Source organism: Hirsutella rhossiliensis (assembly GCF_020360975.1).
Source record: "Hirsutella rhossiliensis strain HR02 chromosome Unknown scaffold00001, whole genome shotgun sequence".
NCBI classification, from domain to species: domain Eukaryota; kingdom Fungi; phylum Ascomycota; class Sordariomycetes; order Hypocreales; family Ophiocordycipitaceae; genus Hirsutella; species Hirsutella rhossiliensis.
Window position 1 is genome coordinate 3,875,922 of NW_025408667.1, and position 60,948 is coordinate 3,936,869.

Consider the following 60,948-nt stretch of genomic DNA (forward strand, 5'->3'; position numbering starts at 1 on the left):
TTAGCTCCTTCTCCTTCTTCTATACTAAGTATTTCTAGCTTCTTAGGTCCCTCTTATTAAGGGATATCTCTAAGAACTATAAAATTAAGCTACGCTTTACGTTAATATTATAATAGCTATTTAAGCCTTATTTCTTATTAATTATAAACTTTATTTATAGCTAGCTAAAAAAAAAAAAAAGACTTTAGTTTACTATCTTATATTAGCTAAAGAAGCGGCTTTTATATTAGTAGTATTACTACTATAACTAGCGTTATAGAGGTTATAAGGGTTAACGCTAGTCTTAATCTAACTCCCTTAATATAGCGAGAACCTTATTTTTCTCGCTAGCTATCGCGCTTTTAATTACTTCTAAGATAGCTATAATACTTCCTATCTACTTAAGAGGGAGTAAAATACTCTTTTAAGAAATTAGTACCTTCTTTAAAAAGATATTATTATTATTAAGATTATACTAAGGACCTAGCTAAAGGTATTTAAAACTTTAATATTAAATAAGAGGGAAAAACTAAAGTACTTAAAGGAAACCCCTCCCCTCTTTTAGTATAGGTCCGCCTTAAACGAGGTTATAGTAATAGTATATAGGAAATTTACGCCGGCTACCGCGGGCTCCTCCTATGCTATAGTATCTTAGTATAGGCCCTCTTAGGATATAGCCGCTACTATCCTAAGCGGCCGCGGCCTAGGCTTACTAGCCTAGGCCTAAGGTTATAGGTAGTAGTCTCTTTTTAAGGGCCCGACTCGCGGGCGCCTTTATTTACTATAGCTCTTATATCGTAGCTATATAGCCGCGGTCGTATTAGCTTATCGGTCTATTAGTTAATAGGGTAGGTAATATCTAGTTACTAGGCTAGGCGCTAGTATAGGTCGCTCCTAGGTAGGGCCGGCTAATTAAAATTTAGTCGGCTAGCTCCGCTAATCGTAAATCGGTTCCTATCTAGCTACGCGACTTCCTAATTAAGGGCGCGGCGGCCTATATTTACCTTCTATCTTATAGTTATTAATTACGCGCGCCTAGCTCGCGTATATATATACCTACCCTCCCCCTTTAGTTCTATTTATACTTCCTCTTATCTCTTTATTATCTATCTCTTTTATAGGCCTAACTACTACCTTACTTACCTTATTTCTATAACTTTAAGTCTCCTTAGCACTATATTTAGTTCGCTCGTTACCGCGTTATAATATTTAACTAAGAAGCTAACTTAGGTAGTAGCGGTTCGCTTCCTTTAAAACCCCCTCCTTAAAAGAAAGTCGCTACTATAGCGAGGTTAGAGCGCTCTATTTTATATTTTATATATATTAGGCGTTTTACTAATAAGCTTACTTATAAGTCCTTTACTAACTATTAAAACTAGTCTTATATATATTAATCCTAGTTTTATCCTAGGTTAGTCCTACCTTTAATACTTTTAACTAACTTTAATAGCTATAAAAGCTAAAGCGTATATTACTTACGCTAACTTTAACTAGTCCTATTACTAAGTAAGTAACCCCTTCCTACTATAGTACTATCTAAGTTCGGTATTAATCTATATTCTAGATTACTTTTAAAGGTAAGGAGGCCGCTTATACCCTTTACTAAGTATAGTTTAAGGTTAATAGCCCCTCCCTTATTAAGGGTTTAGTATAAGAGCGCTTTTATCGCGCTACTTTAGAAACTTATATTTATATTAGTTAAAAGGCCCTTACTATTAAAGGTAAGGGCGCGTTAAGTAAGTCTACCTTTAGTCTAGCTATAGTTACTAAGAATATTAAAATACTTATATTAGCTTTTACTTATTTTATAAATAATACCTACTATATATATAAGTTCTTAGAAAAGTACCTAGGTAAGTTTAGCGATACTATTAAGACCTTAGCTTAGGTTAGGCTTAAGTCGCTCTTAGTTACTTAAAAGACTCTTATAATAGTTAATAATCTCGCTAACTATTTCTATCTTATTACTAGCGACGGCCTTAATAGTAAGGATAGCGGTTTTAATCTTACTAGGCTTAGTCTAGCCTTAGTCTCTTTTAATAAAAGGAAGGGCAAAGGTAAAGGTAAGGTAGTAGCCGCGTTTAAGGCCTTATTTAAGGCTAAGGCTAAGGAGTTTATTATCGTCGCTATACCCGCGGTCGTTATAAAGCTAGCTTAGGAGCCTACTATATCTCCCTTTATTAGTTTTAACGCTAAGCTATAGCCCGGTAGTTCTCTTAGCGCTAAGCCCGCCCTAAAGCGTCTTTATCTTATATCGCCTACTAATCTTACTAGCGCTCCTAACTTCGTTTAGTAGCGTCTTTATAGCTCTCGTAGTTCGGTCTTAGCTAAGATTATCGCTAGTCTTAACTATAATTAAATCTAGGGTTATAGTATAAGCTATAGCGAACGCCTCTATACCGCCGCTAGTATAGGTCTTACCTTAATATTATTATAACTATAGCTACTAAGCCGCTAACGGTCGACCGCGTTAAGCACGTAATATAGTCTAACGGATAAATAGTTAGCACGACTATTTAATAGATATAGGATTAAGGGGATCGTAGAGATCTAAGTAATCTAAGATTAACGAGATTACTACGCTTTATACGATCTAATATTAGGGATTATAGCTAGGCCTATAATCTAAGGATAGTCTCTATAAGTATATATAGCTACCTACTTTTACTTCTTTAGATAGATAGCTCTCTAGCTTTTAATATAGATCTTTATTACGATTTATTTCTAATTCTAATTACCTAGTTATAGTCTACGGTCTACGACCTTTAACTTATTACTAACGTAATATACTTATTATTACTTAGACCACGCCCTATTATATCTACTAATATAAACCCCTCGATAGGTTTATCCCTTAGAAATAATACTAATCGTTATACGTTAAAAGCTCTTATTTAGTATAATACAACGTTACTCTAAGTAATATCGTAACTATTAATATACCTATATAATAAGCTAGATTAACTAACTTTAGAGCTACTATATCGCCTTAGGATATAATACGTAAGATTATTACCCTTCGATATAAGGTATAGTTACTTAAGAACGGAGGAGGCAACGGATAAGTTAAGGACCTTAGAGAAGTAGTTAAACTAAAATAGCTAAGACTATTCGATAGTACTTATAGTACGCTTTAAGACTTTCTTACCTAACTTAAGGCCTACTACTAGTTTTACCTTACTAAACTCTTAGACTTAGTCGAAAAGGTACTTTATATAGGAAATTATTTATCTAGAACGGTACTCGCTTAGTTTAGACCTATTATAAGGGATTTTCTTAATAACTAACTAGCGCGATAAGATAACGAGATAGATAAAGTCTTTATTAGTTTTTAAGGATTTAAAGAAGCTATTATAAAGGTATTTAGAATAACTAATAAGGAATAAGAAGCTAAATAAAAACTTTAAGAACTCTAATAAAGGATCTTAGTATTAGATTATACTATAAAGTTCTATTAAGTTACCTTAAAGCTTAATTAAGATAACGAACCTCTTATATTACGATTCTACGATAGGCTTAAAGAAGAAGTTAAGGACGAGCTCTATAAGGAAAATCGACTTAATAACCTCTTAGACTATATTATTATAGTAGTATAAATCGATAATAGATAGTATACGCGACGCTAAGAAAAGAAATAAGGAAGAGGAAACTAGAACCCTTCTTATAGGAATAACTTTAATCGACGCGCTAACTATAAAAAAAAGCGCGAAACCCCTATTACCTACGCCTATATAACTAACCTAGGTAGGATAGACCTAGATATAATATAGAAAAGTAAAGGAAAGTATTTTAACTATAGGAAACTTAGATATTACTTTAAAGAATATAGATAACCTTATAAGGAAAAGAAAACCTACTAGGTACTAGCCTTAGAAAGTAAGAAATACTTAAACGCTACTAATAAATAAGAACTAAAGTATAAACTCCTTAGTTAAACTATATACTACGATAATAAATATATAGTATACTTAAGCGATAAGAATAGTACTAGATAGTTCCTAAAGCTACTAAAGAAGACCCTTATAATAATATAATAAAGGGATCCTAAAATATAGAAATAAGTTAAATTCGTATAACCGGAATACTCTTATCTTAAAAGAGTCTCTTAAGACTAAATTAAGAAGAACGGTAAACGATTCTAGGAAGATATATAAAATAAAAATTAATAATAATAATAGGCAGTCTATAAATAATATAATAAAGAAGATATAGATATAGCCTTTATACTTACGAAACTTAGATAATAACCTAAGAAGGAATAACGAAGTATCGACGATATAAGCTTTAAAGAATAAGAAATACCTAAAGAAATAGAAGACGAGAACGAACTTATACTACTACCCTCGCTACTAAGGGAAAACGCTACGATTAGAGAATACGCTCTATACTTTAAAGAATTTAAAGAAATACTTAAAATTAGAACTTAATATATACCTTAAATTCTTACGGAAAATTAATAAGCTATAATAGTTCGATATAAACTAGTACTACGTAGAGAAGACTACGCTATAGCTATTACCGCGGTCGATACTTTTATAGCTTTATAATAAGAATAATAGCTATAAGGAGAATTTTTAGATAACCTAAGAATAATACTTAGTTATAAAGAGTATAAGTATATTTTATAGACCTTATATATTTACTTAGACTATATAATATACTTTTAGATAAAGGTATAATACGATGCTTTCTTAGTTAGATTTAAGGGATAAGTACTTTCGAAACCCTACCTAAGTATAGAACTAAACTACTAGAAAATCGATTAACGCTACCTAAATAACTAAGTTATATTATTAGAACCTAATTATAGTATACTACTTAAATACCGCGATAATTATAGTTTATTAACGAGATATCTTTTAGAGATATATAAAATCTATAGATACGCTAAAATAAAGGAATAGTATAACGCTACTCGCTCTAAGATATCCGAACCCTTAATCTTTTAAAGACTTACGTAATAAGTTAAATATAATAAAGAAAATTATAACGAATACGTATACCTAAACTATAGAATTTATAAATATAAAAAAGCATAAGTATAGTATAAACGATATAATAGTATACTAAAAGATTATTAGTAGTACGTATAAAGGCTATAAGCTATATTCGACTAAGGAAGAATCGATATAGAAATACTATATAAAAAATAAAAAGACGCTAAACGAAAACTTAACCTTTAATATAAAAATAAATAGAATTACGAAGTATAATATATAATTAACTACGAAGTAGTATAATATAAATAATATAGTATTAAGAAATAAGAAATCTTCGATTAGCTATAAGAAATTAGTCTCTTAAGCCTTAATATAATACTATACGATAAAAATATAAAGAAACGATATTAATAATAAATCGAAGAAGAATACCTAAATAAAACGAATAAGGACTAAGTAAAAAACGAGGTACGCTATCTATAAAAGGGCTATAGACTAGCACGATATAATAAGATTTAAGGACCCTATATATAGCAACGGTAAGCTATAGCGACTAAATAGTATTAGATATTTAAATCGCGGGATATTATATATATATACTTTTAGACTACGGCGCGATAAGTAACTACGTTTTACCTAAAGTCGTTAATCGTTACCGACTTATATAGAGATATAAGATAGATCTATATAAACTTACGAATATCGAAGGAAAGGCCTTTAACTATAATAACGGAATTATTAATATAGAGATTAATTACCTCGATATTAATATCTAGGGCTATAATAAATAAGTTAACTTCGATATTATAGATATTAAAGAATATAACCTTATATTAAGGCTTCTATAGCTATAGGAGAGCAACTTATTAATTAACTAGAAAACTAGCTAGCTATATTAAAACGAAGATATAAGTTTCTAGGACTAGTAGATTTAGGAGAAAGTAAAATTTTATAATAATTTGGCTGCTAAATAAAATAAAAGGGATAACCGTTTAAGTAAATTATTATAGGCTTTAGCGATATAAATAAAAATAGTAACTAAACTAATAGATATAATAAAATCGACTAATAAGACCTATATACTAACTAATATAGCTATATAACCTAGTATCCGATATAAATAGAATAAAGGATATAATATAAAGATCTAAAAAGTTATTATTACTTTAAGGAAAGACCTTAAATAAATTAATAAAGAGCTTAAGTTAAGAGAAACTAGCTCTTAAAAGAAAGAATAAAGCCTATAAGATAAAATAAAGAATATCCCTTAAGAATACCGGAAATATAATAAACTCTTTAAGGAAGAACTTAAGATAAGGTTACTTAAATATAGTTAATAGGACTATAAAATTTATCTTAAGGATAAAATAACGCCGACGTTCTATAAGATTTATAACCTAAATAAAAAGTAACTATAAACGCTACGCGACTACCTTAATAAGAATCTATAAAAAGGATATATATAAATATTAATATCTAAAGTAGGCTACCTAGTTATATTTATTTTAAAGAAAAACGGTAAGCTATAACTAGTTATTAACTATAGACGCCTAAACGATATTATAATAAAGGACTAAATACTATTACTGCTTATATCGGAACTATAAGATCGACTATATAGTAAAAAATAGTTTATAGCCCTCGATCTTAAAGGCGCCTATAACTTAATATATATAAAAAAGGGATATAAATAGATAATAGCCTTTAAAACGAAATTTAGACTATTCGAATATCTAGTAATACTATTTAGACTTATAAATATACTAGCTACCTTTTAACGGATAATTAATAATATCCTATATAAATACTTAGATATCTTTATAGTAGTATATCTAAATAATATCCTAATCTTCTTAGATACCTTAGAAGAATATAAAGAATATATCTATAAGGTACTCTACGTACTTTAAAATATAAAGTTACTAGTTAAACTAAAGAAAAGTAAGTTCTATATATAGGAAGTAAACTTCCTTAAATATATAATCTTACTAAGAGAGATATATATATAATAAGATAAGATTAACTTAGTTAAAGAATAGCTAACGCTAAAGAACGTTAAGGATATATAAAGTTTCCTAGGATTTATAAATTACTACTAATAATTTATTAAAGATTTCGGAAAAATTATAGTACTACTATATAACTTAATAAAGAAGGAAAAAGAATTTATATAGGACGATAAAGCTAATAAAGCTTTCGAATATATTAAAACTACGATTATATAAAAACTAGTCTTAACTACCTTCGATCTAGAATAATAAATCGAACTTAAAACTAATATATTAGACTTTACTCTAAGAGTATAAATCGGATAAAAAGATAATAAAGGAAGACTATAACTAATTATATTTTACTCGAAAAAGCTATATAGCGTAGAACTTAATTACCCTATCTATAATAAAGAATTCCTTATAATTATTTAAGCTTTTAAGGAATTTTAATACTACCTTCTTAAAAGTAAATATAAAGTTAAGGTCTATATAGATTATAAGAATATCTTATATTTTATAACGATATAATAGTTAAACGGATAATAGATCTAATAGGCCGAATATTTATTAGAATTTAACTATAAAATAATCTATAAAAAGGAATAAAAAACGGTTAAGCTAATACCTTTAGTCGACAAAGTAACTACGATATAAGGGCACCTATAGTAAAAGGATAGCTCTTAGAAATTAACGAAAACGGGAACTACTAATAACGATAGCTAAATATAATATTTAAAGTATAACTTAATAACTCGATATACTAAAAGATCCTAAAATAGATAAAAGAATATAAAGTACTAAACGGATATAATATAGAATATTTAGAAGTTCTAATATATAAAAATAAAATCTAGATACTACTAAAATTATAAGATAAAGTTATATAAGATATATATAAATATCTAATATATAGATACTAAGGAATCTAAAGAATAATAAAACGGATTAAACGATAATATAACTTCCTATAGCTTAAGGAAGTAGTATAATAAGTTATTAAAGAATACGAACTTTATATATAAAGTAAAGCTAAACGATATAAACTATATAGAGAATTATAACCGCTATTAGTATTAGAGAAACTATAGGATTTAATAGCTTTTAATTATATTATAAAGCTATTACTATCGAAAGAACCTATAACTAATATTAAGTACGATAGTATATTCGTTATTACTAATAGACTAATAAAGTATAGGTATTTTTACTATATAAAGTAAGTAATATAAAAGAGCTAGTATATATATTCCTATAAATAATTATTAGTAATTATAGACTACTAAATAAGATTATCTTTAATAAAGGAAGTATATTTATAGCTAAGTTTTAGTAAGCTCTTATAGTATAATTAAGGATAAAATATAAGCTTAGTATAGCTTATTACCTATAAATAGATAGATAAATAAAACGACTTAACTAAACGCTTAAATAATATTTACGATACTATATTAGCTATAAATAAAACGATTAAGTTAAATAGCTATTAATAGCGTAACTAGCTTATAATAGCTTAGTTATAGAAATAACTAAGCTCTTACTAGTATACGTTAATTACGGATATAACCTAGAAGTATTTAAAGTTACTCGATAAGGACTATAAGCGGAACGAGCGATACTATAAGTAGATTAGCTACGAAAATTATATAAAGAAATATAATAAGAACTTTAATTTATTAGAGAACGAATATCTACTTACTATAATTAGAAAAGATTATAGGGACTAATCTTTTAAGAGGGAGATATAGTCTACTTTATATAACGAAATATTAAAATAAAACGACTAAGTAATAAATTAGATTTTAAGAAACTTAGACCGTTTAAGGTTAAGGAAACTATTTTAAAAGTTAACTATAAACTTTCGCTACTAATAATAATACGGATATACCTAATATTTTATATCTTATTATTAGAACTAGTGCTACGAAACGCTAAACTATAGGAAAAAATTAAAGTTAACGACGATTAAGAATATAAAGTAGAATAAATACTAGATATAAGAAAATAAGGTTAGTAATAAGAATACTTTATTAAGTAAAAGGGATATAGACTAAAGGAAAATACCTAGGAACTACTTAAGCACTTAACTTATTATAGCTCTTTACTTTAATAATTTTACTAAAAGGTTTAAGAGGGATTAAAGGACTAAGATCTATAAACTCCTTACTAATACTAAACGAGGACTAATTCGCCTTATTAGGAACGCTTAACGATTATAAGTTATTTACTACCTAATACTTATATATATCGAGCGTAGGTAAAACGCTATCCTTAGTATTTACTTCTTAGATACTATAATAAAATAACTTAGAACTCTTTTCCTTTATACGATTCCGAATCTTTTAGATATAAGCTAAACGATTAACGGCGATAGATATTTATAACTAAAGATTCGTAAGCTATACCTAAAGCTCTAATAAGGCTTCCTTAGCTTCCTCCTCTTTAAAATATAGCCTACGCTACTCCGCTAATAATTTAGTTACTAAAAGAAATATATTAGCTACTATATATAGAAAGAATTAAAAGATACCTATAAGAAGAGGCTACTAAAATACTATTATAATAGGGACGACTACTAGTAATATAATTATTATAGCGCGAAGAATTTTTAGCTATCTAATAATTCGTCTTCTTTGCCTTAAAGTATTAAGTATACGGTATATCGGTAGGATCTCTACTTAAGTCGATATATTCGGTAAGAGTAGCGCGCTTAAAGGCTTTTCGGGAACGATTTTTTAGTATACGACTAGATATACTATTAGTAGTATATCCTAGAAGGATAAAGAGATAAGGAACGATATACTTATATATAACGCGATAAGGGTATATTTATATATAGCGGTTAAGGCAGCTATAGTAGGTCTTACGGATAAGACTAAAAGGAAGGGAGATATTATATTACGACTACGGCTACTAGGCCGCTAACGGTCGACCGCGTTAAGTACGTAACACGGTCTAACGAATAAATAGTCGGCACGACTATCTAATAGATATAGGATCGAGGGGATCGTAGAGATCTAAGTAATCTAGGATTAACGAGATTACTATGCTCTATACGATCTAACGTTAGGGATTATAGCTAGGCCTATAATCTAAGGATAGTCTCTATAGGTATATATAGCTACTTACTTTTACTTCTTTAGATAAATAGCTCTCTAGCTTTTAATATAGATATTTATTACGATTTATCTTTAATTCTAATTACCTAGTTATAGTCTATAGTCTATAACCTCCGACTTATTACTAACGTAATATACTTATTATTACTTAGACTATGCCCTATTATATCTACTAATATAAACCCCTCGATAGGTTTATCCCTTAGGAATAATACCGGTTATTATAAATATAGGCCTTAGTTATTACTCTATCTTATAAGCTAGCCGTCTAAGCTAGCTCTAGTTTAGGTTTAGGGTTAGGTCCGTTTAGTTATTATTAAGCTTCTCGTAATAATAGTAATAGTCCTTATACTCCTTATAGGCATTAGGTTACTCCTTCTTATACCCTATATACTACCTTAAAGGGGTCTTATTATTCCTACTATAATAATAAGGCGGACGTTACTATTAATAAGCTAAGCTAAGGTTATAGTTTAAGGGGAGCTAGTTATTAGCTTTATCTTAGTTTAGTTCTAGGTTAGGTCTTATTTAGTTATAGTCTTTTAGTAGTAAGTCTTATTATATAGCTATTAAGGTTAGTTTAGTTAGGTTATATTAGTTTTATTTAGTCTATAGTTTAATTAGCGAGGTTTACGCTTAGTTTAGGTTTAGTTTAGTCGAAGCTATAGTCTTATTATTATAAGTCCTCTTCTTTCTTAGATCGCCTTAGTAAAGGAAGTAGTTAGCTAGGGTAGTTTTAGTTAAGGCCGCTTTATCTCTAGCGCGACCCCGGTCTTATTATCTAGTATATCTATATATAGCCTCTAAGCTAGGTTAAACTAATAGAGCTTACTTAAGTAAAGGAACTATTACGCTAGCGGCGCTACTATCCTTTTCCCTTAAAGGCCCGCTCTTATATTACTTATATCCTAAGCCTATATTATAAAGGACTCCCTTACTTTTACTATTTATAAATAATTAATTATTATATAGTAAATAGTATTCTATCTTTATTTATAGGTATATATTAGCGAAACTATACTAAAGACCTATTAGTTAAAGAGGAAGTTATTAAGCTTAATCTTTCTTATATATATCTAAGTAATTATCGTACTAATATACTTAGGGAGGCCCTTATAACGGTCTAGCGTTATCGCTTTATTAAACTAAGGTAGGAAGTTAATAGGGTAAAGGGTAGTTTAGTATTATTAGATTATATCTTTCCTAGCGTTCTATTAAGCGGCCTATTCCTTATTTAGCCTTTTAAGCGACTTAGCTTTATCTAGGAGGTCGTTTAATCCTATTTAGCCCTAGACCCCCCTTATCTCCTCCGCGAGGGGGGGTCTACTTAAAGGTAGCGCCGCTAAGGGTTTACTCTCTCCTTAGCGTTACCTCCTTTTAAGTATACCTACGACCGCGTTAAACGCACGTTAGATTTAGCTTAGGAGCCCTAAGTCCTCTAGCTTTTAAAGGGTATCTATTATTCTTTAGTTTAAGTAGAGGTTAATTAAGGGCACTTATACCTCTACTTTAACTTAGTAGACTAAGGTCGCGCGGTAAGCGCCCGTTACTACTTAAAGGTAAGCTAACTAGTCCTAGGTAAGGTCCTATATAATCCTATATAGTTTCCCCCTTATAAGTATTATCTTATAAAATATAACTATAGTATAAGAGATTAAGGACTAAATTACCTTATTATAGACTTCCTTAGTATATAGTAAGGTATAGCCTTATATAGATATCGCGAGCTTAGTTAGGGCTATAGTCTAGCGCTTTAACTTCGCTTAAAGCTATTTTAGGTATACCTTTTAACGTAGTTTCCGATATACTTAGACCCTTAGTAAGCGGGCCTCTTAGACCGGAGTTACTATATCGGCCCTAAGGTAGACCGGCGTCGTTATCGCTTATCTCCTCTATATAAAGTATATTAACTCGCTCTTTAATAGTTTAAAAGTAACCGTAAACTCGGTCGCCTACTCTACGTATACCCTTTAAGCTTCCTTTAAGCGTACTACTATAGTAGCCTTATTAGGTCTAATACTAACTATATTTATATTATCGGCGAAGCTAATAATATAAATACTATATATTATACTAAGCTTTTTATATAAGGGGGTTATATAGTATAGAAATAAGATTAGGGATAAAGGGGAGCCCTAAGGGACTTTTATTAGTACTTAAGTTAGCTTTAAAGTCCTCTTATTAAAGTAAAGGGTTAATCTTTTATTACTTATAAAGCTCTATATTAAGCTTATAAGCTATCTAAGGTATCCTTTAAGCTTTAGTTCCCTTATAAGCTTATTATAGTTAACCGTATTAAATACGCTCTTAATATCTAGCTATAGGAATAATATAATACCCCTTTAGGCCTAGGTTATATATATTAGTTTTATTACTAATAGGATCGCTACTTTTATAAAGTATTCCCTCTTATTCCTTATTTATCTATTTAGTAAGATACTATTTACCTTTACTACTCCCGCGATCCTCTAGGCTAGTATCTACTTAAGTACTTTTCTTACTATAAGTAAAAGAGAAATTAGTCTTTATCCCCTTACTATATAGTAGGCTTCTAGCCTCTTACCTAGCTTTTAAATAACTACTATATTCGCGCTATAAAACTAACCTAGGAAATATAAAAGTTAAGTATAAGCGTTAAAGATTATAGCTAGTTACTAAACTAGGGCTAGGCTATACTTCTTAATAAACCTTAAGGGGACGCTATTTAGACCTATCGCTTTCTAGCTTACTATCTTACTTAGCGCCGCTATAACGTTAGCTAGCTAGATCTATTAGTTAACTATAAGGGTTACCTTAGCTATAGGCTAAGGTAGCCCTTAGGTCGTACTAGCCTTTAATAGGAAGAACTTAGCGGCTAATATCTAGGCCTTCCTTTTAAAGGTTTCCGTTAATCGGTCCTTACCTTCCTTAACTAACGGCGGGATATAAGTTAGTTTTAGTAATAGCCTATTATAGAGTCTAGCCTACCTCTCTATATTTTAAAGCTTAGTATTATCGGCGCTAAATTCCTTTAAGAACTCGCGCTAATAGGCCCTCCTTACCTCGCGGACGGTCTACTTCTAAGCTATAAACGCCTTATATAGGTCTTCTTAGTTCGCTTTACTCTTTTCCTACTTATACTTCCTCCTTACCCTCTTAGCCTCCCTCGTTACCCTCCTTACTTCTAAGGTAAACTATATATTGCCCTTAGGTAATACTTACCCTTTAGCGCGGAACTATAGCTATTACGATCTATACTAAAGTAGTAAAGATATAGTTTAGGTCTTAGTCGATATTCTTAGGCGTTTAAAGCGTTAGCTAGTATAGTCTTAGCTAGGATATAGTCTTAGCTTTAACGAACTTTACTTTTACTTCTTTTTACTTTAAGGCTAGTTTAAGTACTTAGGCCTAGGTATCGACCTATAATATAATAGTTTAAGGGATATAGTCTAACCTAGTTAGGTTTAGGTTAGGCCCGGTATACTATATCTTAGTCTTTAGCGTCGCTTAAGCTAGGTCGATAATACTATCCCTTTAGCTATAGAAAAATCTTATATACTCCCTTCTTAAGGTAGCGAGTTTAAGTTATAGTCTTATTACCTCTTATATAAGTTATATCGCGCTATCTAAGGTTCTATTATATCTATCCTAGAGTAGGTAATAGATATTAAAGTCCCTTACTATTATTATAGGATGCTTTAGTTTAATTACGCTTAGGTTATATAATACTTTAGCTCTCGCGGCCCTTAGTAGTAAGTAAATTACTTATAGTTTAATACTATCTTTAAAAATTACCTCGCTTTAGTTTAGTTTAAACTAAGGCGACTAAGTCCTTAGCCTAAGCCTTTTATATATATATAGCGTATACCTCCCCTCCTTATAGACTAGGCTATAAGGCGCCGCTCTAGGAGGGGCGCTTCTTAGTATAGCTTTTACTTCCTATAGTACTATTAGGTTAAAGCTAGCTTAGTAGTAAAGCGCTAACCGAGCTAGCTTATATCTCTTTTATATATTCTAAAGTAGTACTTTTAGTTATATATAAGTAGGGTTAAGGTAAAAGGGGTCGTTTATATAAGGAGGGAGGCGCTTTATTTCTTAGCGCTTCTCTATCTACTATACCTATAAATATCGTTTATACTTAGTTCGGCCTCCCTATCCCTACTAGCTAGCGGGTATCTTAAGCTCGACCTCTTATCTTAGTATAGTCTACTTAGTCCTTACTTCTAAACTACGGTTAATTTAAGAGCGCCTTAGGTTTTAATAATAGGGAGTACCTATTACTTAGCGTATATCTAAGTATTTATAAACCGTTAAGGTTATTATAGGTAGTTTTCCCTTACCTTTTCCTAGGCTTTATTTACTATAAGGTAAGTCTAGGTCTATAATAAGTAGTCCCCTTAATATAAGATATAGTTATAAGGGATTTTGCCTTTCTTAGCCCTATATTTATCCTTACCTTTATTATATACTATACTCCTATATTAGCTATAGAGTTATATCGATATATACCGCCTAATAATATAGCTATATTTATAATAGTTATAGTACCTTTATAGTTAGACCGACTTATTATAAGGTTTATATTAAAAGATTTATACTTTAAGGACTAGGCTTAGGTTATAGAGCTTATTAGCCTTCTTTAAGCTACTAACCTTAATAAGTATAGTCGTTGCTATTAATATCTTAGATTAAGGGTATAGCGCTTAAGCTTAAAGGACCTTAACTTTATTCGCCTCTATAATCTTATAGAATAATCGCTCCTTATCTACTATCGCTACCTTTAAGGGGATATTCTTAGCGACTACTATATATATATAGCGGGTAATCGTAGCTTTTAGTCTAAACACGGCCTTAACCTAGCCTTAGTCCTTTTAATAAGCTCTCGCCGCGGTATTAAATATAACTACGATATCTCTACTTTAAAGGCGCCTCGCCGCTATAGCGCTCGTAGATTTTAAGGCCGTATTTACTACCTTTACTATATTCTTTAGTTCGCGGCTTAGGATTTCGGGCGGTACCCTTATAGGGACTTTAATAATCTCGCGTTTATAGCGCGGTAGGACCTATTTTACTATAGCTTTATATTAGGTCGGTCCCTTAATCTCGGCTACGACTATAGCCTAAGTTCGCTTAGGGCCCCCTAGGCCTAAAGCGATGCCTAGGTAGAGTTCTTCTTTAACTACCTCTTTAATAGTATCCCGGATTATTATCTTAAAGCTCTTATCTACGCGGAGCACTACTAATAACGCGCTACTAGCGCGGCTCTTTACCTTAGAGAGCCGTTTAACTACTACCTATACCCTATTAAACTATACGCTTAAGATAAAGCCTATAAGTTCGTCGTATACTGCTTTTTCTATAGGGTCGCTCGGCGCCTAGGCCGGTATCGCATCGCTACTTTAGGTTTATTAACTCGCCCTATTAGGGTATATAAATTTAGGTAGCGTCTCTTTGCGCTATACGCTCTAATTAAGCCCGGTACGTCGAGGGCCGCTACTACGTCTACCTACCCCTTAGCCTTAGCGTAGTATTATTACTAAGGGTAATTAATACTATTAAATTAATTCCTAGTATTAGTTAGTATTTTAGTCGCGATATATACCCGCTATAGGTATATATTAGTTTCGCGAGAAAAAATATTTTTAAAGAGATATCTATTAAATCTATTAATTAATAGCTTATATTATTTTAAAGTAAGTAAAAGTATATATATAGGTACTATCTATAAGATAATATTAATAGGCTCTATAAAGCTTTTTTTTATATAGCTAGCTTATATATATATATAAGATCTAGCCCTTTATATATAACTATATAGCTTAGGCTATAGCCTAAGCTTATAACTTATAATAGTTAAAGACTCTTATACTAATAAAAGTAATAAAAGGTTAGCTAGCTTAATCTCTATATATATTTATATATAATATACTTAGTAAAAAGTAATATAAACTTTACTATATTATTTAGTCTTAAAATAATAGATAATATTATAGTAGAAGCCTATTAGTTATTATAGGTATATAGTAACTAAGTTACTAGTAGGATCTAAGGATCTAGTAGGATCTAAGGATCTAGTAGGTAGCTATAATCGCGTTAAGCTATTATAAGAGTATAGAGGTTAAGAGTCTATCTATATTAGTAAGTAAAGGCCCCTTTAATTTAAGGTATTAAAGTAATAAAAGGGGCCCTTTCCCTTCCCCTAAGCTAAGTTAAAGAACTAAAGGGACTAAAAGTATCGCTAATAAAGCGGATATATAGAACCTAGGGGATTAGAACTTAGCTAAATATATAGAGTAAGAGTTAAGGAGGTCGTATAAGCGGAGTAGAGTTAGATAAAGGAGGGGGCTATATATTAGATATAGCCGGCCGATAGGGATAACGGTAAGAGAGAGAGAGAGAGGAAGAAAGGGAGAATCGAGTAGATGGGGGTAGAGAGTGTGGGTGTTCTTATAATAATCCCGTATACAGCGACGGGCTAAAAGGGGAAGGGGCTTGCCTAAAGCGGAAGGCGGTGGGGGGGCGGCGGGGAATTTGCAACGACCGACGTTACGGGCAGCGTCGTCGACGCCGCACTTCGCAACGACGCACTTGGCGGAATGATTTTGGATCTTCTTGAACTTTTCGGGCTTGCGGGTTCATTTGGTATCGTTGAGGCTGCAGCTGGTAAACCTTCTCGACAGAGGTGTCAATGCAGGGAACGGCGCAGATTGGGACGTCGTTTCGGGTCGGGACAACGGCGAAGGAGGCGAAAGCCAGGGTGGCGACAGCGACGAATATCATCATGAAATCCTAGATGGGTGGTGAAGATAGTAAAAGAGTAGAAAAGGAATAGTAATGGATGGAAGAAGGTGAGGAAGGTCTTTAAATAGTCGTTGAGTTGCTGCGGCGGCTGCCAGTCGGCCTGACTGCACTTGCTTACCAGGGTACAGATTCATTCTGCCTCATACGCCGCTGCGAATCAATACTTATCTATACTTCGTGCACTGAATCTTTCACTTCGTTTAGAACTGTAACAGGTGTTTTGGTGAGAGGCAGCGGCTTGCGGCTAGCTCCTGTGCCAAAGTTATCTGCTAAGGATAATAGAGTTGGCAAAAATATACCGACTGGTTGGCGGGTTTGTTGTGGATGGCAAGGAACAGCTACGGTCACATTCAAGTAACACTGGAAACCCCGCCGAGGTTAACGTGCATAGTCCGAAGCAGCTTGCCCCCCGTGGCGGAAGAAAACAGCCTAAAAGGGCACCGGGGCCCTTCTTTTCGAGCATGAGCATGAGAGCCGAGCGCCGAATGCAGGAGACCAAAGTCAACTTCAGTCAGCAACTCTCAAGTCTGCTCCAGAGCATCTCCCTAGTATGGTGTCCCGGAACGCCTAAATCCGAACTTTGAGGATATCATTCACATAGAATCTACCTCGAAGCGTTTTGCTTCTCGAAACGAGCCAACGGAAGATGGTCTGCTCACAAGGAGAGTAAGCCAAATCGCCCGTCAAGTCGGGACCGAAGGCGTCGTCCGATGTCGCCTTCATGGCCGAGGAAGGATGAAGCTATTAGGCAAAGCTTCAGCAGCGATGAGCCTGCAAATCGCTGGTGTTTCAGGAAGAGCCATGCCAACGGCCCCTCGGCGAGTTCCTAGTCGAGGGGGGTTTCCAGTCAGCTGCCTGATACCCAAGAGTATCTAACAATACGGCGAATGGGCCGACCAGACTGATGACGATACAACGGCGAGCTTTTTAGAGGAATCTTACCAACGTGACAAGTCAGGCCCGTGGTAGAGATCAATTACTAAAGTACTCGCCACGCGGCTCTAAAGAGACTTGAATGATGCCGTTATGCCAAGAATGAGACAAGGCGCGGAGCGTAATATCTCAACGCGGCCCCTAATCGAGTAGCACTCTATAGAGACTATGAGCCTTGCTAAACTACAAATAGCGATACTCTTTTCTTTTAAGTGCTTGGTCACTGGGCGGGCCCGGGCGCCCATGCCCATGCATCAGTCGCTCCGACGGGCGACGAGGCTTGAGGCTGAGCCATGTCCCGATTTGGGATGGATGAGTGACTGAATGCTTAATTTTTTTTTTCATGTTTCACGTTTGTTTGTCGCTTCGCCTTGTCAATCGAGACAGGAATGAGAACGTACGCAACGACGGAAGGCTCGCAACGCATCAGGTGAGGAACAAACAGACGGCTTGGACGTCCCGTCGCGGGAAGGTTAAAAAGGCTAGCAAGGGATCGCTTACGCATAAATATAAACTCGCGTGCTAGTTTCGACTAAATGGGGGCATGATCTGTTTCAAATGCGACACGGGGGCGCAACAAGCATGTGAAAGACAGGGGTTTGACAAGATTGGCGGAGAGGAGAGAGAGGAAGAAGGTTTGTGAGAGAGATAGCGTGCATCAAGACGATGCGATTGGCGGATGCCTCACGACTCACGAAGGGCACCCGGACACGCACGCAGGTGGGAAGACGCGTAAGTGGTGGCCGAGAACAAAATGAGAAACCGAGGGAGTGACGACCTCGTTTCTGATGTATAAAGCCAGGACTTGGCCTTTGCAGCGGATTGAAGGGACCTTTCTCGACGAGAAGCCAAGGAGCGCATACCCATGAACATCCATACCACACGCATAGGCTTATACGACCGAACCTCTCCCTTCTCTTTCTCTCCCGTGTCAGCAGATTAAAGAGGTTTATTCTCCACGAAAAGACCAGAAGCACATACCCACGTACACTTATACCACCCGTATAGGCTTATTTGGCCTAAACCTATCTTTCTCTCTCCTTGTCCCCCTCTCGTGAGACACCGGCTGAGCCTCCAGACGATGCCCTCACACGTCAACGAAGAGCCCCTCACGCCGGGCCAGCTGGACGTGCTGCTGGACATTCTGACGCACCACGAGACGTACGCGCAGATCGAAGACTGTAAGCAGTCGGAGCTGGTGGCGCGTTGGGGGTATCCCTTTGCGGACGCCAAGGGGGGCGCCGCCTTGGCGCCGTCGCTGGAGCAGCTGAGCCTCGACGACGACAACGGGCGGGGGCTGAAGCGCATGGAGATGCCGTCGCCGCTGCTGCAGACGATGCTGGTGCAGTTCGTGCTGCCGCTTCCGGGCGTGCGCAACCTGCCGGGCGAGTGGTGGAGCGTGCGGGCGCACGGCCTGGTGAAGCGCCTGGCGGACGCAGAGCTGTCCGAGAGCTACGACAAGGGCGCGCTGGGCACGCGAAAGACGCTCGCCACGGGCACGGGCGCCGTCCTCGAAATGGTGGCCCGCGGCGTCCTCGGCGGCCTGCCCCGCGGCCCGGCGCCGGCGGTCGGCCGCGGCCTCGACGGCCACTACGACCACGGCCGGGCCGAGGACCTGGAGCGGGCGTGGGACGACATTGTCCAGGGGCTCGTCTACGGCGACGTCGTCGACAGCCTCTTTGACCATCTGGCCAAAACGCCCGACGTCGAGGGCCATTCGCCGGCTGCCGGGGCGTCTGTCGACTATATCGTCATGCAGTCCGTCTTCTCTTTCCTTCTCCCCTGCCGTCCTGGCCCAAGTGAGTCGCTGACTGGAGAAAAAACAGCTTGGCGGGCCTGGTCCATCACATCTTCGTCGGCTCGCCCGAGGGCCAGTACCTGCTCAAGCTGGTAGAAAACGTGCAGCGCCTGATCCCTTACAAGCTCATCAAGCAGACGCTGCGCATCGGCAACGCCGCCACCATGATAAACGGCATGATGCGGCTGCTGCTGGCCAAGCTAAGCGTCGGCAGCGTTACCAGCCGGATGGGGCTCTCGCAGAAAGGAGACGACGGCATGAACCTGCTGCAGCGCATCATCTCCCTCACCCTCTCCTGGGACGCCGGGGACTTCCGCAAGACCGCCGACAGGATCGACAAGGCCAAGGACCGGCCCGCCGACGGCGCCCTCGCCGCCATCCGGAAGCACATCACCGAGGCCGGGCGCAGCGAGCACGAGGCGGTGCGAGCCGCGTCGGAGCAGCGCGGGCAGTCGATTGTGACGGCCATCCTCGATGCCGCGGCGGCGAAGTCGACGTCGACTTTCTCCCTGACCGAGGCCCAGCACGCGCAGTGCCTCGAGTACTACTCGGCGCTACTGTCGGTACGCGACCGCGACTGCATCACCGCCTCACTATGCCGCCAGTCGCCAGACCTGCTGACGCAGGCCATGCGCGAGGGCGTGGCGGCGTGGGAGCCCATCATCCGCAGCGTCCACACCCGCGTCGACCTCAAGGACCATCTCGAATCGCTGCAGGGCTTCATCGACGACCTCATCAAGGTCAGCAAGCCTCGCAAGGGCGTCGACGGCAAGGAGCGTCTACCCGGCGTCGATGACTACGTCGACCTCCTGCGCCGCAGCAAGGGCCTGCTCTACGGGTTCCTCCACGCCATCGCCTCACGCTGCCCGGACGTCTGGCAGGAGTTCCGCGGCTGGGCCAAGGCCTCTATCGTGAAATTCAGCCAGGACGACTCCCGCAGCAGCGCCGCCGGCTCCGGCTCCGGCTCCGGCTCCCCCGACCCGGCCCGCGGCAGCCGCGCCCGCAGCAGCCTCCCAGGCCGTCTCAACCAGCTCATCGCCACGCTCAACCCTTCGACCCGGGACTCCGTCCTCGAGACCATCGATGCCCACGCCGCCTACCTGCTCACTATGCACGACCTGTCGCTACAGCGCCTGCAGGCTCTCGCCAGCAAGTCCACCAACGCCGCCGCCGCCACCCCGGGCGTCTATCTGGCCCGCTGGCAGGGGCTGCTCGACGACTCGCTCATCACCCCGTCCGCCCCGCACGGCCCCGTACGCCACGGCAGCGATGTCAAGCACAGCACCACCATGGGCAAGACGGGCGCCGCCGCCCGCCGCCCTCAGCCATCGCCCGCCGCCGACCTGGGGCCCCCGCCGCCCGACGTCACCGCCGTCCTGCGCGCCCTCGGCAGGGGCTTCAGCGGCATCGTCAAGGACATGTCGGTCGAGCTGCAAGCCGCCGACGGCGTTGCTTGAGGATTCCAACGTCGCCTTATTCAGACTATGCGGCTCTCCTTTTGCTTTCTTGTTCTTGTTTTCTTCATTTGTCTCCTCTTTGCTTGAGACAAAGTGTCAGGGCAGAGGATAAAAATATTACGTCGCAAGGCTACCGATAAAGGTAGAGAGAGGACATGGACATGGACGCAGGAGGAAGGATCATGGCGTTTGATGGGAGCAGCAGAATCAGTATCCTGTATCTTAATCAGAAACTCTTTTCGTGCCTGAGAAGTTGGAGGACCTGGGGGTTCTGACATTGTGATACCAGAGTCGATATCTTATGACCCCTCTGGTCCTTGGGCCCCCGCGTCTTCTTGTTCTGGATCCCGACCTTCCACCTCCTGCAACTGCCTCGCGATAGATCGCTTGTAACTAGGAGTATAGAACTCGTGGCTCTTCATGCGGGCAACGTTCGCCTGGGAGGGTTCAAGATTCTGAATTTGAAGCCCACGGAAGCAACCAATAGTCGAGCAGAGAATACTGCCCTGCATGATTGCTTATCTTGCCTAGGTTCCTAATCCTCTTCGGGGCCACCGGTGGGTGACTGCAAGCTTGCGATAACGAACAGTTTCGACTTGGTTCTCAAAGGTTCGCTCCGAGACCAGCCTATGTCCGCTGCAGTAGGGGATCAATTTTCTCCACAGTACCCAGTAAATGATGGCCAAGAAAAACGTAGCTATCCCGACGATAGGAAAGACATAGTAGGGGTACTCGCCAGGTTTCCGGACCTCCCGGGGCGGAATGAACGGTGCGACGATGAGAAACAGGTTGACCGACAAAAAGGCTAAGGACACGGGGAGGTAGGTATGCCACGGTGAGCTCCACTGCTCCGACTTCTTGTGTTGGAGCCACAAGAGGCCAGCAGCGACCGAGGCATTGACCCAGGCGTTGGCGTATGCGGACCTGTGGAAGCAGTCAGCACCTATCGAGTGCGGCATCAGTCAGAGAACCACCATACACGTTGACGAGGAGGGTGTAAGCAGGCCCTCCTGGCGGTGCGAAGAGGACAATAGTAGTTACGATCCAATGCAAAAAGAGCTATTCGTGATCAGCCGGCTCTCAACAACGACAGCTGCGGACATGTTCGGCTTACCGACGCTGCCGGCGAGTTGAAGGGCCTAGTCGAGGCCCAGAATCGACTGAAGGGCAACAGCCCCTCCTTGGCTAGCTCCTGGATGAGGCGAGAGTTTACGAAGCTCGCGGCAAGGATACCCCCAAGGTTGCTGAGCGCCACGAATATAGGCAGGACGCGGGATGCGGCGCTGTCGCCAAACATGTTGCGGAAGAAAACGTCGGCCACGAGAACCTCGGACTTGGCCAGCTGCGCCTTGGGAATTGCGGCAAAATAAGCCACGTTTGCGAGCATGTAGAGGGTCGCGACGCTGCCGATGGCCAAGGGAGCAGCAACAGCCAGTGTTTTGCCCGGTCGCCTCAGCTCGCCCATGACGTAGGTCGAGCTCTCCCAGCCGCCATAGCTGTAGATGACGCTGAGCAGGGCTTTGGAGAAGGCATAGGCTCCGCCGCCGCTTTCGGACTCGAAGCTGTCGTCGAAGTTATGAGGGTCGGGTACGCGCCGGTGGCCGGCGAGGGCGGCGAATCCAGAAAAGACAATGAAGACCAGGATAGCGACCTTGACGACGCCGAGGACGGTAAATAGTCTTATTCCCCATTTCGGAAGAACGCTATGGACGACGACGGCAAACGTGACGACGGCGACGGCAATGGCGCGGACCTGCCAGCCGTCCGACTCGCGACCGGACGAGGCGCGCAAGACGTAGCGACTGAAGGAGAGAGCATTGACGGACGAGAAGCCGAGGAAAATAACATGGGCCGCCACGAGACACGAGGCAAGGTAGCGAGGACGGCGGTACACCCGCTCGACATAGTTCTTGGTCCCGCCGGAGCGAGGGATCGCGAGGCCAAATTCGAGGAAGACGCTGAGGCCGCAGAAGGCGATGATGGCGCCGACGAGCCACAGGATGAGGCTAACACCTACGGACCCGGCCGAGGCGAAGACGACCGACGGCGTCGAGAAAACTGGAGCGCCGAGGCGTGTCAGCTCGTAACTTGATACTGGACGCGTGCCGGCGCACCCACTTCCAGTCCCGATGACCTTGTTGAAAATGAGGAACATGGCGCCGCCTACGCCGATCCTGCGGCCTTCGGGCAAAGCATACGTCTGGGACGCAACGCTCGAGCAGAGGTCGGACGCGTGGCTGTTTTTAGATTCGGTTGAAGTCGCGGGCTCCCTGTGCCAGGAACCGGTGGCTCTCTGTTTTCGAACAGACATGGAAACTCAACCTTCTTGCCCACTGGCCTTCTCGGTTGCAACACTATACAGAGAAGCAGGGCGGGTGGCGCCCTCGGTTGCACTGTGGGGAGAGACAGATGTCTAATAAAGAGCCGGAGATCGTAATAGCCGCCAGGTACATGGGCAGATGACTTTCATCTGCCTGAGACGAGGAACGGTCTCTACAGGCAAGCTGAAGAGATCATCGATCATCATCCTGAGCACGCCTCCGCCAGTAAGATCCCTGCGGTACGACCAAAGCCAAGGCAAGTTCTATGTATATGTGAATTCCTCCCCTCGCCCAAAATCAATGAGGGAGGGACTTGCTATGTAACGGCACACCGCATGGGCTGCAAAGGTCGGATCCCTTGTGTTTCCCATCACAACATGGCAACACCAGCTGCTCGCCAAGGGCGGCAAAGCCGCGATAGGAAACCGGCACCCGCAGGGACGCACTGACGGCACGCAAAGTCGCTGTATGTGGTTACACTTAAGTAGGAGGTAAGCGTGGACGGTCTGCTCTAGCACAATATATCCATTCGCGCGGCCTAGATCCTGCGGAGAGCAGTATGGCTCTAGCCGGAAGGAGAGAGAGAAAGAGCTGAAGCCATGTGCTGTACATACATAGCACGCAATGGGCTGGGGCTCACGCCATCGGTTCTTATCTCTTACGACAATTACATTGGCCTGTGAGATGGCCCTGGCGCCCAATCAACGCATCTCGCGCCCAACCATGTCCTGTATCTGGTCTCACACCCGAACGTGGGACAGGTGTCAGGTGAATCGCATGTCATCCAATCCTTGCGTGAGGCCTTTGGCGGGCCGCGACACAAGATGAGAGTCGGAGGTCAATGCATATTCTGGCTTTCATTCAAGTCCCCTCAACTATCTAGAGCTGATGCGATGACAACAGATTATCTCTTGGTATTTGCGGTAGTTCTCACGCGCATTGATGAAGTCATCAAAGGGGGCGGCTAAGCACCCGGCCGCGTGGCACTGCCATCTGATCCGCTTGACATGCTCTGCAGGACCAGGCATCATGGTCACCACGGGCTCGACTATCACTTGATACATTGGCGGGTCGTGAAAGTGCGTCACATGGCCCACAATCATGAGAGCTGCTCAAGTAGCGGACCAGCGTGTTCTTCCTTGCCTTCTCTGACGCAAAGTCCGCCTCGAGAAGGTTGACAATATTGATAATTCCGTTTGATCCGCCGCATAGGAGCATATCAATCATCTCGATGCTGATGGCCTCCTTTTGTTCAGGGCGTTGATTCGTCCCGAGGGAAGACAAAACTCCAGTCTACTTCCGGGATGTGCAGTGTATCTGACATCCAGCCACTGCGCGTGGTAGTTGAACTTTCCATCGTTGAATAAAATCTCGAGATGTACGTCTTGAGGAGCGGAGACGGCCACGATCGTGGCGCCACCATCCATGCCTTTGCACACCTCTGCCACGGCGCGTTTGTACGAGTCCGTAGTGCAGGGGGGCAGGGCTGCTGAGAAGTGGAGCGATCAAGAAGCGTGATAGGAGTCAACTCGCTCTGTGGTTCGGAATAGCTTTCAAGTGTCTGCGAATATTCCCAGAGTCCTCACTAGATTTGAGAGGTAGGTCCTTTTATGAACCACACTCATAAACAATATCGGAGACCTACGCGCCGTCTCGGACACGATGGACATATATTGATGCAGAATCTGACCCATCAGCAATGTAAAAGCTCGTCTACATTGCTTCCGTTGGTCCCCGCGCAACAGGTCAGAGGCTGAGTAGATATCCAGATCGCTTAGGTCCCGAGGTACTTTAAGTGCTAACCGGCTTCCTCGAAGTGGAAGTTTGGGTTGTGCCACAATGTCTGGCCTCATAATTACCAGAACGTCCAGCTTGGGTAGTATTTTTGAAAATTCGCGATATTGCACCTTTCTCTGCAAGGCCATTTACATAACTGCGCCTCTGCCCGCTCAGCTTCTCCTGTCACGCTACGCGGCTCGAGGAGTTCTTCGGTCCTCAAAGCGATTGGCTGGCTTTACGTCCCCGTCTTTGCAACGTTATAAGACTCTCGGGTGAAACAGACAATCTCGAAACCAACCGCAAACCCCCAAGCTTGGTACTAATTCCACCGCACGAGTCCTTACCAGTTCAGTCTTACCATGGCAAGCCCTCATACATGTTCCCCAGAAAACGACTTCTTCGCTCAGAGCCCATCTTCGCATTATACTAGGTACCGATGGGTGGACTACTCTGGGATTCTACGCGCGTGTATCCTTACTAAGAAACACTGTCCGAAACTAGCGTCTCAGGGAAAACCTATACACTGCCCAGATATTTGTTTCCGATGTCGAATTCATAGATATGTTAGTGAAATGGTTTTAAACATGGTCCATCATCTCGCCGTTAGCTTAATCCGCTTAACTTTCAACTATAGTTGGCTTAATTCTTAGTTATAGTCGGCCTGGACATCGCCGTATTCGAAGTTCATACGACTATATATCGATGGTCCGCTTGTGGGGGAGGGAAGGTCGGCTTAACTACACGCTCGAAACCATCGGGTTAGAAAAGATCACGTTATACTGATGATCCCAGCCGGCTCTGCCGGACGTTGAACTTAATGCTTACTACAAAAACCCGGACTCCGGGGTGCACAGCTACCATTGTTGCATAGCGACAATGCCGCCCACGAAAAGAGACAAGAAGCATGAAATATTTCACGTACTCTGTCCCGAACGGCTCCGAGCACCTGCATGCCTCCATATTCAAGTTATACAGAAAGCACGAGGACGAAGAGGAACCACAACCCGATTGTGGTAGAGACGAGGGATCGCACTGGGCGACAATTTCTGCAACAAGGATGAGGCCATGGCCGTCCTAAGGGAGTGCCGCTCCTTTAGCCCAAATCTGTGGTCGGCTCCTCCACCCGACCGCCGTGATGTTCGTGTACGGGGATCCTTACGGGAGCATCCACGGGTTCTGCGACAAGTGCTTCGAGAATGAGTGCACCGTGACCCGGGACATTAACACCACGATCGTCAAGAACAAGATCTCGTACACAGCCCGCTTCGGGTGCATCATCCCGCCCAGCACCGCCTTCGACACTACCTACGACACGGCCTCCATAGCTAGAACCGAGGACGACCAGCTTACCAGGAACATGCACGAGGCCGTCTCATACGTTGCTGCACTGTTCATGTTTCTGCTCAGCTGCGAAGTGCCAGAAGGCGTCGGCAGAAGCGTTTTCCGGCACTGGCCAGCCAGCTCAAGTACGAAGCTATTTTTGCGCTGCCGGATCGGCTTCAACTGAGCTCTGCTGTTCCTGCTGCCGCTCTTGTTAGCCTGCAAGCCGGACCTTGCTCTTCTTGTAACAGAAGAGAACCTGCAAGGGGATTTATGGCTTCGTTCTATCCGACCGCACGGTTCTCGACTCGTCGCTGTCTAAGGCAATGCTCATAGTAGTGCGGCGAGTGAAACCGGATCTTCTCTAGGCGCCATTTCAGGTTTCGTGCACTGCGACACCCACGGACCGCTCGAATCGACTCCCAATTCCCATTAGCAGCGTAGACCTGCGTGGTAGCTTATTCCTCTGATCTTTGGGACTTTGTTATTAGTGCCTCGGGCTATACGTATAAGCTATGCACTGAGAGACGATCTCTCCCCCGCCGCTTAGTTGTGGTCAATGTTAGTTGGATGTCGGGCTCCCTCTTCCCGCCTAGTTATACGAGGCAATGTGAGACACTACTCTGTAAGAGGGTCGAGGATCCAAGCCACGGGTCAACCGATCTCATGTCTGTTTCCAGCTACCCTAGTAAATATCTCTACGGCACCCCGATAACTTCCCTATAAAACACGACGGTTACTATAATCACCACCCAGCAGCGTCGCAATCCGATTCGGGTGCGTCCCGAGCGGCTGGCTCTCCTGGCGGTATCTCACGCCGCGACCCATCTACTCACCGTAAACTGTTACAGATTACCCGTCCATTTTGTGACAGTCCTCCCCCTTCCCTCCGTACCAAGTGGGTACCGTAAACACCTCGATGCGTGTCGCAGATTTGCGATTGGCTATCGGTCGTAACCTGTCACAACTAGCCCACGTTTCAACCAGCTCCCAGGCACTGACCATCATATTCCAGCACCACGAGAAATTCAACAGCGCAGAGCAGGATGGCGGATAGAACCAAGGCACGCAAGTATGGACGGAAACAGTCTCGTTAGTCAGGTCTGCTAGACCGGTTAGGAAGAGTTTCACACGATGCAGGATATATATTAACTAGAAGAGCCGGCCACTTATAACCGGACTGGCACTCTTATTGGTACCGCTAGTCGTGCCTCGCATTGACTATATCTACTGCTTATATACCTTTTCGAACCACAATCTTGATCCTTTCTCGCTCTATCCCACATAGGGAAATCTGGTCCTCGACATTTTTCACAGCCGCTAAAATGCAGTCAATCTTTGCCCTTCTCGTTGCCCTTGCGGCCTCGGCCTTGGCCGACGTCCACTTTAACGCCGCCATGCCCGTCCTCGCCGCCCGCGATGATGCCCCTCAGGCCAGTGCAACCAAGCCATCCATAAACCCCGAGTGCAAATCGGTCCTCAAGACCTTCCCAACGCCCCCTCCCGAGATCAAGTCCGAGTTTAAGAAGAGCTGGCCCACCAACCCGTGCGACTTTAGCACCCCGGCCAGTCTCAGTACTCAGGTTGCCTCATACAGCTCCGCGGTCTCCGCATGGGGCACCGAGAACAAGGAGAAGCTCAGTGTCTGCTCCAACTTCTCGAAGTTTAGCGCCTTTACCGATTGCAACAAGCAGCCGGGCACCGAACCTACCAAGGTTTCCGCCGCAGCGGCTGCCGTTACCGAGAACACTAGTATGAGCGGCATGAGCGGCATGAGCGACGCGACCAAGTCTGGCAACGCCGCTAACCGCCAGCCCGGCATGGCCGTGGCAGCCGTGGCGGCCGCTGGTTTCGCCCTTGTCCTATGAAAAGATGGAGAAACAGGAGGGGGGGAGTGCCAAAGTGAACATATCTCTCGAACTTGACACCCAACGTACTATGTCCTTTCGGCAGATTTAGGTGCTATCTTCCTTTCTTTAGGTATGTTACAGGTTGACTTCTGTCAAGGAGACAGGGGTTCTCTGGTTCAAATGTGTATTTAAGAAAACAATTATAAGCATGCATGTCTATACGCCACATGCGACTTTACTATTTCTGCGTAACCTGTGCTATAGGTGATATAGCAAGAGGAGACTCTAGGAGGATTTTTACTACCATTCAATAGAAACAAGTTGCCATGTACCGATAAACTGCAACCAGTGCGCAGCAGACGTTGTCACCATAACGAGGTGCTATCTCATATGGCGACGCAATAAGCATAGCTAATGAGTAAATCCAGTGGATATTGTATAGACGGATGGATTTCCTACGATGAAAAAGTAAGGCATAAAAGGATAACCCTCTGCTTCTGGACGAGGGTACAGCTAGACATATATCAGAGAAAATGGCCTCCGAGGGGGGAACGGACGAAGTTTGGCCATCTCTTTTCCTGCAGTGCCGAGATGGTCAGGATTACTGGCCATAGGGGATCTTCTTCAAACTTGGCTGGGCCAGATTGATAGGAAACTCTTCAATGATAGCATGGTCCTCAGGGGTCGCAGCGTAAGAGGGGGCCCCAAAGTTCAACGAGTTGCAGGGGATCGAGCACCACCGTCCTCCAACATGGGAATACACGCTCGTGCCTCAAGCTCGCTCTGCCAAGTATATCAACCATGAATCATGGCCTCTTCTTATCTGCTCTGTCTAATCATGGGTTCGTTCTTGTCAACGTCCATGTCTGGACCACAGCCGTCTCCCCGAGCCACACAAGCACACGTCTAGAGCTAGAAATACATGCGCATATATACGAGTCTCCCCAAGCTCTTCACGTCTAACCCCTCCTCATCCGCGTCCCCGTCACGCCCATGCGCACCCCAAACGTCCCGCTGCCCGCACCGCCTGCCCCTGCCGCCCACCCCGGCGCCGCCTTGGCCCTGTTTGCCTCGGGGATGCGATAGCCCCTCTCCCTTTCAAGACGGTGCCGCTCCCAGAAATCGCTCACCTCGCGCACCGGCCCCTTTCTCTTGCGCCTCCCTCCACTTCTCGCTCCCGTCCCCTCTCCCCAAACGCCGTCATCCCCTCCCCCTTCTTCTCCTCTTTCCCCGCCGTCGCCGCCGTGATCGTGGCCCATTGCCCACCGCGCCGCCTCGCCGCAAGCATGGTACAGGCTCCGCGCGAGGCGGCCGTGGGCGTGGCTCAGGTAGCGCAGCATCTTGCGCGCGCCAGTGCTAAAGGCGATGAAGAGGGCTGACACGACAAGCAACAGGCTGGACGGCAAGGCGACGAGGCCGATGGTGCGCAGCGGGAGATTGCCGCCGCCCCCCCACTCACGCGTGTTCATGCCGAAGAGCCCGGTGAAGAAGGTCATGGGCAGGAAGATGACGGTAAAGGTGGTGAAGATGGTGACGCTGCGGCTCTGGGCACTGGCCAGGTCTGCGTGCAGGCGGCTCAGGCGCACCTCGTCGACCTGCGCCTGCCGCTGCACCATCTGCAGCAGCTTGTCGTAGTCGTCACGCGTGCTGCGCACCCGCTGGATCATCTCGTCGGCCTGCTGGGCGTAGTCACGCAGCCGCTTGAGCGCCTCATCCAGGAAGACGCGCCCGTTGGCTGTCTGCTCCCGCAGCTCTGGCCGCGCGTACGTCGCGTGCATCGACGACAGCACCTTGGACTGCCGCTCAAACAGGTGCACCAGCGTCAGCAACTCGTCCTCGATGTCCCGCAGCTCCAGAAGCGCCGACGTGTTGTCGCGGTTTTCCCGCTCCGCCCGCCGGCTCTCTTCCTTGTGTCGCGCCCGGATCGATCGAGCCTTGTTCTCTACCGGCTCGTAGTCAAAGGCCTTGTCGCGGAAACCCTCGGTGCGGAACTCTTTGAGCGACCACGTGAGCTTTTCCGTCTATGGGGCCACACCCAGTCAGCCAGAGAAGCCAGCCTCTCGCCAAAGGGGAGCCACGAACCAAGGCGCTTATTGCCTCCTCAAAGATCCGAAACACCTCCAGGTCGGGGTGAGAGGAGCGGTCGAGAAGGACGCTCACGGCGTGTAGGGCGGCAAGGGCGGCCAGGTCCAACGCATTCTGGCACTGCCGCGTAAGGTCGACGTTGACGTCGTTGAAGATGCTGTCGCGAAGGTCGGCTTGCTGAAATAGCGGACCTTCGATCGGGTCGCTTTCTCGCTTCGGGAAGAAGGACGTCAAGGTATCTGGTCCGGCGTGTTAGTTACTCCCCGACGCGTTTATCAGAGCCAGGCAGCTACTCACGCGAGTCAATCACCCACAGCCAGAGCTGGTCGACCATGAGAACGTTGCCGTTGCGCACCGTCTCCTCTTCAGGCACGTCCTCAGCCGCGCCGCCTCCCGTCTTGCGCATCAGCCGCTCCCGCCAGCCCCCGGACGTGGTGCTGGATCCGCTGCCGGCCCCTTTGTCCGAGCCGGTCCCCGCCGACGATCCCTGGCTGTGCATGTCGCGGCCTGGCTCCGACTCGGCGCAGACCCTCTCCTTGGTCAGCTTGTACAGCATCTGGTCGTCGTCCCTAGACCTCGTATCCCGCAGCGAGGGGTACGCGAACTGATCCAGCGTCCGGCGGCAGTTGATGGGTGGGTCGTGCCCGAGAAACTCCCAGATCACCTGCAGCTCCAGGAGATCCGACTTGGCCACCGACTCGGGCACCGGCCGCGACCGGCCGTAGCCCAGCCGCTGCAGGATGAGGTTCCGCCGTCGGATCAGCCGCTTGTACGAGTCGAAGTGGAGATAGGGCAGGAAGAGGCACGTATACGTGGCCGCGTCTGCCACCGCCGTGGGTGACAGCGGCGGGCTGGCGAGCGAGGGACGCGGTGATGCTGCGTCGAGCTGCCGTCAGCGCGTCTGATGCCTCTCCAGGAGTAGAGTGGGGAAGACGTACGTCTCCGCGACGAGGTAAAGTAGCAGCCCGGCTTTGAAAAGTAGGCGTAATGCTGCGAGTGCCGACCGCGCGTGTGTCGCGTGGCCCAAAAGTCGTGGCCGTACAGCGCCGACAAGTCCATTCTGTACGAGACTTCCAAGGTTTGGAGGACGCTCTGTGGTTGCGCCTACGTCAGTATACTTTGCTACGCTCGGGACGTCTTTCTCCTTTGATACGCTTGATTTCTCACTTAATTCACTCGAGTGCTTCCGCAGTGCTTTGGGGGAGAGCAGAGTGGAATCTCACCTTGACCCAGGTCGGGTTGTTAAATGGCACATGCACCCACACGAACCTCCGCGCCTTGACTCCCGGCCGGGCAAACGCCGCCGCAGGCGCCTCGTCCAGCACTGCCGGGTCACTGCCGCGGATCCGCCCAACCTTGGCCGCCACCTTGCGGATCGCCAGAACAGCTTCGGGCAGGCGCGGCGACGTTTCGATGCCGCCGTTGTTGTCGTCGTTTACATCGCCATCAAGGCCCTCGCCTCGTCCGTCTCCGCCGCTACCGGGCAGGTCATTCAAGGCGCTGCGGCTCCGCGGCGAGAGGGCGATGAATTCGCGGTACTCGAGGCGCGTGCGGTCGCTGCCGAGACTAAAGGACCGACTGATTGTCCGGCCGACGCGCGGGCGCAGGGGCGGCGAGAGCCGGTCGATGGCCAGGTCCTGCTCCAGGTCGGCCTGGATCAGGGACGGCGGGCGCACCGGTGGGCTCTCGGACTGGCTAGGCGCGGGGAGCAGGGCCCGTGACGGGGGCGTGGCAAGGCCTCGGGGGGCCACGGTCGGGACGGAGTGGGTGCGCTGGTCGTGGGCGGCGGAGGAGGCGGCGGCGTCGACGGGGCGGATGATGGGTGAGCCAGGGGTGACGATCTGTCGTGTGGCGGCCTGTCGGTCCTTGATGCCCAGCACGTTCTTGACCGTCATCGGAATCATCGGCGGTGGAGCAGCAGCCGCGGAATCGTCGGCCTCGGAGTCCTTGTCGATCAGCGAGGTCCGGCCCCGGACGCGGAGAAACCTGCTCTGCTCAGGGGCGCCCTCGACCTCGTTCAGCCTCTCGCTCAAGCACACCTCGGGCCCCTTTTTGAGAAAGTCCTTGAGCGGGAGACGCGTTGACCAGGCTCGGATCGTGGAGACGGCCTCGTAGGTCTCGCCCACTGCAGGCGGATCGTCAAAGAAGCCATGGACCTCGACATTGACCTTTTGCTCCAGGCCAAGGGTCCAGCGCCCATCGCCGTCACCATCGCGCAGCGTCATGTCAGCGCGACCAATCTGAACAGCGAGCTGCCTGAGGAACAGTCGCAGCGAGTGGACGTTGTGTCGGCCAAACGAAGCAATGTTTGCGTGGTCGCTCTGCAGGGCAAAGATGGTCTCCTGGCGCATGCCGAGGACGGCCGACTTGATGGACGTCAGGGGCGCGGTGAAGTAGACGTCGCCCGCGCCGGCGGCGCCCGAGAGACGCGACTCGATGGTCTCGTAAAAGGTCCAGATGCGCACGTCGTTGGACGCGGCCTTGAAGTCCTCGTCGACGCGCTGCAGCAGGCTGTTGCCCACGCGCAGGGCGTCGGTGATGGAGGCCGGCAGCGGCGACGATAGGTGGAGGAGGGACTGGATGCTGGGGGCGAGACTGGGCATTGCAAAATAGCTGCTTCCCTGGTGTGGCGTTGCTGAGGAAGTGAGCAGAAGCATGAGTACAGGCATCCGGATGATGGTCTCGAGGCCGCGAGTAGATAGGGGCCCAGGGGGGACAGGCAGACGGGAAACATACCGAAGAAAGCAACGCCGTAGCACTCGCGCAGCACACCGTCGTACCTAGCATCCCGACTCGCCTTTGTCAAGGCCATCTTGACAACCAGCCCGCCCACGCTGTGAGCAATGAAGATGACGGGCCTCGCCCTTGCCCCGGCGCCGCGCAGCGCATGCAACTCCTCCAGCAGCGCGTCCGCCAGGCCCGCCAGCGTCGTGGTCCCTGCCGTCTGCGCCACGGGCGGGTGCTCGTACAGCAGGATGCGCGCCCGGGGAGCCTCGCGCCGGATGCCCTGGCGCACCCACGAGGGACTGCTCGGAGCCGTCTCGCCGGCGGCCTCGCGCATCGACGGCGCGCCGAAGTAGCGGCCCATCAGCCCGTCGCGACTCCAGCTGCGCAGCGGGTGGCCGCCGGGACATGGCACCGTGACCACGTCGACTGTCGTCTCGTCGTGCGTGAGCTCGCCGGCCGGGTCGACGACGAAGCGTGCCGCACGGCGGCAGTTGGCCGCTTTTTCATCGGCGCCGCCATCGTGGTGCTCAAGCTTGAGATCCGTCTCCCCGCTCTCCTCCGAAGCCGAGGTGTGCCATGGCGACGGCGGGAGCTGGTCTGTATTTGGAGGGTTGGCCCATGGTGACGCGCTGCTGCGTCGAAAAGTGCCCGCCATGGGACCTATGGTATAGGGTAGTCCGTGTTGGTAAAGGAGATGGAAAAGACTAAAGGCCAGGCAGCGCAAAGCACGAGCAAGGCACAAGCAAGACGAAGCGTTTACCGATAGATATATAATGGACGGAGTCAATAGATGTCATCTACCCTGGCCAGTCCATACATAGACGCACACTTGCTGTCAAGGTGGCTTCGGAACCAGCCCGCCGCAATCAGCTGCCTCGTTGCGCCGAACACGCAGTCACACTTGACGACGACCCGTCCTCGCCCCCAGCTTGGCACGCTGAGCCGTCATCATGCTGCCCTCCTTCAAGTTTCAACCGGCAATTTATGCGTGGTTGTTCTGGCGGCTTGTGATCCCCCCGCCATCCCTCTCGCCGTGGCTCATGTGAGACACACCGTCGACGCCACCTGATCACGGCACATGGTCCCCTATTTTCACAAATATACTCCGTAGAGCCCCCGTCCTTTGCGGCAGTTGGGCAATTCTCGATTATTAAAGCCGCCTCTCTTTCCTTCTCCCATCAAGGTTGGTTTTCCAGTTCACCTGTGATGCCTCCACGCGTGATGCAAAGTTGCTCTCCCCATATCCAGATCTCCATCCCGATCCTCGAGTGTGCCCCTGGCCCCCACGCTGGCACCGAGGCTCATCAGCAGAGCGAACGAAATGACCGGCAAAGGGGACCGAAAATGCAAGACATGTGCAGCCACCCCAGGCCGCATCTTTGCCGAGAAAGAATTCGAAAGACCGCAAGCTCCGGCCTGATGCTGCACTCATTCGCGGCAAACGGCTCCTTGCCACCCATTCAGGCCTCATACGCCCAGACTGCAGAATGCTTGAAGAGGGATATCAAAAGGTGGTCAAAGTCCAAAGGCGATAGCAACGGCCGGACGGAAGCAAACGAAGAAAAAAGACGGGAGCTCTTCCATCCCAAGCCTCTACCCAAACTTGCCGCTTTTCAGTGCTCCTCCGAAACAAGTTCGTAGTCCTTGACGCTAAAACAGTGAATCGTCGCGTCAAGGTAGAAGCTGTTCTCCACCAGGCACGACTGTCCCGGCTTGATGTGAAAGGCGCCGTTGAGCCCGACGAGGAACGACGTCTCCCCAATCTTGACTCGGACCTTGCCGGCTGCCACTGTGCACGCCCGGACCTTGTTGGCTTCCGCGCCCCAGCGCTTACTGCTGCCGGGCTTGGCGACAATGACATGAATGCCAATGTCCGGCAGTATCGGGATGGGCTGCGCGCTGGTCAAAAAGGCACCAGAGAAGGCAACGTCTAGCATCACAGTCAGCGCCATATTCGCAAGCAAAAAAGGGGGGGGGGTTGGGGGGGAGTTCACGACGAAGACTCACTTTCAGTCCCATTCTCCTCCGTCAGCCGACCCGGCGCCATTTCCCACGGCTCCATCTCCAGCATCGCCTCGGGTCGCTCGGCCGCGGCAACCGACAGCTTGATGGCTTTGGGGGCTGGGCTGACGCTGGCGTCCGCAGCTGGCCGCTTGAGGCGCAGCTGTCGCGTGCTCGCCAGTGTTCGCGCCCGAGAGTCAATCGTCGGCTCCTCAGTCTCCTCTCTTTCAACCTCATTCTCGGAATCCTCGGCAAGGCCAGGCCCCGTCTTCTCGGGAGCGGCTCCATTTAGGCCCGCCTCAACTGAAGCTCCAACTGAAGCTCCAACCGCCCATTTGCAAATGTTTCTCTGCCGCTGCATATAACTGCGATAGAAGCAGCCAATACAGGTAGGGAGCTTAAAGAAGGCGCACTTGGACGGCTCCGGCATGCTACTCGGCAGGGCAACGCAAGGAAGAGACAGGCGACCTGCTTGGTAGATCAGCGTGCAGGCTTCCGGGCCCGTCACCTCGTCGCCAACCAGGTAAGCCAGTGCAGCAGCGTATATAGGCACATCGAGTCTCTCACCGCGGTGGCGCTTGAGCCAGGATTGCGGTAGGCTGCGGCGCCGCGGGAGATGGATCATATAGCGCACATCTTGCCGAGTGGGTATCGCATGTTTTTTGGGTAGAAACTTGTGGAGATAGCGGCAGACATCACTAGGCAACCCATCTTCAGGGGCCGGGGCCGGAATGTCCGAAGTGACCAAGGGGCTTGGTACTCGTGCAGGACTCGGCGCAGCACTTGGGCTGGCCGCCGGGGCCGACGATCTCAGCTGGAGCTCGAGCCTACGCCGTTGCTGCGCGGCGGTGATGATTGGCAGACAGGGCTCTGCGGCGGGCGGCGCGTCCGGCGGAAGCGGATTCCGTGACACGATAATGGCAGGCGACATTGAGTTTGCATTCTTGTACGTGGCCACTAGGCTAAGCGTGCCATCGAGGTTGTCGTTGAACTTGCTGTAGCAGTGCTTGGCCCCAAAGTGGCCGCCCAGGGATGCCATGTTCCTCATGAGGCGCCGGCAATCGCGGACGGGGCAGATGAACTGAGGAGGGTCGGGGTGAAGCTTGTAGTTTGTCGGGAAAAGGGCGCCACGACCAGGCTCGTCAGGGCCATCGGTCCCTAGATATGCATGAATCAGCAGTGTCTTTGAGGGAGCCGGAGAGAACGGGAGATACGAACCTTTGAGCAGAGTATAGAGTCGCCCATCAGCGGTCTCAAGCAAGATGCCATGGTGGTCTTGCCCAGACGGCCTGGGTGATTCTGAGGAAAGGCCCCCATCGTCGAGAATAGCGGGAGAAACGTCTTGGGCGTCTTGGCCATCAGTGTCATTGCTTGATCGGCGGGACCCTCGGCTGCTCGATCCATCTGGAGGCGTAGGGGTCGGGGCGTCGCCACCTGACTCGGCTGCGCTCTGCCGGATTTTAGCGAGCAGCTCGCCCGGGGTCGGAAAACGCATCACTGATGTGGCGGGGGCCTTGCTCGTTGTGCTCTCCGCCTGTGCCTGCTGAAGGTGCTCCAGCACTAACGCTTCCGTAAAGTGTAGTGCTTGAGCCCTTGCGGCATCCCCGGCCTCTGCGCGCTGAGGGGTGGCGGCGGTGGGAACAGAAGGAGAGGAGGAAGAGGAGAAAGACGAAGAGGGGTTGGAGGTTGCGGTCGGACTGGCGGCGGCGTTCCCGACTGCAGAAGTGGAAAAGGGAGCTGGAGGAGGCTTGGCAGAGCCTGGAGGTCGAGGGAACTCGGGGAGCGGCACGGGAGTCTGGGAGACGCAGGGGGGTGCGTTCGCCGGGCGCTTTATGAGCACGAGGGAGGGGGACGGCGCTGCGCTCAAGTTAGAGATGCGAGAGCCCAAGGCAGAAGGTGCTTGCAGCGAGGAGTGCAGCTGACCCGGCGAAGCGGTAGCCTGAGGCGTGGCCGAGGGCCGGAGCCTGGGCATGACGGCGGGTGCGGCCCAAGGCAGCTCGACGTCGGAGGACGAGTCGGAGTCGGTGTCGGAACTAGAGTCGCCATGCTCGCCGTCCCTGCGCTCCTTGAGCTGCCTCGCGCGCTTCTCCTTCCAGGCCTTGTTAAGGGCCAGAATGCGGTGATGGGCGGCCATCTGCTCCGTGCTGGCGGGCGTGCTGGCGGGCGTGCCGTTGGCCCGGGCCTTGGCCGGGGCCTTGGCCGGCTGCTGCTGAGAAGCAATCGGGGTATCAAGGGAAGGGCTAAGGGTGGCCGAGAGAGGCACTAGGGCGTCACCAGAGGCATGGCCCGCGTCAGGGCCGGGCGGCGCGTCCATGGTGCTATGCCGCGCCGCGCCGGAAGGGAGAGTTGGTGGAACTGCCGCCCGCCGAGTCTCGTTCCGAAGGCTGGCTTGCTAGTATGTCGTGGGGACTGGGGAAAGCTGCGACCCTCTTTTTCCCGTCAAGACGAAGGAGGAGGCGGAAGAGGGTAATTCAGAGCCGCGGAGCCCAGCCAAGCGTACCGCCAAGGGCTCGGGCGGAAGCTGGATGCAGGGCGGGAGGTGCACGGAGCCGTTGGCCTCGAAACGCGGTATGTAAGGCTTTTTTGAGGCGAGGCAGAGCTTGACGGAGGAAGCTCGACGCTGTTGGAGCACGCGCGCGTTGATGAATAGCGTAGGCGGTGAGGCCTGGCCCGTGAAATAGATTGGCCGATTAGGAAAAAGAAATAACAGGGCCCCATTCGCCAGGAGCTTAGGGGCTTTTGCCGGGCTTATTCAAGCAGGCCGGCAAGGCATCCTTTTTATAAGCCGCAGAAGGTTAAACTAGGGTCTAAAGCGCAAGTCAAACTTCATTTTATAATATTAAGCAGTTAATATAGTTAACGCAAGAAATATACTAGTTTTATAGCCTTAACGTGGCTTTATTATATCCAAAGTAGGGGCATAACGTAGAAACATATAAAATTTAACCTGCCTTAGCGGTCTCGGGATGTGCGAGCCCTATAACTAGCCCCGCTATAGATGAACTAGTATCGCCGTAATAAGCCCTGCTTTGATTTTATATCAAGCAAGCTACTGCTAATGTTAGGGCAGGACCAGACAGACATCTCTACTTCTAGTACGCAACTTAAGGTGGCGCTGTATGTAGGGCCCTGCCCCCTATCTATTCAGGCTGCTAAGGCAGATCGAATATTGTGAGTTTCGACGCCAGTAGCGTTGTGCTGTTAGCATTTAGAAAAGCCCTCGGTCGAGCGTTCAAGTGCTGGTAAAGTGCCCTGGACCCCCTTGGCAGGTAAGGGGGCCCTGGGCCTACATTTACGCACCTTGAAATTTGAGCTGCCGACCAGCAAAGGCATACAACCTTAACAGTCAAGTCGTGCTATATCTCGGCCACTTTAACTGGTCAATTTCGGCATCAAACTGGATCTGTTGGTCAGGACTGTCGGTACTTGTGGCAGCAAGTCACGACCCGGACGGTTGCGTATCGATAAGCGAGCTTGACCGCCACACAGTCTGCGCCACTAGGCCGAATTTTGCACTGTACGTACTGATACAGCGACCGCACCTGTGGCTTGTCCCGATTCTGCCGGAGCCGCATTCGGAGACTCACGACGAGTTGACAAAGCGCCAACTAAAAGCACGCTCATCTTTCCATTCTTCGAGAGCTGAAAGCAGGGCATTGTCCGGGAGTCAGTCGGCAAGCATGTCCCCAGCCTCTCGGCCTGGCCAGGGCCCGCCACCCCCAGCAACAACAGCGCCAGACCAGCTCGTCAGCGCCCGCGACGGCAGACGGTACTGGCAAGGCGTCAGTGCCGACGTCGATGGCATGCTCGGAGGCGTCCCCTCCATGCCGGGCTTCGGCTCCATCTCCAGGATCGATCTCCAGGGTTCCCGTACCTTTTTGGCTAGGCTGGGCATAGGTCTCAAGGGCGGCCGGCGGCCCATTTCGACTGTCCTCGAGGGCGGAGCAGGGTGCGTCTTCCGTCTCCTTGGAGCAACAAGTCATGGCAACCCCGCCAATTGAGAGCGGTTTGGCTGACTGTCTGTCGTCGGCCTTTGCGCGTTACCTTTGGCGTCTTTGCAGCATCGGCAGAGTCACCGAGGGCCTACTGCTCCCCTTGGCAGAGCACGTCGACATCGTAGAGCCCATGTCCAAGTTCACCGACGTGCTTCAGGGCAAAAGCGGCGTCCGCACCGTCTTCAATGTTGGCCTCGAGGACTGGCTGCCTCCGCCGGGCGTCGAGTACGACTTGGTCTGGACCCAGTGGTGCCTGGGCTACCTCAGCGACGACCACTTGGTGCGCTTCTTGCGCCTCTGCAAGACGGTGCTGCGACCCGAGTCTGGCGTCATTGTAGTCAAGGAGAACCTCAACACCAGCGGCACCGACCTTTTCGATGCCACAGACAGCAGTGTGTTAAGGTTCGTTGACTTTCGCGTCTCTGTGCCCACTACTGGACGTTAAGCCGGGTAAAGGGCGAATGATCTCTCCTGCTGACACCCAAACAGAGAAGATCAAAGCCTGCGAGACATCTTTCAAAATGCAGGACTCGAGCTGGTCAAGACGGAGCTACAGCGCGGATTCCCCGAGATGTCGACGAAGAGGCTGTATCCCGTGCGCATGTATGCGCTCAAGCCATGCTAGATCTTTTACGCTTTGCCCTTTTTGACAAGATACAAAAAGGGGGAAAAAGGGAAAATCAGGCAGAGCGCCCCTAACCTCTGCCCGTACCTTGGGCAAATTGAAATGATGGGGTTCCCCAAACTTGGACGAAACTATGTTCGCGGTGGCCGCCGTGGCGTTCAGAGTCTAACTGCCTCGACCCGGGCTCCAAGCCTTGAGCCACTTACAAGCTTTAGGCAGACTTTGGCACGAAAAGCTGTGACAGGGCAAGGCAGCAACGGGTGGCCGGGCCAGCAGTCGCACGAAAAGCTTGTCTAGGGACTGATTGCGACTGATTGCGACTGATTGCTTCTGATATAAAGACCCCCGACCTATCCAATCCGCAACAGCAGGGTCCAGAGTCTCATCTCGCCCTTGATCTTTGCTCCTTGCTATTAGTCCCGAGCAGCATCGCGAGCTATCAGTCTGTATCCCACCGTCTTCTACCGCCAACGCCACAATGATGGGCTTGGTCCTCGAGCGAGAAAGTCCCGCCCGTCGACACGACCAGCAACAAGCGCAGGACTGCCCCCTCCTCCAGCTCCCGGTCGAGTTGATCCTCCTAATATCGGACCATCTGCCGCGGCCGAACCAGATGGTCTTCTCGCAGACCTGCAGCCCCCTAAGGAACATCCTTCATTACCGCCTTTCCCTGAATCTGCACTGCCAGGACCCGTTCATGGGACTTTCGCGTGGCGCCCTCCTCGAATACCTCATCTGCATGGGACGACAAAACCCCAACGTGTGGCTCTGCGAGACATGCCGGCGGCTGCACAAAGTCACCGAATGTGAGATTGGGCGGGGTCGGAGAGCGTGTATGAGCTGGGCGCGACGCGCCATCTCCTGCCCGGGTATGCTTATCTACTACCATCATGTTCAGCTCGCGCTCAAATACAACCGCATCGGTGGCAATGACCCGAAGTGTAGGGGACGGCTACAGAGCCTGCTGGCGCCGCACCATCACGACGCATGGTACCTAGACCAGCCAGATCGACTGTCGAACCGGTTCTCATCCGTGTGCAAGATTGTCGAGGGCAACTTCATTCTCATGTCCGTCTGGGAATGTGAGCAGCGCGACGCGGACATTCCCGTGTCGCGGCGCAGTATTGGGGCACTCTCGATCTGCAGTCACCAGTTTTTTTCCTATGCAATGGACTCCGAAACGGTCAGAGCGACTAGACGCTACAACGACGCCCTCGCCAGCGCCATCGTCGAGGCCCTGCGCAACCCAGACGGGGGCGAGGTAACCGGAGCGTGCCACCAATGTGCGACTGACTTCGCCGTCGAGGGGTCCCCCCAGCGCATGAAGCTGCGCACCTGGCGCAACCTGGGGCCCGAGGGCTCGCCGCTCAACCCGGAGTGGAAATCGCAGGTTAACTACATGACTCTTCGACGGAACAACCAGCCGGGCGCCGTCCGGGCCATGTACGAGGGGCAGTGAGGGGGGCTCCAGCTACGGGGGTTGGAGTGGGTGCTGGTAGTGGCTGTGTAGATTGTACAGACGATGTCGGGAAGCGCTGTGAGGAGGATGCTTGTCTTTGGTTTACTGTTTGCTTTGGATGGACGGAATAGTGTAGACAGCGAACGGTAGTATGCGGGATGTATGCAGCTGGACAGACTCGTTTGAATATTGATAGCTTAACAGACAGAATGTATCCTACTTGGCCTTTTTGCTTGCCGGACAGCCATCAATGACGGCGAGACGTCAGTCCAACCTTGGCCCCGTCTCTTCGTCCTTATTCTTTGGGCTCTCGCCGCTCGTTGGCTGGCCGATGCAGGCGCGTACACAAAGGGTAGGGCCAGCGTCAAGCTTCCTATCGAGGAAGTATCCGGGAGAGAGCAGTCACGTGCCGCTGCCTTCAGTTCATCGAGGGCACACATAGGGGCGTCTTCTCACCGACGTCTCCCAATAACAGACGTTGCATCGCGCCGGGCCAAGTATGCTCGGCGAGGCCGCCCCCGTGCCGCACCCTTTCCCCTTCGAAATGAACGGGGTTCGACAGCGGCGACAAGAGGAAAAGACAACCGTCGAAGCAAGACTGGCCACGGGGCCCGGCGTCGAACAGGCAAAGAATCCACTCGCGTCTTTTGCTAGATATATACACAGCCATGGTACATGTCAGGGCAGAGCCACGCCCTCACTTCTTCTTGGTCGCCTTCTTGGCCTTCTTGGCCGCCTTCTTGCTCATGGGCTTGGCCGCAGCCCCGACAGCGTCACCGCCGCCCGGCACGTCAGCCTCCCTGCGCAGCGCCGCCCTGCGCTGGCCGTCGAGCTCGCGCTCGCGCCTCCAGCGGCGGTGCCGCAGCCACTGCTTGCGGGTGCGGAAGCGGCGGGTGCGCAGGCCCGTGGTCTTGACCAGGCGGCCGATGCGCCAGTTGTCCTCGCGGTAGCTGTAGTCGGCGCGCAGGCGCAGCAGGCGGTCGGGCTCGCCGTCCTGCAGGCGGCGGACCTCGTGGGGGATGCCCGAGGCGGACAGGGCGGGGGTCTCGGGGGCGGCGCGCAGCGCGTGGGCCGTCATGCCCAGGCGGCGCTTGCGCTCGGCGTGGCGCGGGTACGGCAGCGCGTCGGCCTTGTCGAAGACGACGCCGATGTACTTGCGGTCCGGGTGGCGCGCCGCGTCGCGGTAGTACTTGACGTAGCCCGTGGCCATGGCGTGGATGGTGTGGTCGCGGCCCATGATGCAGTTCTCGCCGGGCCACCAGTGCGTGCCGCGCTGCTTGTAGATGATGTTGCCGGGGATGACGAACTGGTCTGCGTCGCGGCGTTGCTCCACGTCAGCCCGTCACGCACGCACAAGGACTGTCTCCCGCGGGGGGGGTGGGGGGGGGTGCTGGTTCCCGCCTCCACGGATGTTGCCACTCTCTTCCAGCCATCATGTCGACCGACAGCGAAACGCGCCGCCGCCGTCGCCTCTTGTCCGCGTGAAACAGGGGGGAGAGAGAGAGCCCGTACCTCCGGTGCGCTTGGCGCCGAGCTTGTTAGGGATGCCGCGCTTGCTCTTCTTCTTGTACGCCCCCTGCGCCTTGACCGACGCATACCGCCGTCCCACGCTGCCCAGTATCCCTTGTGCATTCCCGGTGGGCTGCGCCGTCGCCGCTCGCAGTGCTGCCTGTGACGAGGCGGCCGCGGCCCGCAGCATTGGCCGCTGCATGGTGAGGAGCCGCATGGCGTCTTTCCGTTCGATCTTGGTCCCCCTCTCCCTCGGGCGGTGTGGTCGTTGTGTCTGCGCGCTCGCCCGGGAGGAACAGGCAAGCACTCGGTCTCGAGGCTCGGTCTGGAGCTGGAGTTTTCGCGCGCCAATTGGCTGATTAGTCACCTCCGACGTCAGCCGGCTTATCGATAAGCCGCCGTCGGAATGGCCAGCTAAGGCTCCAGACGCCGTCCATGCATCCATCCCCGTCTCTTGCCGCCGGACATCCAGCAAAAGCACACCGACCCAGCGGTCCAGCTCCTCTCAAGATGCGCCTCCTCCTCCTCGTCCCCTTCCTCCTCTCCCTCGCCGCCGCCCAGTTCGGCTTCTTCGAGCAAATGTTCAGCGGCGGCAACGCGGGCCACGAGCATCACCAACAGCAGCAGCGCGTCAACCCGAGCGACGCCTCCATCTACCACCAGAGCTACCTCCAATGTACGGCCCTCCCCTCTCTCCCTCGCCCCGTCAGTCTTGACAACTCGGCGCTGGTAACGCCCCACGTTGCGCATACACTAACGACGCCTCCCTGCACCTTTGTTCAGCCGTCTGCGACCGCTACCTCTGCCCCGACACCCTCGCCTGCGTCCACTTCCCGCACCACTGCCCCTGCGCCTGGGACGCCAATGAGGACAAGTTCGAGCTGGGCGATGGACGCCGCGTCTGCGCGTCAAAGGGCGGCTTCAAGGCCGGCGAGGCGGCGCGCAAGCTCGAGCTCGCCCGCAAGGGTCTGCTGTGAGGGATCAGCCACTCTCCCCCCAGGCCATGAGAATCGGGTTTGTCGGATGCGTTGGGATAGACTTCTTTCAAGTTGTGAATTCGGGAATACGCGGCGCAGGGCATTAGAATAGAGCGCTGTCAATGGGTCGATGCATGGATGAATTCATGACACTCAAAATGGGAAGCATGACAGCACAAAATGAGACGGTGTAGCCAACGCAGTCGTGAGCCATTCCAGAGGTCCATGGTATGTGATGCGCGCAAAACAAACGACAACGTTCGTCTTTTCTCCCAGTCGAGTGTGTCTTAACAACATGCCGCCGCCCAGAAGAAATGCCAGCCCAACCTAGCGTACCTACCTAGTGTGGACAAGACGCAAACTCCACAAGGGAAAGGCGTAAACAGCCAGCCCCAAGCCCATGGTACGGGAAAAAGAGGGGAGACCCCCAAAAAGACAAAATGATGAAAACAGACGCAATCCAGCCCATCCGCTCCGTGGTTCATCAAGACGTATAGTTGTATCTATGGTACGCGGGAAAAGGGAGGGGCCCCCCAACAAAGAGGACGACCCCCGCGCCGCAGGTTTTGGTGAGAGGCAGTATGAACTATGCAGCCTCGCCGTTGGGCAGGGGCGGCATGGGCGGGGGCACGTCGTCGTCGTCGTCGTCCGGGATGGACTCTGGGTGGCCGAGCAGCTGGGCGACGTTCTTCATCTCGTAGTGTTTCTTGCGCAGGGCCTCGAACTGGCGGTGTTTCTCGCGCTCCTCGGGCGACAAGAGGCCGGCGGCCTCGGCGCTGAGGGCGACGCTCTCGTCGTCGACGTGGACGCTCTTCTCGCTCGCGCTGCGGGGGATGCCCTGCGCGGGCTCGGGGACGGCCTCTTCGGGCTCGCCGAGGGAGAGGCCGGGGATCTCGTCGTCGTACCGGGGGCGCGGGGCCTTGCGGGCGTTGTCGTCGGCGTCGCGCACCGGCACGCCTGGACCACGACTGCCGCCGTCGTCTTCATCGTCGTCGTCGGACGGGTCCTCTGCCGGATCGTAGTGCTTTGCGTAGGGCGTCTTGGGCTCGTCAATCTTCATGGTGGAGGAGCGCTCCTGCTCGGTGAGGTAGAGGTTTGCCTCGTCCCACTTGAGGCGCTGCGACGACTCGTTGAGCTCCGACATGTTGGCCGACTGACGGCGCGAGCCGGCGGGGCGACGGCCGGCCGAAGAGGAGCGACGCCGGCCGGCGTTGATTTGCGTGTTCGCCAGCGTCACCTCCTTGCCCGACATGGAGCGCTCGCGCTGCATCGGCGCGGGGGCAGGCGGCGGGGGGGACTTCTGGTGCGACGGGTTCTTGAGGATGCCTGCCAGCGCCTTTGGTGAGCACCGTGGAACCGGAGAGAAGGGGGGCTGTTGGGCTTACCTTTGGGCCTTTTCACGCCTGGGCCGGGCGGGGAGTGGACGGGTGATGACTCGACTGCGGATGCCATGGCGGCGGATGGGAGGGTGTGACTCTGGTGTGTTGAGCAGCAAGACCAGGCAGACGGCACAAAGATATCGCTGAAGCTGGGGAGCTGTCTTGTCGTCCGTGATGGGCAGAAGAAGCCGCGGGGGCGGGAGCGAGTTTAAAAGATGCTGCTGACTGATTCATGGCACCACCACGACTGACTGCACCGTGCCTCCAATCTAATCCGGGGGTACGTACCTTGTCTATTTCCCGCACCTTACGTCACCCACCTCGCCAACCGAGCACGAAATGCGGAGAAGGGCCCTAGAAGTCTGCAGTGGCTTGTAGCGCCCGCTGTATGCACTGTAATGCTCACTGTAGGTTACCCACAGTACCTACTACGTTCTCAGCTAAGGAACAACAGCCCGGAACCTCAGTAAACCGAGAGGCAGGTCTCCTCCACGAGACCTCCATCGCTCTCGATTTACATGCACACAACACACACGCACACACACACACACACCCATACACACACACACATATATATATAGCACAGACAGCACCTCGGACGTGCACGGCTAGCAAGGATAGCAGCTCCTAGCTTCCCCCGCGTCCCTCCCCGGCGCAGCACCTGCCCCAAGTCTGTCATCCTGCTGGGTCCTTCCTCATCATCAGACTCCGACGAGCAGACAGCCGGCTCTAGAGCAAAACTCCAAACGAACAGACCTCTAGTCATTTGTCTAGTGGACAGTCCCTCCGCAGTCCAAGCGCCGCTCCCAAATTTAACCCGCCAAGAAAAGGTCAAACCCAAATCCCGAAATTGTTTCTTCCCCACACTTCTTCAGCACGCCGTTGAGCCACGAACCGTTTCACCCGCACGTGGCAGCCGGCTCCGGCCCCGGGTCTCAGCCTAAAACAACATCACTCCTAATTCCATAACATATGTATTCACTGTTGAATAAATTTCCGTTGCAGGCCTCGTGTGTTGCTTCAGGCCAAAAGCGGCTGCTTCCAATCAACCCATCAAAATACAGCCAACGTGACCGTGATCATCGGCCACACATGCATTCCCATCCACACTGCGCAAAGCCAGATCGGGGTATTTTGCCGTTCATTATCCTTCCCAGTCCCTTCCGTTTTTGTTCATCATTGCCCCGTACACATCGAGATATATCCATAAACTCGCCCATGCCACCACTTTCATCTGAAAAACTGATACAAAAAGAGGGGTGTCGTTGAGGGAAAGGCCACGGTACAGCCAGAGAGAGCTTCGAGCCTTCTCTCACAGAGCTTACCACCAATCAAACAACCGTCACCTGCCCCCGTCTCCACGAAGAAACACAGACCAGTATCCTCGGTAACCGGAGAAAAGAAGGGAAGATAACGTGTCTCGTGTCGCCATGCCCCACCAAATAGAGGGAGTTGGGAATGCGTCACATGCTGACTGCCAAGTTGACTGCTTGCCAGACTGCTCGGCTTGCTGCTTACCCGGTTGCTTGCCTTGGTCCACGTCACATCGTCGTAATCGCATTCCTAGCGTCGTCGGCTGAAAGCAATGTAGAAGCGAGGCGCAGGCTCGCCGAAAGAGGACGGGGCGATGGACCTGTCGTTGGGATCTGGTCTTGGGCAAAAAGTAATACTCAGTCAAAGAGGGCGAGACGCGAGAAATAGAATAGTTTTAACGGCAATCAGCCTCTTTATGCATGGCCGACGCTGCGTGACTGGCCAGACCCAGCTATTGCGCTGCCGTTGCCGCTGCCGCTGCAGCCGCCGCAGCCGCAAGTTGCTGCTGCTGGCGGTTGCTGTGGGCCTGGGTTCCCGGCAAAAGGGCCAGCACGGCTTTGAGCAGGTGGTACCCCGTGCGCCAGCAGACGCTCTTCTCCTGCTCGCCGCTCCAGATGTCGACGCAGATGCTCAGCGTGTCGAGGATGAGCTGCCTCGGCGGGATCCGGCACCCCGTGGCTGCCGCGCCGCTCAGGGGCGCGTCCTCGCGCAGCATGTGCACGCACGTCGTCAGCGTCGCCGAGAAAAAGTCGAGCACAAAGGCCCGGCCGACGAGGTCGAGGCGCAAGCCCTCCTCGTTGCACCACAGCTCGCGGTAGTGGACCAGCAGCGCCAGCGAGCACTCGAGCGACGACCAATACGACTCGGGGAACAGCGTCGGGCCCTCGGGGTGCAGCGCAAAGGGCCGGTGCAGCACCATGAGGCAGCGCCGCAAAAAGATGTCGACGGTGATGCGCTGCAGGCTGGCCGTGCACACGCGCTGGGCGTGGCCCATGAGCTCGCGCAGCTGCCCGTTGTACCGCAGCACGTCCGGGTACGAGATCTGGTCCTTTTTGGAGTTGATGAGGGCCAGCACGTCGAGGACGGTGGGCAGCGACTGGAAGAGCACCATCTGCAGGCTGTTGGGGGCGCTCCACTCGGGCGTCGCGCGCATGCTGCCCAGCTCGTCGGGCCGCGTCAGGGGTGGCATTCCCGTGCACATGGAAACCTTGATGTCGAGGTAGAGGATGGTGAGCCACAGCTTGCGGCGGGCCTCGCGCTCGACGGGGTCGCGCAGCTCCTCGTCGTTGTCGTTGCGCTCCTGCGGCAGGCCAAAGATGAAGGCGACGCGGACCAGCAGGCCTAGCAGGGTCCAGCACGAATCGACAGACCAGCAGGTGGCGTTGCAGACTAGCTTGGCCACCGACATGAGCGATAGCGCGCGCAGTGTCATGAGCGTGGGGCGGAACATGAAGGGCGTCTGCATCAGGCAGGCCTCGGCGGCCATCATGAGCTCGGTGGCGACGGGCGGCTCGTCGGCCGAGGTGAAGCAGCCGAGGCCCATGACCATGAGGAACTGCGACAGCCAGCAGAGGCTGACGGCGTTGGGGTCTTGCCAGTACCGCTCGACCTCTTCGCGAAAGACGGGTAGGTCGAGGATGGGGTTGACGACGTCGAGCAGGTCGATGTAGCGCTCAAGATAGTCGTCGGCGCGGGTGCGCTCCGCGGCCAGCAGGCGCGTCACGGCGTCGCGCGCGTAGTACTTTGTGGCGCCGGGGGTGCCGAAGGGAAAGTTTCCGGGCAGGCAAAAGTTGGCGAGGCACGCGTTCGTGCCGACGCCCTCGAGGGCTGCGGCCAGCGGCGACGACTCGCCGGTGGAGGAGGCGGCCAAGCATCCGATCTGGCACATGCCGTGGTCAGCGCGATGGTCCATTTAACTGGCCGTTCATGCCATGGCCTTTGGGCCGTTCATTTCCGTCGGTCCGCCAGACACGTCGGTCGCGCACAGCATCAACGTACCTTGGTCATGAGCTCCCGCCAGTGGCTGGAGCCGCGGACGCGATGCTGGACCTGCCAGGTGGCCATCTGGGGCTTCTTCTCGTCTCTGCTCGAGGGGACAGGCGCCGTGGGGCAGGGAAACTTGCCGCCGTTGGGCCCCTTGTTGTAGCTGTAGTAGCACTCGCGGCCGTTGCCGCTGGTCTTGCAGCGCCCGCATGGCAGCTCCTTGTCGCACTTGACCTTGAGGCGGTGGCAGCGCAGGCAGCTGAGGCAGTTGCGCTTGCGCTTGCGGACGATGCGCTGCTGGTGCGGGCCGGGCCGCGGATTGGCGTGGTCACTGGCCGAGGCGACGGCCGAGGCGGGCGAGCCGTCGGTGGGCGGGAGCGGGAGCGGTGCCCCGTCGACAACAATGCCGGCCGAGGCGGAGCCGGGCTCGGGGCTCTCGGTGGACGTGGTGGGGGATATGAGGCCGTTGAGGATGCCGTTGCTGGTGGGAGTCGCGCCGAGATCCGGGTCCTCGTGGCCGGGCGAGGCGGGAGAGTCGGTCGAGGCGACGGGGTTGAAGGCGGGTGCTTTGGCAGTGGGGGGCGTTGGAAAAGGGGGGGAAGAGGCCTGGTGGTGGAGGTGGAGGAGGTGAGGAGGGTGGTGTTGGTGATGTACGGGCAGGGCCGAGAGATCAGGGGCGACGCGGGCCGAGAGCGAGGGAAGGACCGGGGCATGCGTCGAGGCGGACTGCGGCTGCAGCGGCATCGGGGGCGGGAGAAGGGTAGAAGCCAGGGAGGAGAGATGAAAGGCGGACACGGGCTGGGGGCGGGCGACGCTGTTGAAGCTGCAGCGGACGCCGGCGTGGACGCAGCGCGTGCACGCGGGCTTGACGAGATCGCATCGGCGCTTGAAGTGGCGGCAGCGGTCGCACGTCTTGACCTCGCGCATGTGCGGCATGGCGGCGATTTAGTCGGACGAGGTCGAGCCGCGAAGAGAGAGTGATGAGACGGGAGCGCAGCAGCAGCGACGACGGACACTCCAACGTCAGCCGCACACACACACACAGAGGTGAGAGCGGGCGGCGGTCGGCGAGCAGCAAGGGGAAGTGAGAATGAAGCAACGACGATGGGGGAAGAAGATGAAGACGTCGTTAAGATGAGCAGGCTCCGAGGTCGAGGCAGTGAGTGAGTGGGTCGGTTAGTGGCCTATCGTCGGCAGTGTCAAAAACGGTACGGATTGCGTCGCCGCGTGGAGAGAGGGGTAGTTGACCAACTACCTACCTCGACAAGATGAGGTGAGAGCAACGGCCCGGGCTTCCCCCTTCTGCCTTGTTAGAGGCTATCAGATGAGGAGTCGAGCGGCTTGGCGACAAGACCCCATGGCCACTGTTTGGTGGACGGATAGTTGCAGCCAACGCGGTGCTGTTAGACGGGCAGGCGGGTGTATGATGAAGGGCCCTGTTGGCTGCAGATGTCGCATGTATGGAACAGTATGGAACAGTCGTACTTGTTGGATGTCAGTGGACCAGCAGTCGAGGACTTGTCTTGGGACGAGCACGCGAAAAGGCGGTCGGTTGGAGGTTACGGAGAGAGCCCGGGGCCAATCAAGCCGGCTCGGCGGGCCATCAAGGGAAGACGCGAGAAGCAACGGTGTAAGAGGCGGGCCAGACGTGTTTGATGGACAGGACCAGAGAGGGAGCAAAGCATGCGAGTTGGTGGTGAGAAGAGAGAGGGAAAGAAGAGAAGAGAGGCGACAAGATGATTATTATAAAATGGGGGACGCTGCAGCGAGGCCAATCAACCCACCTGGACGCCTGTGCAGCCCCGTCCCTGTGTGCGGTACAAGCTTGGCGGCGCGAGGTACCTGTCGGGCGGGAGGAAGGCACAGGGTGCCAGGAGGAGAGTACAAGAGGCTACCTGCGCATCGCGCGTGTCTCTGACCCGGGCTCGGGGGCACGGCGAGTACCCCCCGTGTGGACGCAGGTCCGCTCAAGTCTCCCCTCTCCGTTGCCAGGTACCTGCGAGACTGCTCGGGCGGGCAGGCTGAGAGGCGCAACGAGTGCTGCCGGTACTTGCAAGCCGGCGCAACGAAATATGCTTTCGACTTTGCATGCTATTAATACCTCCTACCGGTACCCGGCGTTGCACTGTCTGGCGCCAAAGGCAGACAGACGTTGGCACCGCCTCCCCGTTCTCTGGCCGGGCACTGTGCTGGAACCTTACATAATACACACGATGATGCCCTCGAGAGGGGGTTGATGGGGGTCCAGGCCGGGATCCGTCTTGCTCGGGCCAAGCAAGGTTTCCCTCATGGTCGTATTCGGTTTCTCTGCTGTCCCAGAATAAAATCAAATCAAATGAAAGGGAAGAAAAGCGCCCGACGGAGGCGGCATGAGCATGAATGTTGTCGGCGCGGCAGAGGACCGGGCGGGAGGGATTGGCGCGGCGGGGCGTGCGGATGCTCCAGTCCAAGGCGTGGCATCATGGTTCGGCAGAGCGAGAGCGAGGGATGGATCGAGACGACGGTGATGATGCAGTGGTGAGGCGCAGGCAGACACGACGGCTGGAAGGGACATGGGGGAGGGGGGGGGCAATGGGCTGGGCTGGGCTGGGGAAGAAGAGAGACAGAGCACGATGGTGCGGGGGGGAATTCGGGAGGGAGGGACAGGGATGGCACAGATGAGACGACGTGGGAAAAGAGACGAGAGAGTCGGGCATCCGCTCTCGCTGCGCTGCCAGCGTCGAACTTAATAATACAGTACCGTACGGGACGGTGGTCAGCGGTTGTGGTCAGCGACGGGGTCAGTCAGTGGTCGGGCCCTCGAACTGCCCGCCTTCCCGAGCAGATAGCAGATGCCCCAGCAGCAGATGCACCAGCAGATGCACGATCCGCGCCCCGGGCGTCGCACTGTGTGCGGGAGTCTGCAGTGGGCAGCCAGCGCTATTGCGCTACTAGCCCGTCAAAAGGAACAGGGGACTCGGGAGGGGGTTGACCTGCAGCACTAGCCAGGGCTGCCCAGCGCTAGGCACCCTGCCGGGGATGAGGGGTTGCAGGGGAGGGCATGCCATGCTCTCTCGTTCTCAGTTGCTCATGATCCCCTTCCTTAGTACTACTACTACTAACTACTACTAACTACTAATTAGCAACAAACGGAATCTGCGGAGCATTTCGCGCTCCCATCACCGCAACGTCCAACCAAGACACACACACACACACACACACACACACACACACACATACGGAGTCCAGCAACCATGGCACGACGACTGCTTCTGCACATACATACATTCACACCTGCATACATACACCCGCCGCGTCCCATGTGCCGTGGCGTACACCGGCGGCGTCAGCCTCCGTGCCGTCGGGGTTCCATTCGAGCCTGGTCGTCGACACCCTCCCTCCCTCCCTCCAGGAGCAAGCAAGACCTCGGAGAAACAGACCATGGGCGGCTGGCCGATTAAGGTTTTGCATGCCATGCTCCTCCTCTGCAGCCGTCTTCACGGCCCTACTCCGTATTCGTACTGGAGTCGGTCCCAGATCACCGCATCGCACGTGCCGTCTCTCCCACATACCACCTCTCAGCATGCACCATGCCGCCTTGGCTCACCCACGCCTACCCCCATCTTGGTTCCTGTTGGAGTCGGCCCGCTGGGATCGAGTGCGAGAGCAGACGAGGACACGATGCCACGTAGCATCTGTCGTCCATGTGTGTACACGTCTCCGAGTCAACCCTCTCAGATCTCATTGATCGTCACTTCAAGGGACATGTAATATAGAGGTGATGGTCTACGCAGATGACTGCATCTCTTTGGCAGACAGCCGAACCCCGGACATGCGGCATTGAGACACGGCACAAGCAATCGGCCGCATCAAGACAAGAGGCGGCGTCCACAGCCACGCGCACAAGGCGGCCGGCCCTTGACTCGGGACGGGAAGCCAGATTCGGACCTTTTCTTCTGCATCCTTGTGGACTGCCTACAGCACTGTACATACAGCCCCCATGTGTGCGCATGCATGTGCGTAGAATATATCATGGCAAACTCTGGAAGCAACGGCATCGCAATCTTCCATTGTGCGTCCAATGACACATGTGCGTCTGCAAGTACCAAGGGTAATGCCGTGTGTGCATTGCATCGTCCAGCAGGGTCCTCTCTTGCCGTCTCCTTTTCAATATACGCAATGCTCTGGTCGTCCACTCGCAGCGATGACATGACATACACAGACAGACAGACAGACACACAGACAGACACACACACACACACACACACACACACACACACACACATGTGCTCATGCATATATACCTCCCTAGCAAATAGTAAGTTACCAGCTCGACTAATGGGCGGAGCATGCGCAGCTCAATACCCGCCTCGCCCAGCATCGCCCCACGAGCAAAAGCCGAAGTCTCTCCCCCCAAGAAAAGAGGTGGAGATTGCCCTGCTGTTGGCTCGAAAAAAAAAGGGCTGCTGACGGGCTGGCTGACCTCAATCTTGACGGTGGGACCCCGGTTCCCGGGGGACACCACCACCACTCGCTGCCAGGCGGACGGTCCAAGGAAAGGGGTGGAGGAGGCGTGCCCTGGTTTCGATCCACGACTGGGCTTGGAAGGACGAGGACGGGCCGACGTCGTTGGGACGGCCATGTACATGCTCCCTCTCTGCCGGGTTGGAGTATCATTGTCAGTGGGTTCCTTGGTGAAAACTCCTTCTTCTTCCATCCTGACGCAGTCGTCGCCACCTCATGGCGGCGTTGCTATTCCTGTACCTACGTCAACATCAAGTCGACGAGCCTTGACTTGGGGGTACGACAAGGGGTAGTTTATAGCATGCAGTCTCCAGGAAAGTGAGCAAAGTCGACAGATGCTTCCGTCGCACCGCCCGTTAAGTTGCACGATAGGGCTGAGGCAAAAAGCAAAGGCATCGTCGGCAGCAGCTCCTCGGCGTCTACAGATGTTCCGGGCCCATCTCGCACAAAGAAAGTATAGTAGACGACAAAAGGAAAAAGGAAGACGAGCACGTGTCGCGTCCCCATGTGGTGGCAGGACGAGGAACAGGTGGTCCGACTCGACGGCAAGTCTATTCTGGCGGCTCCGCGCGCCGGTCGGCGGTTCCGTTCCGAGCATCCTGCTTTGTTCTTGCGTTGTCGACGTCTGTTTATTACTTTGCATGGGCACAACTTGTGCGTGCCTCGGCGACGGCCTCTTGGCCGCCAAGCAAGCGGTGGGGGCTCAGATATGCCGCAAGTACCGACAATACGAATACGCACACATCAGGCACGGCATAAGGCGCAATCTCATACAATGTCTAGAAAGACGAGTCAATGAGGTGCGAGCGCAGGGTAGAGAGAAGAGAGCGGCACACAAGCTCCGGGGCCGCAGCGACATCATGCCATGCACGGCGGCGGTCATTTTGCGGGATGAACCATCCCACTCTCATCGCTCCGTCTCTACGAAACCCAACCGTTTACCTAACTTTCTTTTTCCTCCTTTCCTTCTCTTCTTCCATCGATCGTACAGTGAAATGTCTCACGTGTTAGCCTGCGCTAGGGCGTGCACGGGCAGAGTGCATTAGGCACTAACAGATGCCGCATGGGCCAACGGCTCGGCTTCCGTGGCCACTGAGAATCTCGACAGAGCGGCGCTAGCCGGCAGCCAGAAGCCAGGCGCCGCGCGGCAGTTGCAAGGCCCCGATCCGGCGCCTGCGTGCCCAATCGCAAGACACTCACTCGGCCCGGCGCCTGGCGTCGGGTGCGCAGTGCGCAGTGCGTACTGTGTGGACAGGACCCCGAGCATCGCTAGACGCACTGTGCGGCGCTTTGTACACACTGTACACATATCGTAGACTTTCGACGGCCCTCGGAAGGATTCATCAGGACATTGTCCAACAGCCCGTTACTTCGGGGACCAACAAGACAAGACAAGAAGCAAAAGGGCCGCGGCGGGAGTGCGGCAACATCCGAGACTCGCCTCTCCAAGTGGTGAATATGCGTCCACCGCCCTGCGTCATCAGGCTAAGTAAGACGGCGCCTCTGCTTCTCGACTCATGCACACACACACACACGCATACGTACTGGTTGCATGTCGTGATTCCGAGCACCCTCTCCCTCCCTCTCTCTCTCGGGAGAAGTGCGACCGAGGAAAGACGGTCGGAATCCTTTTGCTCACGGCACCCCGGCCCGGCCGCAGCAAGCACTTGTGCCACGAGCATGGCGCGAGACTCACTTCGACGCCTTCCAAAGCCTCCCCCTCCTTCTTCCCTCTCCTCATGCCACTTCTCCTCGCCTGGTTGCCTCGTTCGGTTTTCGGCATCTAGAGCGTGGCCCCGGGGCCGTGCGCTAAGCCGCCGGCTCTCCCGGGGGCGGAGTAAGCCGGGACGGGGCAAACCCCCGACCAAGACCGGCAAGGCTTTCCTTGAAAGAAAAGGGGTCCAGCCGTTGTGCACACGCAAACATACGGTAGATAAACAGGCACCATCCAACAAAGTTGCACGCCCGCCAACCTTGGTCCGGGACAAGCGGCTCTACAAGGACAAATCATACCCTCTTCCTCTCTCCCCTTCCCTCTCAAACCAACGCACACTCACACACACTTCTCACCTGCCCATCCATAATGGCACCCCCACCCCCGCTGGACCTCCAGAGCAGAGCCCGAAGAGCGTGCAGAGCAGATCTGCCGTCCCACGCGCTCGTGGGAAGGGGGGGGGCACCTCTCGCGCTCTCTCCTGCATGAAATGCGACGGCGCAATGCAGGCTGGCTCAGGATATCCGCCATTGCATTCATGCATCCCACATACACGTGTGCATCAAGGGAAAGAGTGAAGTAGGTAGATGACCTGCATGCCTATATACCTACCTACATGCGTGTGTATCTGTCTATCCCTTGCCGTTCATACATACTAAGCACGCACACCAAGGCAGCTCCGCCAGTGCCGTATGCCTACGTATGTATGTATGTACGCACGGAACCGAGGGCCGCTTGCAGTTTGCACTCGCCTGGTTCCCGTGCTCTGGCCAGGGCAGCCAGCAGCAGTCGTCCTGCAGCCTGCCTATCTGCATGCAAGCCAGTCCGTGCCGTTGGGAGTCTTGTAACCCGAGAGGCGACCATCGACCATCGACTACTGCACGACGAAGTGGCCAAGGAGAGTGACGAGAGAGAAGACCAAGGGTATACAGACCAGACAGGGCTATCTGTAACTGTCTACCCTTGGTCTTCTCTCGGGCTCTTCGGGGGCCAAAAGGTAAAAAAAGGGGCACCAAATACATCCCTTTCCTTGGACGAAGCCCACCGCTAGGCTGCCGTGGTGCGCATCCATCCACCTTGCACGAGCCTCTCGGCAGCCGCACTCATCAACCGCCTTGTAGGCGCCTCTCCGTCGCTCGATGCTCGCCAGAGTCTACAAGCACCCACTGTGCCATGACCAAACACTCGAAACCATGCTTGCTACCGTTAAACTTCTTAGTATTGTGCGGTGGCCTTGTGCCGCCCCTCATTCTAAATCTATCAATACTATTACGATCTGCGAAACGCCTACTGCTACTTCTCGCACTTTTCCCGCCCGACAGTCTTGGGAAATCGGTCCCAGCATCAACAGACTCACCTCGGCAGCTGGGCCCGTTCACGGCAACCCGGCTGCATATCATGTTGCTCGTCGTGAGCTCCGCAGCGCCAGACACGAGGTGCCCGACGGCAGCGGTTGTTGCGCCGCAGCGCTTCGTCGCCGCAACCTCCTCTACGAGCGACAACGACCCCTCATCCCCTGTCGAGAGCATCCCCGGTTCCCCCTCATGTCATTGGGCTCCCTGGTCACGCTCGCCGAAGCCAGAGCCGCCAGTCTTCTTCTCCCCACCCGACGAGTCGCTGTCCTCGTCGATGCCGACGCCGCCTTTCTTCAGGTAGCTACCAAAGGCGCGAGTCTCGACGTCTTCATTCGAGTGGCCCGGCGTCTTGCCCCAGTGACGGTAGTAGACTCGCTTGGCCCATTTCCAGGCCTCGATGCCGAGGAAGAAGAGGAATGCCTCGACAAAGACGATGCCCCACTCCCAGCTGATGCCGGCGTGCTTGAAGACGACGGTGTTGAGCGTCGGAATGTAGATGATGGGGAACATGGTGACGAAGCCCGCAATGACGGCCCAGAACAAGAACTGGTTGCGCCACACATCCGTCATCCACTGCGTAAAGTACCGCTTGCTCTTGGGCTGCATGCGGAACAGAGACCGGCGCATGTTGACCATTTCCCAAGCGAGGAAGAGGGCGAACCAGGTGAGGCAGGCAAACGTCGTGGCCCGCGCTCGGAAGACAACCTCGCACCCGGCCGAGTATTCGTTGTTGCAGTTGTCTCCGATGTCCGCGGCGCCGTTTCCAAAGCCGTAGAGAACAAGGACAAAGGACGACAAGCAGAGAGCAGACATCCACAGGCCGTAGACAACCATGTCGAGGAGCAGTTCGGGGGTAAAGACTCCTTGTTTCAACTATACGGATTGTCAGTCACGACTCCGCTTCAACATACACGTCCCACTCTCTCGCACCGTCTGGATGGTCGGGTCTCAACGTAACGGGGGGATAAACTCACGTTTTGGGGAGGCCGCTGCATAATGTCTGGTGCGGCAATTTCAAAGCCAAGGCCCATGTCTGGCATTCCCGAGGTGACCATGATGATCCACAGAATCTCAACTGGTGCCAGCGGGAAGACGGAGATGCCGCGCTTATCCTTGAAGGCGAGACCAATCAAGAGGGTGCACGCCTGCGCAATGTTCTCGGCCAAGACGTGCAGGATGAACTTTTGAATGTTGTCAAACATGCGGCGGCCCTCCTCGACGGCATTGAGGATCGAGGCAAAGTTGTCGTCGGTCAGGACAATGTCGGAAGCCTCCTTGGCAACGTCGGAGCCGGCCTGGCCCATGGCAATGCCCACGTCGGCCCGCTTCAGGCTGGGCGAGTCGTTGACTCCGTCGCCCGTCATGGCCACGAAGCACTTGCGGCGGTGGAGAGCCTCAATCATGCGAACCTTTGTCTGGGGGGCGCAGCGAGCGACGACAAGGGGGAGAAGGGGAAGGCCGTCGATTTCCTGGTCACTAAGCTTATCAAAGTCAGATGCGGCCATGACCATGGTCTTGGCTACGTCAGAGGCAATCTCGTTCATTCTGGGCGGCAGGATGCCGACTTCGAGAGCAATGGCACGGGCAGTCTCAGGGTGGTCACCAGTCAACATGTGGACACTGATGCCAGCTGCGTGGCACATGCGGACCGAGGGGCCAGACTCGGGCCGCGGCGGGTCGTAGAGTCCGATGAGCCCCCGGAAGACGAGGTCTTGCTCAAAGTCTCCGCGCTCGAGCTCGGCCTCGTTCTCCCGGACATGACGCATGTCAGTCCGGCTGGCGAGCGCGAGCACGCGGAGGCCGAGGCGGGCCATGGCTTCCATGTTCCTGAGGACATCGGCCTTGACATGCTCGTCCAGCGCCTCGACGTGATCGCCGACAGCGTACCGGGGGCACGAGGTGAGAACCCTCTCAACAGCCCCTTTGGTGAAGAGCCACTGCTTCTCCGTCTCCTTGTTCTCGAAAATGACGGACATCTTCTTCACGTCGGAGTCAAAGGGAAACTCGGCGACCTGGTGCCACTGAGCGCCGTCACCCGACGCGAGGCGCTCTCGGTTCCAGTTGAAGCGAGAGGCAAAGACTTGGATGGCAATCTCGGTCGGATCACCGCGTCCGCGCCACTCACCATCAACCTGATTGACGGACGCGAGATTGGCGAGCGAGGCGATGTTGAGGTACTGTCTGAGAGTGGCATCCCTGGCCACGAGCTCTGGGCCGTCGATGGTGTCACCGTCGGCGTCAGCGCCGCGGAAATTGATGTCCTTGGGCTGAGCCGGCGTGAGCCCCAGAGGGCCCTCGGTAGGGTTGAAGGGCTCGCTGGTGGTGCCGACCGAGTAGGTGCCGCGGCCGGGGATCCATGCCTTCTTGACAATCATGGTCCCCTGGGTCAGGGTACCGGTCTTGTCGGAGCAGATATCTACGGGCAAGTTAAGCGATTGACGAGATGCGGGGATTTGCGACGCTTACTAGAAACCGCACCGAGCGCCTCGAGGCTCTTTAGGTTGCGGACAATGACGTTGCGCTGGACCATGCGCTTGGTGCCGGCGGCCATTGTGATGGTGAGAACGACGACGAGGGAGGCGGGGATCATGGACAGGCCGGTGGCGACGGCGTAGATGATGACCTCTTGCTTGGAATCAAACATGTTGGCTGCGAGGACGATGATGGCGCAGACGATGGCAGTGGCGAGCAGGATCAGAGCCAGCTTGGAGAGCTTCTTCTGGAGGGGGGTGCCGACGTTGACGCCGAGGAAGCGGCCGACGGCATCGGAAAAGGTCAGAGTCCAGGCCTGCAGCCAGCGGCCCAAGGGCGTGGTGCCGTCGTCGCGACGCTTGGGCTCGCGGCGACGGGACGTTTTGCCGCGGAGGGCCGCCGCAATCTGGCCAATCTCGGTGTAGAGACCGGTGGCGAAGACGACGCCACGGGCGCGGCCCTTTGTGACGGTGGAGGAGCTGTAGGCGACGTTGAGCCGGTCACCTGGGCCCGTGTCGGGGGCAAACGTGGGTGCCGTCTCCTTGCGGACGGGGAGGGATTCGCCGGTGAGGAGAGCTTCGTTGGTCTCGAAGTTGACGGCCTCGACGAGGCGGATGTCGGCCGGGATGGTGTCGCCCGTCTTGAGCTCGACCACGTCGCCAGGCACAATCTCGGCCGTGACAACGGTGGCACTGTTGCCGTTGCGGACGGCCTGGGCGGTGGGAGAGCTGAGAGAGCGCAGGGAATCCATGGTCTTGGCGGCCTGGAGCTCTTGGAAAAAGCCAACGACAATGTTGAGCACGATGACGGCGGTGATGACACCGCCCTCGATCCATGACTGGATGCCGAAAGAGGCGGCCATGGCGAGGATCAGGACCTAGTAGTGATTGGTTAGCAGGTGCGACGTGTCTGTCGGTGAAGAGGCTGCTTACGAGAGTGAGGGCGTTGGCGATTTGGCCGATGAAGATCTTGACGGGCTGCACGCCCTTTTGCTCGCCAAACTCATTGCGGCCGTGGTCTTGCAGGCGCTTCTGGGCCTCGTCGTCGGATAGACCGATTTGGACGTTTGCCCTGAGCTCTTGGACGACCTGGTCAATGGTCAAGGCGTGAGCGGGAGCCGACATTGGCTTGTTGGACTGGCCGGAGACGTGCTCCTGGACGCCATCGTCTTGTTTGCCGCCCATGGTGAGCGAGGGCATGCAACGAGGATGCAAGGGCGAGTTGATTAATTGTTTAGTTTTTTGCTTGTGCTTTTCACACAATGGGGAGACGAGAATCGAGGCTGGCGAAGAGTGTCCGGCACTGGGGAAGCCCAAACTTCGTAATCGAGAGGAGCAGAGAGAAGAGCGAGGCTTGAAGAAGGGGAAGGATGGAAGTTTAAGGACGGGGGGAGGGATGGACGTCCAGAATTAGACTTGCTGGCAGCAGACCAGTGCGAGCTATCGGCGGCAGCACGAGTCGCCAATAATTGTGGTGCCGTGACGCGGATCCAGAGTCGTGGGCCTTGGCGCAAGGTCGGCGCGTCTTGGCGGCTCTGGCGCGGCGTCATGGCGGTGGATAGGACATGGGCTGCCTGCACGAGTGTCGCAAAGAGACGCTGGGCTGCCGGTGATGAACGGTCCTGGACGTCGGTCGTCACAGACGGACAAGTCGTGGGCGGCGGCGCTGCCAGGACGAGCGAGAAGCGCCTTGGCATGCGTCTCAGTTGTCGGGGAAACAGCCGAGGGCTGGCATTGTGGGGGCTGCCGTGAGGAGAGGACGACGGGCCTCGGTGCCCACTGCCCACTGCCCGACGCCCACCGGGGATCGGCAAGAGAAAGGCGGCCATGCATGTCTCCGGCGCTCTGGACCTTGACGATGCCGCGGGCTGGAGGTTGGGTGAGGCGTTGCCATTAGCTAATCAGCGGCGACGATATTATTGTCGACACGATAACTTATTAATACGAGCCACGAAAGGTGGTCAATTGTTCCTTCTTTGGTTTGATTCCACCGCCGACCCCAACGTGCGTCTTGGCCACATGTACCTGCCCCCAGCTTGTCTTGGCTGCGCGACTGCTAGCGACGTAGCTGCCAGGTCGCGCTTGATCTTATCCAAGTACCTGTGCGGCAATCCAGTGCAGTCCGGCACAGCCAAGACTCCGGGCACTACTCGCCTCTACTCCCCTCGATAACAAATAGACCAAGCCAAGGAGCAGCAGTACTTGCCCCACCCACTGCCAAGAGTCCTTCCAAGGCCTGGAAGAGTAAGAGTGGCGTCGCTCATGCTCAGCCACACGCGGGGGTGGCAAAACATCCACCGAGTCTTCGAGAAGCCCCAGAAGTTCGAACAAGTAAACAAACATCTTCATGCCTCGACTAGCTCTCATGCACATGCCACCACTTTCCCCCCGTGATGCCGTCGATAGCAATCCACGTCGCACGCTTCGCAGCAGCGCAACGTGGTCGACTCGCCAGCCCAATCGTCAATCCTCCATACGTGTCCGACGCTCGTCTGCACCCCGTGACGAATGCGCATGCCTGGACTTCCGTGTCCAGAAATAGAGACAACTTGACAAGGCATTTGGAGCAATCCCCATCCCGGTTTGC

General features: G+C 51.8%; 13 protein-coding genes across 13 annotated transcripts; 6 read left to right on the forward strand and 7 right to left on the reverse strand.

The window, feature by feature from the left end:
* Nucleotides 1-18,820: 18,820 nt before the first annotated feature.
* HRG_00468 (PX-associated domain-containing protein) lies at nt 18,821-20,994 on the forward strand (the record flags this gene model as incomplete). Its single annotated transcript, XM_044858939.1, has 2 exons — nt 18,821-19,497; nt 19,566-20,994. The coding sequence occupies 2 exons, from the start codon at nt 18,821-18,823 to the stop codon at nt 20,992-20,994; spliced, it is 2,106 nt and encodes a 701-aa protein (XP_044725339.1).
* Nucleotides 20,995-21,521: 527 nt separating this feature from the next.
* On the reverse strand, nt 21,522-23,149 carry HRG_00469 (amino acid permease domain-containing protein; the record flags this gene model as incomplete). The annotated part of the gene is made up of 4 exons (XM_044858940.1): nt 21,522-21,918; nt 21,974-22,053; nt 22,109-23,052; nt 23,113-23,149. 4 exons carry the CDS (start codon nt 23,147-23,149, stop codon nt 21,522-21,524), a joined length of 1,458 nt encoding a protein of 485 aa, XP_044725340.1.
* Nucleotides 23,150-26,229: 3,080 nt separating this feature from the next.
* On the forward strand, nt 26,230-26,601 carry HRG_00470 (uncharacterized protein; the record flags this gene model as incomplete). The annotated part of the gene is made up of 1 exon (XM_044858941.1): nt 26,230-26,601. One exon carries the CDS (start codon nt 26,230-26,232, stop codon nt 26,599-26,601), a length of 372 nt encoding a protein of 123 aa, XP_044725341.1.
* Nucleotides 26,602-27,739: 1,138 nt separating this feature from the next.
* Nucleotides 27,740-28,282, forward strand: HRG_00471 (uncharacterized protein; the record flags this gene model as incomplete). Its single annotated transcript, XM_044858942.1, has 1 exon — nt 27,740-28,282. The coding sequence occupies one exon, from the start codon at nt 27,740-27,742 to the stop codon at nt 28,280-28,282; it is 543 nt and encodes a 180-aa protein (XP_044725342.1).
* Nucleotides 28,283-29,223: 941 nt separating this feature from the next.
* On the reverse strand, nt 29,224-33,731 carry HRG_00472 (corA-like mg2+ transporter protein; the record flags this gene model as incomplete). The annotated part of the gene is made up of 6 exons (XM_044858943.1): nt 29,224-30,285; nt 30,347-30,588; nt 30,647-31,225; nt 31,288-31,441; nt 31,573-32,984; nt 33,086-33,731. 6 exons carry the CDS (start codon nt 33,729-33,731, stop codon nt 29,224-29,226), a joined length of 4,095 nt encoding a protein of 1,364 aa, XP_044725343.1.
* A 958-nt stretch (nt 33,732-34,689) lies between these two features.
* On the reverse strand, nt 34,690-37,391 carry HRG_00473 (uncharacterized protein; the record flags this gene model as incomplete). Its single annotated transcript, XM_044858944.1, has 3 exons — nt 34,690-35,006; nt 35,084-36,235; nt 36,296-37,391. The coding sequence occupies 3 exons, from the start codon at nt 37,389-37,391 to the stop codon at nt 34,690-34,692; spliced, it is 2,565 nt and encodes an 854-aa protein (XP_044725344.1).
* A 1,366-nt stretch (nt 37,392-38,757) lies between these two features.
* On the forward strand, nt 38,758-39,697 carry HRG_00474 (adoMet dependent proline di-methyltransferase domain-containing protein; the record flags this gene model as incomplete). Its single annotated transcript, XM_044858945.1, has 3 exons — nt 38,758-39,026; nt 39,139-39,474; nt 39,562-39,697. The coding sequence occupies 3 exons, from the start codon at nt 38,758-38,760 to the stop codon at nt 39,695-39,697; spliced, it is 741 nt and encodes a 246-aa protein (XP_044725345.1).
* Nucleotides 39,698-40,175: 478 nt separating this feature from the next.
* HRG_00475 (uncharacterized protein) lies at nt 40,176-41,156 on the forward strand (the record flags this gene model as incomplete). Its single annotated transcript, XM_044858946.1, has 1 exon — nt 40,176-41,156. The coding sequence occupies one exon, from the start codon at nt 40,176-40,178 to the stop codon at nt 41,154-41,156; it is 981 nt and encodes a 326-aa protein (XP_044725346.1).
* Nucleotides 41,157-41,853: 697 nt separating this feature from the next.
* On the reverse strand, nt 41,854-42,882 carry HRG_00476 (ribosomal l27 protein; the record flags this gene model as incomplete). Its single annotated transcript, XM_044858947.1, has 2 exons — nt 41,854-42,467; nt 42,669-42,882. 2 exons carry the CDS (start codon nt 42,880-42,882, stop codon nt 41,854-41,856), a joined length of 828 nt encoding a protein of 275 aa, XP_044725347.1.
* Nucleotides 42,883-43,175: 293 nt separating this feature from the next.
* On the forward strand, nt 43,176-43,642 carry HRG_00477 (uncharacterized protein; the record flags this gene model as incomplete). The annotated part of the gene is made up of 2 exons (XM_044858948.1): nt 43,176-43,341; nt 43,449-43,642. The coding sequence occupies 2 exons, from the start codon at nt 43,176-43,178 to the stop codon at nt 43,640-43,642; spliced, it is 360 nt and encodes a 119-aa protein (XP_044725348.1).
* A 586-nt stretch (nt 43,643-44,228) lies between these two features.
* HRG_00478 (protein phosphatase inhibitor 2 (IPP-2) domain-containing protein) lies at nt 44,229-45,094 on the reverse strand (the record flags this gene model as incomplete). Its single annotated transcript, XM_044858949.1, has 2 exons — nt 44,229-44,968; nt 45,028-45,094. 2 exons carry the CDS (start codon nt 45,092-45,094, stop codon nt 44,229-44,231), a joined length of 807 nt encoding a protein of 268 aa, XP_044725349.1.
* Nucleotides 45,095-46,786: 1,692 nt separating this feature from the next.
* On the reverse strand, nt 46,787-49,254 carry HRG_00479 (fungal zn(2)-Cys(6) binuclear cluster domain-containing protein; the record flags this gene model as incomplete). The annotated part of the gene is made up of 2 exons (XM_044858950.1): nt 46,787-48,214; nt 48,334-49,254. 2 exons carry the CDS (start codon nt 49,252-49,254, stop codon nt 46,787-46,789), a joined length of 2,349 nt encoding a protein of 782 aa, XP_044725350.1.
* Nucleotides 49,255-56,082: 6,828 nt separating this feature from the next.
* On the reverse strand, nt 56,083-59,546 carry HRG_00480 (e1-E2 ATPase domain-containing protein; the record flags this gene model as incomplete). The annotated part of the gene is made up of 4 exons (XM_044858951.1): nt 56,083-56,763; nt 56,865-58,306; nt 58,357-59,239; nt 59,295-59,546. 4 exons carry the CDS (start codon nt 59,544-59,546, stop codon nt 56,083-56,085), a joined length of 3,258 nt encoding a protein of 1,085 aa, XP_044725351.1.
* Between the last annotated feature and the right edge of the window lie 1,402 nt (nt 59,547-60,948).